General features: G+C 35.2%; 1 protein-coding gene across 1 annotated transcript; it reads left to right on the plus strand.

Moving 5' to 3' along the window:
- The first annotated feature begins 3795 nt into the window (after nucleotides 1–3795).
- On the plus strand, nucleotides 3796–59990 carry mus201 (rad2 superfamily protein mus201). The gene is made up of 12 exons (XM_081769043.1): nucleotides 3796–3926; nucleotides 11817–11921; nucleotides 13008–13183; nucleotides 15801–16009; nucleotides 20796–21003; nucleotides 24327–24540; nucleotides 30586–32282; nucleotides 37855–37953; nucleotides 43247–43460; nucleotides 46922–47170; nucleotides 49687–49874; nucleotides 58686–59990. The coding sequence occupies exons 2-12, from the start codon at nucleotides 11834–11836 to the stop codon at nucleotides 59208–59210; spliced, it is 3867 nt and encodes a 1288-aa protein (XP_081625169.1). The 5' UTR covers nucleotides 3796–3926; nucleotides 11817–11833; the 3' UTR covers nucleotides 59211–59990.
- Nucleotides 59991–72089: the final 12099 nt, after the last annotated feature.

Genomic DNA, 72089 nt, shown 5'->3' on the forward strand with positions numbered 1-72089 from the left:
TACAAACTGGTGTTTTTCATAGTAATACACATTTAGTGGTCGTTATACTACCAACAACAACAACAATGATTAGAGCCTGGGTTTTATTACTGGCAAACTCCTTTCCATCACAAGAAAGTGGGAGGCTCCTCTCAATTCAACAAGAAAACATTATTGCTTAAATTCTCGCCTCCGTCTTCATAGCGGTCAGCAATATAAACAACAGCAGCGCCTCAACCAATTCTGTTATTATAGAAAAGAAAGCTCTATCGATCCCCTGACCTCTCAGTGTTCTTTAACGCCTGTTTACCATCCAGTGCTCAGCACACTCATTCAATGTTCATTACAGTACTCCCGTTACTAGCTAACAAAATCCACCTCGTTCTTTATCATCTTTTATAATATTACTTACAAGTAAACCTTACGTTTGGGTGAATCGAGTTGCTGACTGAGACACATATGAAAAAGTAGTACTAAATGTGGTCAGTATTTCAGTGAAGTTTTAGGTGCGAAGCTCCAGGGGTTTAGGAGATACAGCTACCAGAACATCACATAGAAGTACAGGATAGTCTTCATACAGTTGGAGGTAAAAGCTCTGTAAGACCTCTTGTAACGACAAAAGATGAATAACAAATATATGGGTACATATTAGGACTAGGGGGAAGTCATATAGTAAGGGTATACCTGACGGCGGCCATCTTGAAATCCGCCATTTTGAATTAAGGTTAAGTTTTTAAAATAGGAATAGGGTCATGTGATACATGATTTAAGGCGCAAATTTAATCAGAAGAACAATGGTGACGTTAATTTTGATTTACGCGCAATTGGTAAAAAGTTACAGGGAAATTAAATATTGTTGCATCATATGTATTAGTCCTTTACCCCACCTTGTAAATTTTGTGTTAATGATAATAATTAAATAAAAAGCAGATGGATAAATATTAGGTCTATGGTAAGAGTTGCCTTGATGGCGGCCATGTTCAAATCCGCCATTTTGAATCAGACAAAAGTTTTAAACAAAACGCATAACAGTGACACCTTATTAATAGCAAATTTTACCATAATTCCAACGGTATAACCATTTTTGCTTTATCATTAACCAGCACAAAATTAAATGGATCGCTCCTTACGACTACTGCTTTGACGGAATTGTTAACGACAAATGTGTCAAGTGTAACTCGATTGCCTTTGTCAGGTGTGCTCACTGTGAGCAGAGCATTTGTGCAAGTCATGCACTCTTTTCTGAACTACATATTGATTGTACTAATTGAGAACTTTTCTGGAAGAAAGACCCAAGTTCAATTATGACTCAATTCCACTTTGGTCATTTTTTCTTAAATTAGCAACTTGTTTATGCGATAACAAGTGCTGGTTAATGATAAAGCAAAAATGATTATACCGTTGGATTTATGGTAAAAATTGCTATTAATAAGGTGTCACTGTTATGCGTTTTGTTTAAAACTTTTGTCTGATTCAAAATGTCGGATTTGAACAGGGCCGCCATCAAGGCAACTCTTACCATAGACCTAATATTTATCCATCTGCTTTTTATTTAATTATTATCATTAACACAAAATTTACAAGGTGGGGTAAAGGACTAATACATATGCTGCAACAATATTTAATTTCCCTGTAACTTTTTACCAATTGCGCGTAAATCAAAATTAACGTCACCATTGTTCTTCTGATTAAATTTGCGCCTTAAATCATGTATCACATGACCCTATTCCTATTTTAAAAACTTAACCTTAATTCAAAATGGCGGATTTCAAGATGGCCGCCGTCAGGTATACCCTTACTATATGACTTCCCCCTAGTCCTAATATGTACCCATATATTTATTATTCATCTTTTGTCGTTATTAGAGGTCTTACAGAGCGTTTACCTCCAACTGTATGAAGACTATTCTGTACTTCTATGTGATGTTCTGGTAGCTGTATCTCCTAAACCACTGGAGCTTCGCACCTAAAACTTCACTGAAATACTGGCTACATTTAGTACTACTGTTTCATATGTGTCTCAGTCAGCAACTCGATTCACCCAAACGTAAGGTTTACTTGTTAGTAAACAACTACGATTTAAACAGGGTCTGATATTAAGTAATGGGATTAAATCCTAAAAACAAACTTTATTACAGATATCGCTACAAACCGTTAGTAGTCTTCAAAGTAGTCTCTTTGAGCGTCAACACATTTCTGCAGGCGAGTTTTCCACGCTTTGTACACTTCCTGAAAGTCTGCAACTGGAACAACCTTCAGAGCACGCGTCCAAGCCGCTTTGACAGCATCCAGAGTTCCGTGGTGGTGTTCTTTGAGTTTTCTTTTTCACTTTGGGACAGAGTCTCAGGGGCAAGGTCGGGGCTGTAGGGAGGCTGAGGAATCGTTGTGGTGCCAGTTTTCGTCACGTACTCTGTAATCACGAAACAGGTGGGACATGGCGCATTGTCATGATGGATTTTCAAATCGGCGGCAATTCCTGGTCGCACTCGGTTCACCCGTCTCTTCAATTTTTTTAACACTTTCAAGTAGAATTCGCCATTGACTGTCCTTCAGGCACGAACTCCGAGTGGATCACACCTTTCTTGTCGAAAAACACATATGGACTTGGATATGCGAGATTTTTCTTTTCTTTTCTTTTTCTTTCTTTCTTTTCTCTTTTTCTTTTCCCCTTTTTTCTGTCGAGGTGACTGCGAAGTGTGCGATTTGGTGCTCTGACGTTTTGGAGATCCGCAGCCGGTGCTCGAAGATCCAGCTTTCATCTCCGGTAATTACATTGTCCAAAAAGTCAGGGTCTTTCTTTAATGTGTTCGCAAGGATCTTTCGAAACGGCCTCACGGTTTTGTATTTGCTTGCTTGTTAAAACTTTCGGGACGAGCTTGGCGCAAATCTTCCTCATCCCAAGATCCTCGGTGATGATTTTGTGAACAACCATATTATCGATCCCTAGCATATCCACGATAAAACGAACACTTAAATGCCGGTCTAAGTTCAGCAAATCTCGCACACGTTGTTTGTTGTCTCCGTTTCTTGAGGTTGACGGGCGACCTGAGTTGAGTTCTCTCGGTCTTTACTGAACATTCTGTGCTATCTACAGGGTCGTGCTGTAGAAAATCAGCGCCCGGGGTGAGAGTATACGACGGCGCCGCCATAAATATATTCCAAGCAATTTTTCCTATCTTTTTTCGTTTTTCTCCCGAATTTTTCGCCCCTTACTTCGGCGCCCGGGGCCGTCGCCCCGCTCGGCCCCACACGGCAAGGCCCGGCTATCTAGAAACTTTCACTTCTGATAAACTTACACTGCCGTACTTTTGCCGAATCATTAGCGTTGGTGTGCCTAATTTTCCAAGGCGAACACAAAATTTGATTGCATAACGCTGTTCAATGCATCGCTGAATTTTGCTCTTGTACACACTTCTTTGCAGATGTTCGCGCCGCAAGTGATTATGGCCCACCGGAAGCCAGCATGCAACTGGTGGTCGGACCGCTTTCAAGGTCAAACCCTCCACTAGCGTCTCCAACCGGTCCCAGCGCGCTCTGTCGTATAGTCGCTGCAGGACAAAAACATTCTCATTACTTAAAATACAGGACTGCAATGTCATCTCTTTATTGATAACAGAATGTGATATATAGTGCCTCCGTCATAGCTAGTGTTCTACCTGGAGTGATTGGGTCTATTGTGCGTCTTACTTCGTTCAAGGTTCCGTTCTGAAGATGCCTCTTATTTTTTAATTTTCTCCCCTTTTTTACTAGTTGGGTTGCTCATTGGATATCTGTCTGGAGCATGAAAGAAGAGAGGTAAGTAGAAGAAGAAGAAGAAAAAGAAGAAAACACGAATAAATTATCTTTGGTGACGGTGAGGGAGCATTGCTATAAATTTCAACATACCTAGAAATTTTGCTTCTGCACAGGTGAAGAATACCAGAACATACAGAATGAACATTTTATAAGGTAAAATTTATGAAATGATAATAATTATTTATAAATCAAGTTTATAGATACGACCAGAAATAATTTTTAAAAATTTAACCTCTTTACTAATCATGTGTCCGTAAAATAATTGCGTTGGAAGATATGACAAAACTGCTACTTGATTCAGATGTAGTTATCGAGGAGCCAACAAGAGAAGGCCCCTGACAGTTCGCAGCTTCGTTGGGACTGCTCACGTGTCAAGCTTTTTCAGTGCATCTGTAATGGTCATTTTTTTGATGATGTAAAACACAATGACCATGGTTGGTAACACGGGGTATGTTTAGTACAAGGGGTCCAGCGGCACGTAAAAAACACAAAATTTACAGGAGAAATGAGTAATGCAAGTACTTAGACGTAACATAACGTAATCATATGTAACCTAACCTAATATAAACTAACGTAAGCTAACCTGAACTAACCTAAACTAACGTAATATTAGTAGAAATAAGCGAAATTCTATCATTTTTTGGAAAATTATGCGGGACTCCCATACTAATATAACATAAACTAAATAACCTAACGTAACCTAAACTAGCCTAACCTAACTTAAACTAACCAACCCTACCCTAAACTAACCGAATGTGAACAGAAATTACCAAAATTGTAACATTTTTTAGAGAAAAGAGCTGGACCCCTTCTGCTAAACATAGGCCAGTACACTAGGACCAAAGTAAGTGCTGTATTTTCCCTCCGCATGTGGAAAGAAAACTTCAGGGACCGTGCACTATATTAGGGGAAGGGGAAAAGTACCCTCATGTCTATTCTGGTTCAGGGTAGGGCATTAGTGCTGTATCGCAGGACCAATTTAAAAAAAAAAACGCCAAAATACACGGCATTCGGTTATATTTGGTTAGATTACGTTAGGTAAATAAAAACGTGTACCGTAAAAAACACCAACCTGTGCTGGATGCCCACTGGAAAGCACGATTCCTATTTAACCGAGTCAGAAATACATTGCCGTTGAGTTGGAAGTCACTTACCTTTAAAACCGAGACTTGTAAAGTTTTGCAATTTCAAACAGAAAATCGTGTACAACAGTTTCTTAACTGTTGCTCGTTACTTTTGAATAGTTCTATTTAACTTACATATCATATGTCTTAACTTTTACTATTCCCCTTACCTGACTTTCACTAATTCTTCCTCATAAACTTAAATAAATTCTCCAACGGACCTGGTAAATTTTCTAAAATTGGTCAAATAGCGAGAAATGTTGCAGCGATAGGCGAACAATTCCCTTCTTTTTCCTCTTTTCTTTTTAGAGCACGTGCAGTTATATTTCAGACGCCAGCTTTAGTTAACGGCACAATAGAAACGCTCAAATAATAAAAAAGAATCCGGAATTTATGGATTGTGATGCATGCGTGTGGTATCATTCGAAAAGCCATTCCATTCAAAGGATAATGATGCACGTGCCGTAAACCAAAGTTAATTGGAGAGTGCGAGTAGGAACGTCCTAACTAGTATGCTAATAAAAAATCTGGAATATTTAAATATATATTCCAGAATGTTGCAATATATTTTGATTTTGTTGTTGTTGTTGTTGTTCGTACATATTAACATTACATCAATGAAACGTGGTACCTGGGGCTTCGTTGTGGGCGCCCAAATTAGAAATATCTTTTCCCGTAAATTTTCCGAGTTAATTCGTATTTTCCGAATTTTGCATCCGTGAGGCACTTGTGTGGTGTCGTTCGAAAGCCTGATTCATTTTCAAAACATAGGTGCATACAGGAGGTTCCCAAGTTGTATTAATATTATTACTATTAATAATACTTTATTATTTTTTTTTCATGTATCTTTCGTGGAGATATTTGCACCGACGGATTCATGGACAAGGAGTACGATGAACAAAACTGTCTCCCTCCTTCTATGTTTATATAGAAGAAAACCGAATAAACAGTTTCACACCGTCTTTTATATATTACAGTACCTTTACCAAATGACATGCCTAATATATCAAGAGTGAAGCAAGTGCAAAATTAAACCTATTTTAGTTCACATTGAATTTCAATAATTTTAAAATTTTCTGATTTTCCATCGATAGTTTGTAGAACAAAATTTGCTCATGGTTTTTCTTCTAGTAGAAAATGTATTGTACTCATTTTTTTGTAGCAATTTTATGTGTAGTATCTGTATTCTTACGTGGCACTTTTTTTTTTTTTTTTTAAAGTTTAAAAGTACAGTAGAAATAAGAACTTCTTTAAATTGTAGTTTGTATACAACACTAGTAATAAGTAGAGGTCTGCGCGGATACAAAATATCGCATCCGCAGCACCTCTATCCGCACCTGCACCCGCATCCGCAACATCTCTATCCGCACCCGCATCCGCAGATAATGAGGTAGCAAATATATACAACTTACATATTCTATAATACACGTAGTTTTCTGAATCAAACGAAACAATATATTATATCAGTTTTCTCGTGATCAAATACCAACTACGATAAATAAAATGCAATATACACCGTGCAGATACAAATTAGAAATTAATGAATGATTTATTTACTTACCCAAGATCTTTAAACAGATATCGGACCAAAAAGTATGCCACGTATGTAATATCCCCTCAATCGACTAATTTTAGAGCACGTCACTAAGGTTTTAAACTTCATCATTACTCATTAAAAAAGGGGCATTTGTTCTAAACACAACGGCGAAATAGAAATAATCGTTATTAAGAAATAAATATTAATCACAGGACCGCAAACACATCCACATATCCCGAACTGACACTAGCACCAGTAATTGCACTAAATTTAAAAAATAAGTGACGAAACTAACAACGCAATACAATGCATGCTTTCACGACCAAGCTCCTTCGTGGCTAAGCGGTTATCGTACGTGCCTTTGGTGTAGGAGACCCGGGTTCAATTCCTGGCGGGAGCTTATGTGGTTCGGATTCCACGTTAATCAGTAGGTCCACGTCTCAGATAAGCCTCGCTGCTGAACAGGACGTTAAACTCAAAATCAATTCAAGCTTTCACGACCACGCTTTTACTGAAACTAGAAGTGAAAATAACTTCGAATACAAATAGGACCGTTAATTTCGGGAAGAGGCAATAAAGGAAGTTTAGAATTTACTGCTTTTCTTTACCGCCCCCTATTCATTGTTGAACACATTTAGGGTAGGAGAAACAACGCATTGGTTGTTCTTTCTTTCTTTACCAGAGGCCCAGAACGTACATACATATACACATAAGAAGAAAAAGAGAGAGAGAAACAATTGCTGTTATAAAACTCCAGTCCCTCGAAATGTTCATTGGGGTCCGTGGCACTTCTCCGAAGAGAGAAATCTGTGGGGTCGCAAATGTGCATTCAGTATCTGCTGTACTTCAAAGGAAACAGTGAAGAAAATTTTTTCTTTATTTTTTTAAGAGAGAGGGAGAGAGAAAGATGAGCATATGATGTGATTTCTTTACTATTTCGGTGACCTACGCGCTTCTCCAGTTTGTCACAAAAGGCAAAGATAATTCTGCTGACTAGTTTTCAGTTTATGGAAGGGGATGCGGTGTTTTAAATTAGGGTATTGGTTCCTGACCTCTCAGGCTAAAATAACTTTATTTGAAGCCATTTCTTCCTCTTGAAGGCGAATGGTCTGAAAATTTTCAGCTTTATCAGAGGTGCTTTGGCGGCAATTATTTTTCTTTTTTACAGCAAATAGCAATACTTGAGGAGTAGCGATGGGGCTTGTCGTTTCTTTCTGTTTAGGTCAGAGATGGCATTCACCTACAAAACGGCTGCTAAAAATATTGAAAACAGCAATAAAAGAACAACTTTCTCGTGTCATTTTTTGTCCTTTTGCTGTCATTGAGTCACAAGCTTCAAACACACTTGTATTTTGTTTTTAGTATTTTTCAACTGGTTTTAAAACTTTTAATTCAAAACGAACGTTTCTAGTGCTCTTTCTACCATTATCAGAAAATTCACAGCATTTTTTTTAGATAGAAAAAAATGTAGGAAACATTATCCGCAACTTTATCCGCTATCCGCACAGAAAAGATATATATATCCGCAAATACCCATTTTGATGCGGGTATCCGCAGATATCCGCATCCGCGCAGACCTCTAGTAATAAGGATCCTTCTATATCGTTAATTTCTGTTGTATTTGTTATAATAAATTATATACAGTAAGACATCGATAATCCGGACGTGGTCCCTAGAAGCTTTTTGCATTTTATCTTAGCGATAGCAATAAACAAACAATAGGGTTGTCCGTTTGCGTTGTGTGAAGTTGGTGTTTTTACAAAAGCTAATTCATGTGTAATTGTTTGTCATATATATATTTTTATTTTCCTTAGGCCTATGTAAGTTAAGTTTTAAGTGTGAGTTACAAGAATAGTGTAATTTAGTGTACGAGTAGGTTCTTCAGAAACATTAAACGTAATTAGCCTTACGTGCGGTATTGTCATTACTGTAAGTACTGTATAACCACTGTATCGATTAAAGAGCATACCGTACAGTATATTTAAGCCGAAATGGCATTTTCTTGGTTATTTTCGAAAATCCGAACAATTTAAAAATCCGAACTACCTGTGGTCCCAATTAGTTCGGATTTTCGACTTCCTACTGTATATTACATGATACAAGTTATTACTTTCAGTATTTTTTCAATATGTGTCCCGGAAGACGAATTTAACTTACGATCTAGTACTATCCCTAAATCCTTTCTCCGGTGACGCCGGTACAGCAAGATTTATTTAATTTTCCTTTAATATGTACTGAAATGTTTTCACATTTTAAAAATGCCAAGGTTTACAGTGAGTTTACAAACGAAGCCTATGCCGTACAGTTTGAATCCATCAAAGTAGTGTGAAATATTAACATTTCTGCACATGTTTTCTGACTTCATGTCAACTGACGTCCATGAAACAGCAGGTGGTACAGCAGTACCATTATACCCCGTTCTTGGAGCCAACCAGTGGATACTTGCATCCTGAGCCCCTCTCTGGCGCCCAAATTAGTGGTCAAAAAATCATTTTCTTGAAAATTGTTGCGGAAATCCGAATTTTGCATGTAGGGGCTATGATTATGGTATTATTAAACAGTCGAATTCATTCTGAAGAAGGTAATGTATGAACTATGAATCCAAAAATAATTATGCCTATTAATTATCGGTTACATTTCTGCACTGTAGAAAAAAAAATTAAACTGAGTTTTTTCTTATTAATTATGCTTGTATTCTTAACGAGAAATAACACTTGTGAAGTAGTAATGAAACGCTGTTCTGAGTTTCCATCGTTCTGCATATGCTTTTCTTTCCTTTATCTATGTTCAAACTCAAGGATGAAAACTTGACATATTTTTTATACCTAAACAAACAACCGTAAAGCTTACTAGAACCTTTAGTTGAGACAAGCAATTATTTGATTTTCCGAAACAGTCGTGATGGGTAGATGATATAGTCTAATGATGAAAGCAGGAGGAAACGAGAGAACTCTGGCACTCGATACTAATCATATTATTCTGATCAAAGAGATCACTACTTTCCAATTGCAGAAGTTGAAACATTACTAGTTTGTGATGGTTATTGGTCTGTTAATACATCAATTTCATAGTTCTTAATAACTGAGCACATAATTTTGTTAAAGGGGAAAATCAATATTTCTTCTGTAGTAATTAGTATAAATAATGGAGAATATGTAAGTTGTTTTTCTTTTAGGGTGAATTTTTTTTCTGCTGAACAAATGACTTCAGTGAAGAAAGCTTTCATCTGGCTAAGCCTGGAAACAATTTGTAGGAAAGGAATCTTTAAAAATTGTTTCTGTGTTCTTCTTACTTTTCAAACTTTGATAAAAACCATTTAGGTATACATCTCCTCTCATTTCAAGATAATAGACACTCAATTAGGTTCTAACTGCGTCACACCAAAGTTAATCGTATTAATCTAATAAGCAGAAAACTATCATTCGGTAACTTGTTCGCGTCTTAGTTACATATTGCTGTGTACCAAAAATTACGGTACTGATAATAGTTCGTAGCTAAAAACTGTCTCAAAATTTCCACAAATGATTCGTAGAACTAAATACTTTCGTAAAATGTTGCAGATTTGATTTTTACACAACTTGTATATATAATGAAGTTAAAAAAAAAAAAAAAAAAAAAAATGCGTGGGTCTAGTTCTTTTCCTTGTATATTTCACTCATCATTCTTGCTGTAGGCATCGTCAGTGAACTAAAATTCTGGGGGTCCGGCAGCTTAAGTTTCTACTCCTCTTGCGTGCTAATTCGTTAACATTTCTTATGCAGGTAAGTACAATTTTTTTTTTTATGTTGGACCTAAACTTGTGTAGAATACGAGGGAGGACCCGAAAGAAACCGGTTTGAAAGCGCGCGGCCGTTCCCAGGCGTAGTAGAGATTTTCCCACTAGGTGGGTGGGTCTAATAGAAACTTTACCAAATCAGTTCTCCAAGCTGCATCTGCGTAGAAGGTTAACGTTTGATTGTAGTGTTGTTATTGTGAACTGTTCTCGTTTGCCGCCTGCGAAATCGTTGTGGTAGATTCAAAGAAACAAACATTGTGTATTTGAAATTTTGTTTCCTGCTTAATAAATCGATAACGGAAGCTTATCAAATGCTCTGACAGGGTTTCAGAAAGGATGTTTTGAACCACACGTTTTGTAGTGGTTTGGACGCATTACACGTGGTGAGATGAGTCATATGAGTTAAGATGTGCTCATTCTGGGTGCACTTCGCCGCTCTTCGTCATCTCGAAACGACGAAAACATTGAAAAATCCACCAGAATATCAACGAAAATCGTTATCTCGTGATCGACGAAATTTCAGAACAGACAGGAGTAAGTTGGATCTCGTGCTAGCGAATTTAACTGAGGACTTGTAAATGAAACGTGTTGGCGCTAAGTTCGTTTCTCCCCTGCTCATACAGGATCAGAAAAACATTTGTCTGAATTTGAGAGCCAGGATTTAAAAAATCAGATTGAAAATGACCCAAGGTTTTTGACCAAGGTCATTCATCACAGATAATGAGAGTTGGTGTTACGAATATTACCCCAGAACCAAGAAAGGGTTTAGCCAGTGGAAGATCCCCGACCAAAAAAAGCAAGATAAGTGAGGTTGAATGTAAAGACGAAGATCACTTTTTTTTTTTTTTTAATGTTCTTGGAATTGTGCACCGAGAATTTGTCCCGAGAGATGTCAAACTATTAACCGACACTTGTGCTTGAAAGTTTAAGATGTTTGCGGGACGGTGTGCTTAGGAAACGCCCGGAACCCTGGTGATCAAATGACTGGTTCCTTCACCACGACAACGCTTCTGCACACACGACCGTGTCTGTGTACCACTATTTGAGTTCTCAGGGGTGGGCTCTCGCTCCCCGCCCTCCATATTCGCCAGATATAGTCCACGCGACTTCTTTGTGTTCTAAGAATGAAACATCTAAAAGAGAAGCGTTATATATTTTATGTATATCCGTTGTAATCTAAACCGCTTGAGGAACAATCTCTTCAATAAAATCAAAGGTTATTCGTACTTTTCCTCACCTAAGTCGTAAAATTACTGACAGTTGTCAACAAAAAATAGACTTTTATTTATTTATTTATTTATTGAGCGATCTATAAAAATGGAGGAGCAAAAGTGACTATCTCTGAGTTTATTAATATTTATTGATCTTACATAAGAAATATTATTTCTTTTGTTCGATGACCGTACACCTTGTGTTGTTCTAGATTTTTAGTTCATTGTCTACAAAATAACTGTCGAAATACTGAAAGAGATATAAGTCATAACAGATCAGTTTAGAATTTGACTGGGGAGGGGAGAGGGGGGTCTTATACAATCTCCATCACTTGTTTGACTTTGTTAATTTAAAACCGTTGTAACGATTAACGTGTGTTGTTCCATTCGTTTCAGGTAGAAACTAATTCACCATGGGAGTTCATGGTCTGTGGAATTTACTGGATCCTGCTGGAAAACCGGTATCTCTTGAATCTCTACAGAACAAAGTTTTAGCAGTTGGTATCCTTTCCTTTGTGTTAATATACACTGTTATCAGTAAATTTACAGATGGCTTTCAACGACTTTATGCTGTTTTTAAACATAGCATGATGTTAAAATCTTTAAGGTATTTTGTAGTTCTTCTGTTTATTTATCTGTAAGGAATAAATGAATTTCCCGCATCCATTAATAACTATGGCTTGGTTGTTTGATATATGTTGTACTGTTTATTATTTATTTTTTTCGTGTTTTATGTATGTTCAAAAATGATGTTAAATAATAAAATAAAAGAAAGAAAGAAACTTCTGAAAGGGTATGGAAAATCAATTATGTACCGTGCCACAAATCAGGCCTCGCTTCACTTGCTGAGAAAGGAAGGAGAGGCAAAGGAGAGAAGAAGAAAATAATGTAGATAGTAAAGATATGCAAAGAGAGCAGTTAGGATAGATGAGCCTGCCAGTAAGACAGAAAGTACAAAAGCAGGGGAGAGTAGAGGACTTTCGAAAGAAATGAAAAAGCTTTCCGTGATTATGCTTTTGATCAATAGTTAATATTTTAGGTACCAGTAACTACCTGGCAGGATTTTTTTTTCCAACCCCAAAAGCATGTAGCATTCTCATGATGTCACGTAACTTGCGCAAGATTAATCATTTCATCCATAAGTAAATTGAATAGTATAAATGCTTTCGTGCGTGTACGCTGTTTTAGATTGCCACGAGATGTCTCTTTTTACATAGTTTTGTGGGGTGCAACGGAAAGACATGTCAGTTCGTGAGCTTTTGATAAGAAGTACCGATATCAGCCATTACATTCACCATGTCAGAATGATTCTTCTCCAGTGATGGGTCTTTCATCTGGAAGTATTCTATCAACACTCACATGTAGGTTTTCTCTATTTTTATTAGGATTTAACTTTCTTTCTGAAAATAAATAAATAAATAAAATAAAACAGAAGTAGCACTATCAGTGATAGCGGTTTGACATTGTGCCAAAGTACGGCACTACGACGGACACTACGTCAGGGACAACGATTGCTGAAAAATTCTCGTGCATTTCTGGTAATATTTTTTGATGTTGCAGAACCATCTTCCTTAACACTTATTTCAGATGTGTCAATTTGGTTGAATCAGGCAGTAAAAGGATTTCGGGATGCCCATGGAAATCCTTTGCCAAATGCTCACTTGTTGGGTCTGTTCCATCGTGTTTGTAAGTTATTATTTTATGGAATAAGACCAGTATTTGTCTTCGATGGAGGAGTTCCGTATTTGAAGAAGCAGACATTGGTAAGTATTAAATTTTGGGAGTACATCTGTTTTGTAATGTAAATTTAATAGTTTGGAACCTTTACAAAGTTACATGATAAAAGAGTACATGTATAAGTTCTTATTCCAGGCATAAGCATAAAGAAATGAAATTCCAGCACTTTCAAAGGATAATTTCTGTAATGTATACCTTGCTTCGTTGAATACTGCTATTAAAAGGAGATAAGGTGGTCCTTAATACAACCTCAGATAGGCTACTTTTGGTACTGATTTTTCTTCAACGTGCAGAGTGCCTGCGGTGTACGTTGATATTTTCTTTTAACTTTTGTAAACTACGCCGTACGTTTTTAAGTTTCAATGTGCGTGAGTATGTTTTCTCTGTAATCTGATCGTTTGTCGTTCCCATCATGCATAATGTTGGACTTGGTTAGATTTATCCATAAATGTCGTTAGTGCTATTTTAGAAGTAAATGTTCATTTGTTTCACGTTTTTGTAGTGGTTAAAACGGGATTTTGCCAGTGTGAGCTGTTGATGAGGTGGAAATATTATGTGAAATTGATATAAAAGTTGGTTCGGAGTTTGGTGGTAGGGATTATGCCAATGAATTTTATTGATCAAACAATGAAATCGATAACATAATTCGATCTCTTGAAGAAAGTATACAGAATTTATTCGATTATGAGCCCACACTGGTTGTAAGGCATCTACGCGGAAATCAAAAACAAACAAAAACAAAATGAAGCGTACAAAATATAAAAAATAAATTTTCTATTATTTAATTACCATCAGATGATTTCAGTTTCATCGTCTCTTCGTACAGATCTCCGTCTTTTGTACTGTCGATCACATTCGATATTGGATATGTTTTAAACATACGATCCACTATTTCCCTTGGGTTTCTACAACTCCACTACAATTAGAAGAAACTTTACTGACTTGGCAACATCGAATCTGTTCGATGGCCAAAACTTTCTTGTGGCGGGTTCTGGCAATATTTCTGGCGGGTTCTGGCATATTCATTTCAGTGAAAGATATTAGAAGAAAGCGTTATCTATGTGATAATTTTGATTCTAGTGACCCTCAGCTTCCGAACTTATTGCAAATATGATTGTAAAAATAACTTTACAAAGGTAGCATGTACTTTCCCGTATATGTCCACAAAATATAATATTGTGTACATTTAATTTTGAAGATAGTATTGTTTGGAAACGCCGAACTCTTACGTAATTGAATATTGAGTTACAAAATACAATACCATTAAAAATCCAAAAGAAATACACGGGCAGAGAAAGTGAAGACAAAATTCCTAAAACATGTAACAAAATGTTAAATTCTACACTACTATTAGCGTTTAACGTTAAAAAATAATGTTACATCAAATGTTAAATTCCGCAATACTAGTAGCGTTTAACGGTAAAAAATAATGTAACATAAAAAGTTAAATTCTGCAGTACTAGTAGCATTTAACAGTAAAAAAATAATGTAACATAAAAAGTTAAATTCTGCAGTACTAGTAGCATTTAACAGTAAAAAATATAATGTAACATAAAAAGTTAAATTCTGCAGTACTAGTAGCATTTAACAGTAAAAAAATAATATAACATAAAAAGTTGAATTCTGCAGTACTAGTAGCATTTAACAGTAAAAAAATAATGTAACATAAAAAGTTAAATTCCGCAGTACTAGTAGCATTTAACAGTAAAAAAAATGTAACATAAAAAGTTAAATTCCGCAGTAGTAGTAGCATTTAACGATAAAAAAAATAATGTAACATAAAAAGTTAAATTCTGCAGTACTAGTAGCATTTAACAGTAAAAAATATAATGTAACATAAAAAGTTAAATTCTGCAGTACTAGTAGCATTTAACAGTAAAAAAATAATATAACATAAAAAGTTAAATTCTGCAGTACTAGTAGCATTTAACAGTAAAAAAATAATGTAACATAAAAAGTTAAATTCCGCAGTACTAGTAGCATTTAACAGTAAAAAAAATGTAACATAAAAAGTTAAATTCCGCAGTAGTAGTAGCATTTAACGATAAAAAAAATAATGTAACATAAAAAGTTAAATTCTGCAGTACTAGTAGCATTTAACAGTAAAAAAATAATTGACTTATACCAATGGATAGATCTCATTGAGCAAAGCAAAATGATATGGGCTGAGTATAAATTCTCATTCGTAGTTTTCAAGAAACTTTTTTTGTAAATCTAAAAATCTAAACCGCGCCACTTCTTACATAAAACTGGTACTAAAGTATTCATCAAGCTTTTCATAAAGACACTAGCAAGATGACAGTACACACTATGGTTAATGAGATATATCCCAAAATTATGACTTAAGTCTAAAATTAATTATTATCCAACTATAATATTGTTCAAAGATTAGTTTAGATCACATCAAGCTGAACAAAATGACATGCTCTGAGGATGAATCATGATTTGTAGTTTTCTAGAAAATCGATTTTTTTTTTTTGCGCTAAAAGTATGTCGTAATAATATTTGAGTTTTCAGTTTGCTGTCTGTTATTTATTTAATTATTTATTTATTTATTCATTTATTTATGAACTGTGTATATGAAAAATACACGATTAAATATCACATTATGTCTACTGATGTTTGCTCCCATTTTTTTTACAGCTCGCTCGTCGTCAACAGAAATCCAAGGCAGCTCGTAAAGCAGATAAGATTAAAGAACAACTTCTTACAAATCTGCTTCGGCATAGTGCAGTTAAGAAAGCTATTGGAGGTAAAGTTCCACCAGAAGTTTTGAAACGTATTACAACTTCTAATACAAAAAATGAAGATGATATGTATCAATTACCAGCATTAAAACCTTCTAGTACCAGGTTTGTAATGAATATTGTGATACATATTTTTACTTACGACCAACCTTTTCGTGAAAAGAAATAATTCTTTTATTTCATGTTGTAACAGTTAGGTTTCATTAATATCCTTTCTCTTCATAGGTAATCAAAGCTCAGATCCCAAATATAGTCGATTTCGAGCATAGCTATTCAAGATAGTTATCAAAATAAAGGATACACCCATGTATTGCAAGACCTATTCTTTGTGAGTTAGTAATACTGAAGTGCTATTATCTTGTTTTAGTGTTGTATTTTGAGTGATAGTGAGTAGTTCACGAAGCATTATAGTATGGGTTAATGTGTATAATCGATCAGATGTTCTTGGTGCAATATGGGAGATGCTGTTTAATTTTCCAGGATATCAAACTCCGTGTAACCTCTTAGCTTAACCCTTTTAGGATTTCCACTTTTTGAGGTAAAGTTTAGGCTTTCACTCAAACAGTTACTGTTTCCTTATTACTTATCGTAGGATCATGGTTCATACCTCGTTTTATTTTCTTTCTTTCAACAGGATAGACATACTTTCCAACGGTACCACTCGCTTATCCGTATTATACGCCAGAAACAGGAAAATCGGGGAAAAAACTGGAAATTTTTGAAAAACAATTTTCGAAATTTTGTGTCCCTCTAGCTCGGGCCTGGGTTCACGTAGGGATTTTTTTTTTTTAAAGTACGTTGTTAGTACATAATACATGTGCAAAATTTCAATCTTGTATCTTGAAAACTAAGGTCGGGAGAAATTTTTGAAAGTCTGAAGACACCCTTTCCAACGGTACTACTCACATGTCCATATCATACACCTGAACCGAAAAATTCGGGGAAAAACCGGATTTAAAAAAAAAAAATTCTCGCCAAAATACTTTGCCCCTCTGACCCGTGCGTGGGTTCACGTAGGGATCTGATTCTTTTCTTTTTTTTTAAAAAAAAAATAGCTTGTTATGCAAAATTTCAATCTTGTATCTTGAAAACAAAAAGCGGAAAGAAATTGTTGAAAGTCTGAATTTAGGACCTATATATATATATATATTTTAAAAATTTACTGCGTCATCATTATTTGGCCTAGAGTCATGATTCAAACGTCATTCTCTTCAGTATAACGACCCCTTTCCAATGGTACCACTCACATATCCGTATCATACATCTGAACGGAAAATCGGGAAAAACCGGAAATTTTTCTAAAAAAAAAAAAAAAAAAATCATCCACTCGGAACACTTGCGCCCCTCGGGCCCGGCCCAGTTTCATGTAGGGATCTCAAAAAAATTGAGAAATACTCAAAGGTACACACAATCCTTATGCAAAGTTTTAATCTGATATCTTGAAAACTAAAGGCGTGAAATTTTTTTGAAATTTGCCTTTAGAAAGAAAATAAAAGTGACGCTCCTACTTGGCGCCGCCAAGTTGACCATCCGGATAATAATAATAATAATAATAATAATAATAATAATAATAATAATAATAATAATAATAAAACCTGTTATAGAACCTAAATAAACGGTCAGAGACGATCCTACGCCATGGTATAAAAATGTACCATAAGTCCTAAAAGGGTTAAACAAGTGTATCCTAAATTACCCGTGTATTAGGTGAAAAATTTGTTTTGACACCTACCAATGGAAGTTCAATGTTAAATGTAATTTATGTGATCCATAAAATAATTAATTTAAACTTGCCCATACGGATTATCCCTTCTTTTATTGAAAAAGGAAGTAGAGGAAAATTACTGTTTTTATTATCGAAAAGGAAAGTAGAGGAAAGGCCATGCTGGTATTTCATACAATAAAGCGTTTCTTGCTTTCGCTCTGCTACTGTACGTATATACATTCAATACTTGCCCGGTCAAACCGTAACGGAAGCTAAGTAAGGCATAGCAATTTATGTTTTGACACGAATATATTGCATACAAGCTATATTCTCCAATAAATAATGGTAGACAGATTTTCTCTTACGCGTCAATAACGTCGTACTTCTTTATTCTTGCCTATATTAATTGCACAAGCGGATTGCATTTCTATGTCAACAACTCTGCACTTTCAAAACAAATGCGTACGCAGTTACTATAAACTAATCATATCTGTTTATTGACGCCTTAAGTGTAGAGTTTCCAGAGAGAAATCGTTTTGGAAATTATGAAGTTTTTTTCCTTCTTTTTCTCGTTGAATTTGATTAAAAATGTATTTGAAAATAGAAATAGAAATAGAAAAAAATAAATGAAATAAGTGTATTGTTCGTTTTTTTATAATAGAAAAAAATATATTGCTCGTCTTTTTGTTCTACTGATTGCATACGCTTCGGAATGGTAAGCTGCGTATGGAACCCAGTTTCGGCTTAACGTTAAAATACGTAAACAGAGACGGTACTCAGTCGTCTCCACATCAACCATACATTTTCACTTTTGAAAACTGTATTCTACTTCGTGGATCAGATGGCGTATACTGCAACTGACACTTGCTCTGCGTGGACCAACTCAGTGATTTCTTATAAATAAAGATATATTAACGTCTGCATTCTATATATTTGAGTAATGTGGCAACAGCTGATCTTTCCGAAGCTCGAATTTTACAACAGATGAATTGCATTTGATTTTAGTTTGGCAAAATCTGATTCCCATCTCAGGTGCACGTGTGTATACAGGGCGTTTAAGATAAAATGTCCAAACCTTTTAAATATGAAACGGTTGGGGATAAAATGATGAATCAATAGGCGATATATGGAAAAGACCATAGATCGTATCAAATGGAATATTCTGCTTGACCCATGACCACTTTATCACAGAACCCTCGAGGGGTCATCCGAAAATTTTAAAGAGCATGGTATGTAATTTTTTACATCGTTGAAAAGATTAAAAAAAAAAAACTTTTGTAGAAAGTTTTTCGTCTGGGTCACCGTTTACGAAAAGCTGTTATTCAGTTGCAAGTTCTGGTCATTCATGTAAAACGTCTAATGCTAATAAATCACTAGCAGCGGCTAGAGATAAAAGCATGAAACAAAAAGTGAAATTGGAAAATGTCAGAAAGCGTATCGATTAGAAAGCTGTGCTTGACTCTCAGGGCCACGTATCATGGTGCATCGGGGAGACATCTGAAAATTGTGAATTGTAAATATGTAGTTTTAAATACATCATTAAAGAGCTAATGGATAAACACACAAATTTTGTAAAAAAAAAAGTTTTTTGTGTAAGGCACTGTTTAGGAAATGTCCACAATTTAACTGTTAGTTTTATCTGACTATGCAAAAATTTACAATGAAATAGACACCAATTCGTAAACGGCGCCCCAGCGAAAAAATTTTTCATACAAAAGTTTGTTTTTCCATTATTTTTTCAATCATTAACATATTTGGGTGGCCCCGTAGGTATTCTATTCTGTGCGTTCGATGGCATTTTCCTATCTCATATCTCTAACCGTTTCTGATTTAAAAAGCACTGGACGTCTTATCTGACAGTGTAATAAGTTGCTGTTAAATGGTGGCCATTTCTTAAATAGTGCCTCTCCTGAAAAACTATTTCCTACAAAAGTTGTTCGTTTTTCTGTGATTTTTGTAATAATGTATACAGTTAATAAACAGTTACACTTTATTCGAAGCGTCCTATGACATTTTCCAATATCATTTTGTGTTACATTCTTTTATTTCCAACTGTTTGTGATTTAAAACCACCAGGCACTTTGTCTGAAACACCAGATTCGTTTCCTGAGTTTCGTAACGAAATATTGCATATTCTACAAATTCACCCAAAATAATATGTATGGAGTAACGTGGTTTCTTGTCACCACATCATGGTGCGTTGCAGATCGAGAAGGGCTTTAGATATAGGTTAGCTGCGAATGTATTAAATAAGCAATCGTGGACAGACTACAAAGGGTGGTCCTCCAGCTTGGAGGTTGGCGTGAGGCTAACTACCTCATCCTGTAATAAAAAAAAAAAAAAAAAAAAAAAAAAAGCACTTGTTGAGAAACATTCACAAAAGCCTCGGACCAGGACTGATAACTTGGAACGACCTCAGCAAAGAAAAACGGACATGGGATTTGGAATATGCAATAAAAGAAGTGTTTATAGGGCAGGCACTAAAATCAGTAACGAGTGAGTTAGTGAAATATGAAATGGACCTAGTAGGAGTTCAGGAAGTTAGATGGAAAGTAAAGGGAGAAGTAAAGTCCGGAAATTTTACGTTCATTTACGGGGAAGGAAATAAAACTCACCAACTAGGAACAGGATTTTTCGTACATAAACGAATATCTTTAGCAATTAAACTGGTTGAATTTGTTACTGATACTTTCTTTTATTACTCTTAAGGGTCGGTGGTGTGATATTATTGTTCTAAGTGTACTACATATCCTAACAGAAGATAAGGATGACGATATAAAAGACAGTGTTTACGAAGAAATGAAACGGGTATTTCACCAACTCCCGCGATACCATATGAAAATTCCACTAGGGAATTTCAGCGCCAAGGGAGGACGAGAGGGTATTTTCAAACTGATTATAGGGAATTAATTTGTTACACTTAACCCTAGATTTAATTTTTCACGCCTGACTTCCGGATACCCTGTACCATAAAGAGACGAATGGAAAAAAAAAAAAAAAATGTTAAGATCGTAACTGTATATTCAGTTGGTAAAGCATGAAGCCATTTTTCACCACAGTCTCTGATATACAAAAAATGAATCTTACGCTTTTCTTTCTTTCTTTTTCTTTTGTGAAAAAATGAATTAATATTTCGTGCTATTTTCTTAGAATTGCCTAACCAAATTACTTTGAAATTGATTTCAGACAAGATGAGTCAGAAGAAGAAGTATCAGGGGCAGAATCAGATACTGATATCCTGGCACATGGAAAATGGTTGACAGATCTTCATTCCGTAGATGTAACCAGCGAGGAATTTAAAGCATTACCAGCAAGTGTGAGGCATGATATACTGACCGATTTAAAAGAAACGAGGAAGCAAAGTTCATGGGGTCGCATGTATGAAATGCCTCAGGTGAGTGGTGATTATGGTGTAGCTAGAATCATTTAATCATTTGCATGTATACAATTCGGGCAACAGAAAATAGCAGATTGCTTAGAGTTTATGTTTTTTGTGGAAAGCATATGCTACCACTATATGCTCTTTTGTAGGTCACATTTTCCGACGTTAAGGAGAGGCATTAATATTATTGACTGCAGCATTTTCTATCTTATCATGATATTAAGAGGCACGTAATTTCAGTCAACAATTGTTGTGGAAATTTATACGTTTTGCTTTTTGAATATAATAATCGTTTCGATTCGTGTCCGTTTAATTAGTTTAATATAAGAAGATGTAACATGATTTAATGTAATTACATTGAAAGGATCAACTGTGTAATAATATTGGGTCGAAGTTTTGAATAAAATGTAATGATGTTTATTTCATTTACTTTCATTGAATATGAGTTTAATATATATATATATATATATAATGCACTTGCTCCTTCTGCTAGATTAGATTAGACTAGCCACTGTACGATTTTTTTCACATTAAAAGTATAAATAAAATAAAAATGATACTCTTTTAACTCAGAGAATATAGCCATGCGAATAGTGTTTAGAGGTGTATTTAAGGTGTCAAATTCATGTTTTGTATTTAAATTAAATTTCACTAAATTATTTCCTCTTAATTCTTTATTAAGTATTGAGATAATCTAAAATTGAAATCCGTAAGACCTGAATAAGATTTCGTCATCCGCTAACCTATAATTCTGTAGCAACTATAGAATTAATGCTTTTGAATAAGTCATTAATTGTTTCAGTCCTTTACAAGAACTATAATTCTTTACATTATTATTCTTGCGGGCAGTACCGTCTTTGCGTTCATCTACAAGCTATTAAGCCTAATCCTGGATATTTATAAAGCCCCTTCTCAATTACATATTAAGTGGTTGCTCGTAATCTCGCCCCGCATGGACAAGACCATTTGAAAAAAGTGTTTCTAGCTAATACAAAACTACAGAATAGGTAAGCTGATGATAGGATAATTTCCTCTTACATGAGGCATTGTTATCCACTTAAGAACAGGTATTATATTAGGTAAATAACTATTAGTTTTTAAGCCCTTAAACTCTTTATATCTTAAAAGTAAGACTTAAACACATTAACAGTCAGCCCTATCTTGTAAACTGACGTTCAGGGGACTCAAAACCTTTGAGTTCTAAGGACAAAAACATTTTTATGACTGGTTTCCACAAGAAGATACACTGAACTTAAACGGAGTTTTGTATAATTCCTTCTTCAGGAGTATTGATATCCAATGTTCAGTCGTGGAGTAGGATATAACTTCCCTCTAAATAAAACCCTGTTCTTATAATTCTCTGTTAAGAAACCTGCTTGATTGAGGATAAGTATATCTACTATTCCTGTCTTAAGTAAATACACAGCCGTCTGTTTGAGAGCTGGACATTCAACTTTAGAAATATTCATCTGACTATACATATTTAACTAACTAAAGATCCTAACGTATAATGTAATGTATTGTCTTCTTCACAGGCATCCTTACGGTCTGCCAGCAAAGCGCTGTTCCTCATAAATTTCCACTTTTGACTCAAGCGATTCAACGTGGGTTTCCACTTTTGACTCAAGCAATTCAACGTGGGCGTCAAGGTACTCCCTAACAAGACGAGAGACTCTCTAATATTGAGCTACGAGTATTAAAACCTGCTGCTTATATACTGTCTCTCTCTGAAGTGACACTAAAAGAAACTTCAACAAAGAACTTTACGAAATCCTGTAAAGAAAAGAAAAGAAAAAATAAAGTTTTCCGGGGCAGCAAACAAGAATTAAACCCATCTCTCCTTGGTCGGAGATTCAGCAATTTCCGTTCCCTTGAATCAGTTTTGCAAATTAAAGAGAAGCTAAAAGGAAATTATATATGTGAAGTATTAGTAAATTCTCTAAATCTGACATACATGAGAGTAAATTCATAATATATACAAATAATAATAAACATAATTAGAGCTGGTATAGCTGATATAAATAATATTCAAAGTTAAGTGTAGTAAATCAGTGATATCCATTTGTTATATTGATTTTATTTTTCTCTTTGATACCCATGATGCTCTATAAGTTCCCGTTACACCTTCGGTAGAGATAAATTGATTTATTTTTGTAATAGATACAAATACTCAAGATCCGAGAATACTGGGTTATTTAGATGTTGCAGCGATGTAATAAATTCCGGAAGTATATGTTGAACTTAAACCTATCATGTGATTCAACATTTAAATCCTATTGTTGACAGCCAGTCTGAGGTAGTAAAATTTTTCTTTTTCTTTTAAGTCTAGATTCAACGGTACCTTGATGATTTAAATGTTGATATCAAACAGATACGTATTTTACAGATTAAATCTGACTCATTCCAGTAGAATTTTGTGGAATTCGGTATTAATTTAATCGAGTCTGTACGATTGTCCCAATCAAATGTAAAGAACTGTTTATAATCCAAGTTTGATTGTAATAAGCAGTTATGAATTTATTTTCTCTACTTAATTCTCATGTACGAAAATGAGAAGTGAAGTAGTTTCAGCGATGTGTATACGGTTTTGTTCTTTTTCTATATGTTATCTGCTTTCGTTGCTGCTTTAGTATATAGTGGAACACAGAAAAGTTCCCACATTTGCTGTTGGAAATAGAGTCACTTTCGTTTTATTTGAATCCAACCAGTTAGCACCATCATCTTCTTTTATAATATGTTAATGTATGCATTGAATGCTTAATTCAATAATAAAAATTATAACTTCTTACCTTAGTATTAATTTCTCGGACGATAATTTGAGCTTTGACAGCATTCAGCAAATTTGTTTGGAGATGCCGGGTAATACAAAATTTCTTTGACGTCCTTGAATCCTTAAAACACTTCTTTATTTAAAAAGAATAATCTCAATAAGAACACTTAATTGAAAAGGTGTAATAGCGTTTTCAGGTCAGCCATGCTAAGTGAGATTTCCTCTGGGTTTTCCTCATTCACACTAGGTAAATGCCAGGATGGTACCTAACATACAGGTCTCCCGCCTGCATCTTTCCTTTCCTCTTCTTCGGATAGTGTGCTCACCAAAACGTCGTCATCCTTCATACGTGACGGACTTGAGGGCCATAGATTCCGGTAATGTCCAGAAGTATGTATAAATAAATAAAAAAAAAGAGTAGTATGGTCTATATTTTTGTTTAATTGAAGATAAATTGGATCACTTGGATTAAACTTGTACAAACGCTTCAATGTTTAATTTGCATGCCAAATTAGCTTCTCTCTGAATATTAGAAACAGCATTTTTTTCTTTCTTTTTCCTGTAGGAATCCAATGATTTTTCAAGTTTCCAAATGAAGCGATTACTGAAGCGTCGTGCGGTGCAAGTCTGCCTAGAAGAAGTCGAGCAGGAACTTGGAGACAGAACATTGAAACTGAGTGATATTGAAAAGATGTTAAGTGAATCTGGAGTGCTTGAAAATTCTAATGTTGGTAGACGTATTGCTTCTGATGAAAGGACTCGTTACTTACTCGTCAAAGGTAATATCTTCAGTTAATTATAAAATAAAGTAATGAAAGTTGTATTTCCCTTGATCGTTTTTTTTAATACTTATTTAATTTTGTTGTGAGCAGCTGTTTCATTTGTTCACTACATTTCATGGTTAATACACCTTGTAGGTATATTAACACATTCGAGTCGAAGCCCATTCGTGCGATGTTTCTCCCTCAAGTCGGCAGGTTTTGCGATACTTTTCGATTTTTATAAAAAAAATAGTGTAAAAACGATAGAGCAATGAAATATTTATTTTCTCGAAATATGTACTTAGTACTACAGAATACAATATTATCAACGTGTTTTATCATTTTTATTTACCTTTTTATATTGTTTTATAAAAGTACTTTTCTCAGTTATGAAAAAATTCCGACATGCAATATGATTGATTATATGTATGCACATATGAAGGGTAAGGGGAAAAAACAAGGAATGTCCATGTGTGTGCTTTATCGGGTACTTTGTCCTATCTGTTGGTGACTCTTGGTAGTATTTGACTGTATATGTAAGCATCCGTAGACGTAAAATTATCCATGTATAAAGGGGCAAAAGTTTTGACTTAATCCTATTCTATTTTACGCGGCTTTCAATAATAAAACGCCGTTTTCTCGAAAATACAGTTTTGTGACATTTCTTCTTTTTTTCCCTTACCCTTCATATGAGCTTTTTTGGCGCATTAGAGCACTTTAAATGTTACAAACCATCAATACAAACATTATATACTTTGAAATAGCAGAAAGGTGTAAGTAGAAAGTAAAAGTATAGTGCAAGACCGATTATTTCTATTTTTCGTCTGGAGTCGCTCTTTTGTCGTTCGCCCTTTTTGCATTTGCTCTTCTGTTGTGCTACCATTGCCAGAGAATCTACAAGAACATAAATAAATAAATAAATACGATTGTTGTACCTAAGAAAATATTACAAAGAGAAATTTCCCACCCACTCACATAAATGCTTACAGTACAGCCATTAAAAAAAAAAAAAAAAAAAAAAAAAAAAAAAAAAAAAAAAAAAAAAAAAACCTGCAAATGTTATATAAATGCCGCCAACATAATCTGGGTCAGTAATTGAATTATCACTTTCTGATCCAGAATCAACAGCAAACTCATTAAGCATATTCCATATTTCTTTTTTGGATAAATCTCCTATATTGAGTCAAAAATGCATATAATGGCGCGGGAAACGTATTTCAATTATTATCGCTCTAATTCGGTCTGCACCGGATGCACTGACACCTAGATTTCTTTAAAAGTACTAGAAAGATCACAAAGTATGTATGAGAAGTCGAAAGTCGTCTACGGAGAGCCATCCAATGTTCAAGTTAACGGAAATTTCATCACGTCGGGTAGATGTGATCCGTCCACTGAGAAAAAAAAAAAAAAAAAAATCACGGCTATATGACGTGCTGAGACTCGAATGTGTTAAAAAGAAAGTAACTCGGCGGTAACATTTCGTAATAATTTAATACTTATCAGTATTATTTTTTAGAAGTTCCTACTTTCGTGGTTATTATTATTATTATTATTATTATTATTATTAATCCACGATCATCACTTATAGGCTGAAGGAGACGATGAGCTGTGAATTATGATGGTAAATGATGAGAAGAAATTTTGTCGTAGGTGAAATTTAAATTAATCTTTCCAGATGGAAGATGTTAAAGTACATTCGCCAGTAAAAGTGGATATTTAACCTATATATATATATGTTCGTGTGAAGTAACTGTGTTTGTGGGAAGTTGTAATATGAACACTGTTTTTGGCAGCATATAGAGGATTTCATTCTTTGTACGTCAGAAAATAAGATGTTCAATTTTTTCCGTACATTCCGAAATTGTGGGCAAAAGAAACGTAAATGATGAGTACGTACTTTTGCTGGCACTGTATGTGTAGTGAACACAGATACAATTTCCAGATATATTTATGAAAATTATGGAACCCTCTTATTAGCCTTACTTGCTACAACTATACCGATCAATGCTTTTTTGATTTAGAAGGATCATGTTATTTAGATCTTGTAAGATTCATGTATAGTTTTAGGTAAGATCGTCCAAGGTTTTTGCTGCAATATTAGGGCAAAGATTGCAACTTGATTTCAGCCCATGGTAGCTTAAATTGTATCTGAGTTTTCTCGCTTTCATTTCGTTTCCTTGAATTTTTAAAGCTACTTGAGTCCTATTCCAGATAATAAGGATGAGGTTGTTTGTACGTGCAGGTCACACATTCCCGCGACTGGAATTCATTTGACAATTAATTTTGTGCTGTAATAAATCGTACGGTGTCTATTGTATCTAAAGACAGTTCCATACTGGTTAGATTAACATATTATCATTACTTACTTTTTAAACGCGTCAGCCAGATTTGCGTTCCATAATGAAACCCATTTAACGAAGAGAAGTAACTACATGCATACAAAACAGCTGTATTTCAGTAATGGTTTCATTATTGTTCATATTTTGATAGTATTCATGCTCTTTCAGCTTGTACATTGCTCTGAAAAATACTGCATAAACGTATACCGCGGATTCTGTCCTGGTTCTAGATTAATTAAGACATCAAAATCTTAATAAAGCAGAGGATCTTATATTAATAACCTTATGTTTAAGTTCCGGCAATGTATCAACATAAAGGCATCAACGATTTCAAGGAAGGCTTCAACCTCGCGCTTATATGTTTTAACGGAACAATTCTCTCGGACACGGATAGTATTTAGAATAGGTAGAAAGATTTCTTTGACAATTCGGTAATCACACAGCCTGTTATAAAGAAATTAATGAAATACAGATCTTCGAATAGAGGAAATTTCCGCAGAGTTAATTTTAGCTGGAGGAGAAAATTGTGGGAAAAGATACACAAACTCATTCTTCCTCATCTGGAACAAGAAGAAATTACCACAGTGGAAGGAAAGAATAAATGATGTTTCAGTTCGCAAGAAAGGTAATAAAACTGATTGTAATAATTATTGAGGAATCTCTTTTTTTTTATCAACATTCTGAAAAATTTTGAAATCCGCTAACATTTTGTTAATAAGACTGACCTCATACAGTAATGAAATTGTTGGGTCTTATGATTGCGGATTTAGGGGACCAAATATTCGCCATTCACCAAATATTCGAGAAGAAATGGGAATATAGTACTCCGGTTCATCAATTATTTATTAATTTCAGAAAGGCTTACGACATGGTTAGAAGAAAACGTTGTACAACATTCTTATTGAATTTGGTATACTGTACCAAAAAGCTAAATAAAATACTTGTCCACGAGCTGTAACGTCGAGAATCAAGGAGACGCGTTGTGGTCATTATTATTTTTGTTCTGAAATACTCTTTAAGGACTAGTAAATTTCCCGTAACAAGTTTGTTAAATTCAATCCGATAGTTTATTTCCCATAACAGGTTTGTTAAGTTCAGTACGAAATTTGATGATCCAATAATCGGAAACTAAACATCTCCACTTCAGCAAATTTGAAATATTGGTAGACCGTAACAAGTTTAATATGCGTGTGAAATACCTTGATGTGTGGGTATTTGTTCTAGAGTTACTGGCTACCAAACTTGGGGTTTAGACTCAAGTAAGTCCAAACCTGAAGATCGATGGAAAATAACTCGAGGGCTGGATCTACATAACATAATATTTCATATGCATAGTCAATTCATGAAGGTCGACCAACATGTCAATTTTGGTCAAGATCAAATTAGTTCCATCAATCGCTTTCAGTGAAAAATCTTGATTTCTCGAAGTTCAAACCCAACTTCGATGGCCAATAGCTTGGAAACTAAAAATCTGTACACCTCAATGTTTCATAATATGCTCAAATGTGTACATAGCTTGTCAACCTCTTTTTTACCACCGTACCAAATTTGACCACGAGTGGATGGGTTTTATCGATCGTGATTTAGTGAAATTTTTTTCAGTTTTGGACTAATTTTGTACAAAATGAAAGAAAAAGTGTGTGTCTTAACAAAGCTTGTGTGTGTGCCTGGTTCTATTATTATACTATTTATAATACTATTATACTATTAGGTAGTGTAAAATGTATTGATCCTTTGGTAGTATCCCAAATCTCAGAGTATATGAGACGCAACGAGTCAGGCCCAACGTCATTTAACTGACAGTTGAAGCTATTAGATGTGCAAAAAGTATTGGAATTTTTATAATCAGACGCAAGGTATTGAGCCGTGAAGATAAGAGAACTCTGTGCAAAATTCCACGTCAATTTACAATTATATTTCGATAAAGGCGCAAACACGGCATAGACCCATGAAAAAAAAAAAAAAAAAAAAAAAAGTGGCTGTTCATGGACGAGATTACATTATTAAAAGCAACAACCAAAAGATGGTTCAGTCGGTTTCGTTCTGGAAATTTGGATGTCTAAGATGTTCCTTGCATAGGCCGGCCAATCATAGAAAAAATTGATAATATTCTGGCAAAAGTCGAGCAAAACTATCATGTAAGCCATTGCGACATCGCCAATAACCTAAACATCCTTCACCAGTGTTAAACCATATATAGGAAGCTGACTAGAAAAAAAGAGAAGATCGACGTTTTGGTGCCACATGATCTGACTCAAGAATATTTACTCGCTCGAATTTCTTTCTATGACTATCTACTGCAACGTAACGAACTCGAACCATTTCTGAAGCGGTTGATCGCGAGTGATGATAAATGGATAACTTATGATAACAATGTGCGAAAGAGAGTGTGGTTGAAGCGAGGAGAAATTTCACAGTCTGTGGCGAAGCCCGTACTGACGTCCAGGAAGGTTATGCTGTGCGTTTGGTGGGATTGACACAGACTCGAACTAAGTACTGTAGACAATTAGCGCTAGTGCACCTAACAATTCAAGAAAAACAGCGGAACTAAAGTGCTTTCAAAACTAGAAACAAATTAACAGCTCAAAAACACGTGCAGATTTGTTTTGAAGAGGGGACTGTACGTCACATAGTTATTGCGGTCACTCGGCGAGGGTCGAATCATAAATGTAATTTTAGCAACAGTGAGTGGAGGGTTTCCTTGGCAACAGACCTTAACATTCCAATCTTGCCGCTAGTAAACATGTGTTTTCAGAAGGAAAGAATCTATTATAGTCTTTCGTTTCTTTATGCGTGGAAGTGATTTCACAACTCCCCCTCCGTCCAACATGCACGAACTGGGACGACAAACATATCGTTTCATCCATCCAAACAAACCAATATTTAGAGATTTTCCTTTTCGTTAAGACTCACAGGACAGTTCCAGCTGATGGCTTACCTGGATGCGCACGAAGTGGCAACAGCGTACCACGTGCTTCTCTAAATGTCAATTTGTTTCTAGTTTTGAAAGCACTTTAGTCATCAGAAAGGTTGTTGTGTACTACGCTGCCAACGCCAGACCGCATATATTTTTAACGACCTGTCAGAAATTACGAGATTGTGGCTGAAATGTTTTAATGCATCCACATTTGTTTGATCTTTGCAAAACTCTCGGAATAGTGTTGATTTAGTTTCAAAGAAACCTATGAAAACTACGTGTGACAATCTTTTTGACCAGAAATTGCAGAAGCTCTACAGCGATGGGATGATGGTGTCGCAGGAAAACTGGCATAACGACACCAAATAAAATGGCCTATATGGTTTCGTAATGCTATTTTCAAATCACAATAAATGTGTTCTCGGTTTCGACTTCCAAAGGCTCAATACTTTTTAGACAACGTGATAGTGTGTATTATTTATATAAAATATTGTGTTTCAGTGTCATTTTCCTCATTTGTTTAGTTGCGCTTTTTTACCTATTGTAAAATCTTATCTTCTTTTATTTGAATATATGCCTGAAAGCTACGTAATGCATTTGATATTGAGTGACAAATTGTCAGGTCCTTAGTTATACTTCTGTTTTGTGTAGACACATAATTTCACTCCATTTTTCTACATTCCTTTGGATATACATTGGTAGATTCCAAATATATATATATATATATTTTAAGGAATTAAATAATATATGTACTTTTACTAATTCTTAATAAGCAAGAAATGGATTGTAACAATTGTTTTATTTCAGGTGATTCCGAGAGTAGCAATACGTCAAATAAGCAATCAAAATTAAATAGAACAGAATCAACAGTTAAAATTAGTACTTCACAAACGTCTGATGATGATAACTTAGTCTTAGATGAGGCATTAACTGAGACGTCAGAAAAGAAAGAGAACACTGATGATAACAATTCAGGGTCGGAAGAAGAGAGTCTGATGGACTTTGTTCGGAGGTATAAGGACCATGCATCTACTAAAAGTGGTCTTATGTTGGCGAAAAAGTGTGCCCAAGTTGAAGGTGGTGGATTGACCCAAGAAGAAATTCTTGCCACCATACGACAAAGTCAACAAACAAGTAACTCTTCCAGTAATATGGAAGATGAATTAGAGAGGCCTGGATGCTCAAAATATTTGGCAGAAAGTGATTCATTTCAAAATACTGATAGTGAATGCACTGAACAAAACGTTGGGAAAATGGAGGAAAAAGGTAGTGAGATTTCTGTTACAAATAACTGTGAAACATCTACAGGAACAAAAAGGAAACTACCTAGTGACGAACAAGGAGTATCAGAGTATTTTAGTAAGAGATCCAAGAAAATGAGTAATCACGGAGAGACAATACTAGATGTAAAAGAAAGGAAGAAAATAAACTCTTCAGAATCTTCTAGTGCTCTCGGCGATCGGGGTCTTATACATGCAGTAGATTGCAGTAACTCAAAAACAGAAAATTTTACATCGGAATACGATGATAAACAAATGGATACAGACATCATAGTGCGTAGAAGGGAACATAATGTTTTAGACTCAGAGAGTACACAAGCAAAAGTGAATGTCATGAAAGAAAAGAATTATACGGAAGATCAAAATAACGGTGAATTAAGTGTAGTTTCTTCTATCTCGAAACAGTTAATCAATAATAGAGATAGTGATTCGGAGAGTGATTTAGTTGAAATTGGCATCGATGAGGAAGATAAAAAGAGTTTGAAATCACAATTGCCGATAGAAACTGTAAATAATACTATAGCGTCCAACAGTAAATTAAAGGAAGCTTCGAATGACAATAAAAGTATTGGATATCAGAAAAAGTTAGGCTTAGAAATTGTAATTGATCCTTCTAAAATTTGCGAAGATAAAGATGATATTTTTGCTGACGTGTTCAGCAAAGAAAGTGTAAACAAGACAGTGAGTGATAAAATAGACAAAGGTTATGAAGAAAAAACAGGAATCAAAATAAGAACAAATCCCGTCATTACTTGTGACGATAAGGGCGATAATTTTACTGATTTGTGTAATAGAGAAAGTGAGAACAAATTCAAGAAAAATGTTAGTCAAAACCATGTGAATAGTGACAAGAAAACTCCAGGTTTAGAAATAGTGATAGACCCTAGTAAAATTGTTTGCGAAAAAGACGATATTTTCGCTGATGTGTTTTCAGATATTACAAATGCCAGCAATAACAGAACTAAAGAGGATACAATTGTTACAAATACTAGTGAAAAGACAGAAATCCCAGAAGTTAGTAAGAATAGTGCAAATGATGATAGTGTAAGTGAAAGTGAACTTCCACAAGTGTCATTAAATATAAATAAAAACAAATCAAAGGAGGTATCTGACATCAAAGTAGTTCAGGAACATGAGGGCTCTACGGATGAGAGAGGAAGCAGCGATGATGATGATGATGAAGATTCAAGGACCAAGCGTGCTCAAGAACTTTTGTCAATACAGGTACCTTTTTAAAGTTAACTTCGTACATATTAAAATATCCTGTACTGCGTTTTTCGTATTCGCATAGGTTAGTTCGAAAAGTATACCAGATTTCGAATTAATGACTTCTATTGGTCAAACCAGTTGGGTATTTATGTTATTGAATAGTAGAGTGTTATAAGATGCAGATTTACAAGGTTTACGACTGTTTTCAAGATTTTATATCTACATACTTCATATTATTGTTATTATTATTTTCATATTTATTTGTCATACAGTTTCATCAGTCAAACCAAAATCATAGAATTAGTTTCTTCAATTATTCTTCACACGCTAAGCATTTCCTTCCAAAATGCTCTGAAGTTTCGAGGGAAGATAAAAATAGCTTGGATCTAGATCCGGTTGTATGCTGAATAAGTCCATGACATCGTTGAAAAAATAACGTAACTCGTTCGAGGTTTCTGTAGAATAGTCAGAGACTATCCATTTCATAGTCAGACTTTTCTCACAACCGATGCACAACTGAAGAAATTAATTAAGTTTCTGAACTAGATTGACGGCTGAGATATATATTTAACTATAGAATACTAAATTAGTCACATGGTATTGCTAGTAGCCACTTCTTTAAAAAATAGATTAAAGTAGATATTACCTACAGTTTTGTTCCGATACCTTGCATCTCGCGTTTATTTCTAAAACAGATACTATTTTCCAAGCGAAAATTGTATCTATACATTTCAATTTAGAAAGTCTAATACAACATAAAATTACAGAGGAATTATATATTGTGAAATTCAGTTCTTTTATACATCTTTTAAAATTTAACCATTAAATTAAAATTTTTTGCTTTAAACTTATTTACCTTCTTTACGCACTGTAATGGAGAAGTGACGATAATAATAGAATCGTTCCTCGAGGAAAGAGAGTAAACAATTCTATAAACTTCAGGAACTCCGTCTCAGCTATATGGTTAACGTGAGTGTCGTAGAGGTTCGATTCCCGGACATGTGGTTAGAATTCATGTTAAGCGGTAGGTCCAGGTCTTATATAGCATCGCTGATGAAATGGACGATGAATTTTAGCCAACCAACCAACTTAAGAAAGCAACTAAGAGTTTTCCTTCTAAGATGAAGTTCCCTATTTATGCTTTTCTTCTTTTCTCCTCTATTCAGTCTTCTACTTTTTGTTTTATTAGTATTTAGTGTAAATACATAGTGAGAACAGTTCATCTTGCTATTCACTTTCGATTCACCTTGCACAGTTGCTCAGTAATCCATGCACATGTAAGAATATGGTATAACACGTAGTCAGGGGCCGTGCCTCGCTACTATCTTCGCAATTTCGCTAAATTCAAACGTGTTTGATTTTTTTTTACCAGTCACTTTGGCACTGCGAAGCTCTGACTAGTCCATCTTCTGCTATAACTTTGGTATCAGTTTATAATATTTTTCCATTCCGCTACTAATAGGTATAAATAAAGAAAATGAACAAAGAATTGATAATAAATTCTATATTTAGCAAACCTTTCTGGGAAATAAGGATCATGACAGTCGATATGTACAGTCAGCAGCAAAAAACCTGCAACATGAGAATGTCAGTTTATTGTGAAACGACGAAGTCTTTTCCTCCAAAATAAGTGTGCAGGGGAGGACGCCGAGGTTTCTCTAAAGTGATTCCTGCCACTTAGATATTATGTTGATTCCCTGCGCAGTTAGGCGTAGTTTCACAATAAACTTACATGCTCATGTTGCAGGTTTTTTGCTGCGGACTGTACCTACTGGATAAATGCTGGAATAAAGTAGCAGAAAAATTTATTTTGTTTCAGTTCCCGATTCCCAGCCATATTCTTTACAGACCCTTTTCTCAAAATTTCTGAATAAACGATAAAAGGCGATTTGATATAAAAGTTCAAAATATGTTTTGTTTTGTTGAGAAATTAATAGATAAATATAGAAATATAGGTATTTAGCATATAATTAAAATTCGTATGTTAATATATATCGTTTATATTGTTCGAAGCTTGTGTCACTCAATTTTGGTTGGTTGATTTGGAGTTAAGCGTCCTGGTCAATATCGAGGATATATGAAAGTGTACCTATAGCTTAGTGTGGGATCCGAACCACATACACTTACCAACTTACCGATATTTTACCGGGAGGGTTAAAAATAATGTTATTCTGAATAAGGCTAATGACCCGTCCATATATATGGGGGATCAAAAAGTAATGCCTACTGTGTCACAAAAAATGTATTAATGAACATAGAACAAGATAAGCTATTGCAGAGCATAGCTTGAACTGTCCTCTACAGAATCCTACCCTTCAACATAGTCTCCATGAATTTGAACACATGTTTGAACCCAGGCGTCAAAACCTTTTTGGAAAAATTCAGGAGGTTACTTTTTGACCCATAATCTTCTGGGTTGATCTGGAAGACTTGAATTTCTTGGGACGGGGAGAATCATTGTGGCACCATTCCTTGGATTGCACTTTGCTCTCAGGGTCATACGGTATGCCCACGTCTCATCTCCAGTGACCAGATTTTTTAAGAAGTCTTGATTTTCAACTGCAAATGCGTCCAGGAGCTCTTGATAAATGTCCACTCGCCTACAGCAATTGCTTAGGTACCCACTTAGCACACATTTTGTGATATCCCAAGTCAGCAATTATTCCTTGGGCAGAGCCATACGAGATGTTCAAATCATTAGCAACACTCTGAACTGTAATGCGCCTGTCTCCTCGAATCAATTCCTCGGCACGTTCTCGATTTGCATCTGTGGTCGATGTTGTCGGTCGGCTACTTCTTGGTTTATCAGCGATTTCTGTTTCTCCGTTGCTAAACTTCTTCACCCAACGCCGTACATTGCTAATGTCCATTACCGCATCTCCATAAACATTCTTGAAGCGCATATGGATTTCCTTAGGTGGACAACCTTCTTTCGCCAAAAATTCGATGACGACTCTTTCTTTTAGCTTCAGATTCATGGTTCTAATAACTCAATGTGAAAAAGAAAAGACTACGTTAGTGGATGAAGGCTACCTCTATAACGTCATGCATAGATAAGTCAGTAGCTTAATAGAAAAAAAAAATATATGAGGAGGGAGGCATTACTTTTTGATCCTTCCTCGTATACTATTAAATTAAAATAAGACATCCAAGGGAAATTTACTACAGCTTAACTAGAAAATTTTTATGTTTAAAGGCATTATTGGATTCTGTATTCACCCTAACCGGTCACGTCACTGCTTGTGAATGTATCACCATTTTAAGGGAACCATGTGACCATGTGTATCGTGTGATCCAGATTTTTTTTCGAGCAATGACGCCATATTCCGGGATGATAATGCACCTATTTACATAGCTGGAGTTGTTGCGGATGGTTTGAGAAACACCGAGATGAACATGGCTCCTCCAATTCCCGACATTTTGGTCCAAACATAGATGCAGATTTCCATCCTCTGTCACGTAACTAAGGGATGTACTACACACACAATCACATAACATGCCATTTGTTATTATTCATGACCTCTATGAATCAATTCCACATCGTATTAGTTCTGTTTTCAGATCAAAAGGTAGTCCAACATGATATTAATGTGTTAAATTACACTTTTTGCAGGTGTTATTTTGCAGGTATTATTTTGATAACCACCTGTATGTTGCGTATTTTTGTGAATGGAGGTTGCAGCAAGCAGAGAAATGAGACAGTTGAACCGTTATCATTTTCTCTCGTTTTTGTTTTGTGACATGGTAATATGATTGTTCGTCAGATGGTCTCCAAAATGAAATTGCTTCAAATAGGAAATTGCTGTATTGAGAGAGCAAAGGGGTATCCATAGCTCAATAAATCCATCTAGTCTGAACTACCAAATATCTTGAAATCGTAGAATCTGAATGATGCCAACCTGTCCATACACTCAAGATTTATAGAAAGCGATAAACAGTACCAACGCGTCTTATTTTGGGAAAGTCTCTCTCTCAATGGAAAAGTTGCCCTCTGTGTTCAATAATTTCACGAGACGGGGAAGATCACTGTACTGTTGAATGTACAGCTTAATATGTTTTAGGTATTAGTACACAGAGATGAATCTGATAGTAATAGCATTGATTAATTGATTGATATTTACGTCCTTCGGCAGAAGTAAGACTACATAGGACGAAATGTGCTGTATATAGCGGAGTCTGAATCATTGCATTACGTTCGAAGTTCTCCCGTCGAGAATAGAACCCAAGATCGTGTATAAAAATGTACGCGCACTAGCTGCTACACTAGTGAGAAGGGCTAGTAGCATCGAAATAGAGCTGCTTCAATGCAGCGAATAACTACTAATATTAGATTCACCTCTGTGTACTGAACATCTAAAAGTTACTAAGCCATTTGATAGATAAGTGGCCAACTCTTATGGAGTAAAACGTAATGCATATCTTATGGAAAAGTACAAGTTCCATAAAAGGATGGCCAAATCACCAGGTTTACTATATTTATTTATTTTTGTTATTAATGTAGTGATCTTTGATTTAATTGTGCGTAAATGTATGTATAAATTCTATTTCAAGCTATCTGCATAAATAACTAACATTATAGCATATGGAACCCGGAGGTACAATTGCCACATTCACGAAATCTCTCCTTGATTTCTGTTCTTAGATCCAGTTTCTACTTTGTATTTCTGGCCCTCTCATCTTTGCTTGGCTTTTTCTGTGTGGATTATTTCTGTCTAGCCCAGCTCGCGCCAAATGAGCTTTGAGGTGGACAAACACTGTGTGCATGAGTTTTCTCGGGTTTTTTCCATTTCTTCCCACTTTCTTCATTCCACCATTTCATTAATTTCTCATCATCACCGTCTTTAGCCTAGCCGGCATAATCGTAGGACGTAAAACTGAAAAGTTTTCATTTCTGTCTAGATTATATTTCGACTTTTCTGTTTAATTTCAAACTCAGTCCTGATTACTTATTGGTATTTACTTCTGTGTTTGTTCTACATATTCCGAAGTTTAAATAATTGTTTTAGACAGGATATTATAAAACTGTTTACTTTTCAGTAGTACAGTTTCTCACTAAGTTACAAGATGTAGTAGTTCAAAACAGAGACTTATTTTTACTTAAATTATTCTCATACCAATGTTATATTGCACAGTATTCAATCTTAATACAGCTTTGATCTGCCATAGCTATGCATTACAAGAATTTAAAGCTAAACAACTATGTGATCTGATCATCGTAGTTTGATAGTGGTAGCATCCCCACTAGGTAAGACTAAATTTTAATTATAGAAACTGCGTATGTTGCAGAGTATGGTTGCGGAAAGCATTAACTCAATGGTAAGCTCTTCATCGATACCTAAGGTGAGAGGTAATACCATTTTGGTGAAATATTTTCTTCAGAAGTCCTTTTGTTTTCATTGTTATTTCTTTCATGTTCTCCATTAGCCAGGAAACTAATAGCATAATAACATAATAACATGCTAATACGTTCATTTTATCATTAAGTTTTTTTCTTTTCTTTTCTTTTCTTTCTTTCTTTTTTTTTTTTTTTGCTTTAAAAAAAACTAACATATATACATCCTTTAAAACTTTTTTCTTTCTTTTTAAGACGTTACTTGAGAAGGAAGCAGACAGTTTAGTAACCGAGAAGGGAAAACAGGAGAGGCTAGCAGCAACGATTACAGATCAGATGTATTTGGAGGCACAGGTAATTGAACATTAATTGTTTTTTCTGAGTAACAGAATGAGCATAACCGTTTATTTCTTACATTCCCCTTTTCTGTGTATAGTGGTAGGTAAATGTAGCATATATCAATTCCCCCTGAAGTTTCCGGTTGCAATAAATAAATAAATAAATAACAAATGCATGCTGAGTTGTAGAATATTACATTGATCGATATACCCTCTTTGCAGATGCGACGTACTTAAATTGTGTAACGTAGTTCGTCCCGTATGTTTGTAACAAACCAATTACCGGTTTGTTTACATTGGATCCGTATTGTTATGTGTACCTGTTGAAGTCGAAGTTGGTTCCCGCATAATATTACTGTGCCCAGTTTTGTTACGTGTAAGTCTACACTAATTTAATGTTAATTTGTTTTCAGTTTCGTTACGTGTAAGTTTACACTAATTTAATGTTAATTTGTTTTGTATTGTTAGTACAAGGAATGGCACCAAAAGAATACACGCACTCAATTTTTGATATGATACACGTATATAAACACATTCGGAAATCTTCTAAATCTAACTTTTACCGGTGACTGCTTCTTTACAGTTTATACAGTATGTTAGAACAATTAGTATAAGTAAGACTAGATACAACTAAAGCTTACCGAATATTTTGATATAGTTTTATTATTAGATTTCATTCGTTTGTGAATTAGCTCGACAGTCACTTGTTACACTATATTACTGCTAACATGGCGATTTCTTTGGTTATTGCCGCAAGAGGGCGTTCGAATCGCTATACGTGGAAATAACAGTGTAAAAGATGGCGGCTCGGCGGTGAAAGGAAGTTCTCCGTTACTATGGCAATTTCTAAATAATTGCCGGGAAAGAATAATCTTTTAATTATTTATTTATTGAATAGAGTTTTCGGTAAGTTAGATATTAAAATAGATATAGAAATTCATGATTTTTACAGTTAGATTCTTGTATTGATATGTATTTATGGTAAAATTATGCGAATTATAATCAAAGATATAATAGTAGAAACCGCGTTTATAGAGGCCTGGCTACGAGTGTAAGATGACGCAGTGGATTAGTAGATTTCAGTGTGGAAAAACGATGGCTTGTTAGCTCCTCCAAAAATTTTAGAAATTCTGTAACTAAAAGTGTAACTCGGCGTGTAACCTAGTCAAAATCATGGTTTAGACTAACCTAAGACGTTATTTGGAAGAAATAGATACGGAGGAGTCTAACAAAAGTCAAAATTTAGTGAAAACCTTTTTCGGCCACAAGCCATCGAATGTCATCTCCGCCATTACTAGACATATGCAGTAATGGAATTGGGAGATGTAATTCATCGAAGCTGATTGCTGCGGCGGACCGGAAAGATATTCTACGTTCGTGGAGTGTGTAGCCGGTGTACCGAAGGAGTCATCTCTCGATTTTAAATAAGCAAGTAGATGAAACCTACTTTGCGAGAGGACTATTATTCTGTGAAACCTGCGGATAATCGGGTAACATCTTTTCTTATTTTTCTTATAAACAGTATAGCAGTTCAGCAAATGGCATCTTTAAGAATCAGGATGTGTAACTAAGTTAAAGGGCGTTACGCGTCTCTGAGCTTGTCAATCGTCATTATCCACTTATGCTACAAGCATGTATAATTGAATTATTAAATCTTATGTGTGCCTCTACGTAAATTTGAAAAAATATGTATGTTGATATTAGGGTAATATTTTACTTTGTACGTACCTTTCGATGGCAATGTACCTTGAAAATTTTGAATATTTAGATTAGATCGGTTATGTTAAATACATTACTGAATTATGTCTCAAATTATGTCCTGTGATGATACCTTATTTTGTGAAATATTTGCTGTAGGTTAGGTTAGGTCTAATTTTGCAAATGTGTGATCCATAATATCTATGTAGGTTAGGTTAGATTCGCTTTTACCCGTGTTTCCAAATTTAATATGTGTCTTTTATATATTGCAATGTGATATATGCTATTTTGTTGGGAAATCTTTATCATGAACGCACATACGAATATTCCGTGTCTGAGAAATTTAAGTATTTCTTAATTCATTTCATTCGCTTCAATATTGCTTCATGATGTATGTCAGTCGTAAACATTAAGATGAAATTTCTTTGAGAGTGCTCTGATATATATATTAACGTGTCTTTTAATCGTATTTGTAATACATGCATGTAGATTAGATAAAATTTCCATTTCTTACGTGTAGAACCGGTAACAATTGTGATGTGAGCGTACTTTCCTATATTTTGTCGTGTGTCCCTTTGATATTAATCTGTAATGTATTTTTGTATCCGTGTTTGCCATATTTTGTCATGTGCATATTCAAGACGTGTAATGTTGATAAAATTGCATTTCAAACGTGTCTATTATTATTATTTTGTCGTGTGCTCTTTTATAGTATCTCGTAATACATTAGTGGTTTAAAATCTTATTTCGTATGTATGATCTCATTTCGTTGCACAGGAAAATTTGAATATAACATATCCTCCGATGTTAATATCGTATCTTGATGAGTGCGAGTAATAGATCTGTGCCGATGTGGGAGAACTTTACTCTGGACATACCTCCGGAGTTCATTACTATTTACAAAATACTATTTCGTGCTATGTTTGTTTATTTTCAGTTAGGTAGATATTTACTTTGAACGTGCCATAATTACAGTGCGGAATTAAATGTTCGTGCCTACATTGATATTTGCCTCGTTGGAAACCAATAACGTTGGAATGTTTTTCAACTTGCTATTCTCCAGTAGAGCGTATCCATCCCTCTATAAGTTTAATTAGTTGTAAACAGAGATAATAAGTTAAAAATAATAATAATTCTTTAAAGAGGCGTTTCAGTAATTGGACCCCGTCGAGCATATGTAGATTTTTTTTTTCTTTTCTTTCGTTCTCGCTAGACATTTGTATATATATATCATTTTCATTGATAGTAGTGCTTTCATAGTAGATGTATTATGCGAATGATGCATAGGCTAACGTAAAGTAATACATGATGCTACTCGTACTTTTTTTTTATTGAATTGAAAAATGGAATTGTAGTAGCGATGATACTGCCTATGTCTGCATAACTTGCATATTGTTTGATGAATGACAGGGACATTATAAGCAATGAACGCCCAAGTAAAAGAATCTTCTGTAACTACATAAGTAGAGTGGATGGATCGCCAATTCTTTGATTGATAATGAGTTTTATATGTATTAATGAGATATGTTCGAGAATCATGTTGGAGACGAGATATGTTAAAACAATATAACAATATCATTTTATAAAATGTTGATAAAGTATCTTAGAGATACCACAATGGAGGCAAATGTTTTTAATTTTTTTTTTTCTCTTTCAATCTGTTATGATGTAAATTGTTAATAAATTGGCACGAATAAATAGTCATAAAAAATTTAGCTCTATAATTTCAAATATAATCTATACAATTAGAATTTATGAAGTTTTTTTTTTTTCTTCTTAAAAGTACTAATTAAGCTGAACAATGTTGACTCTTATTCTTGGTTGGCCACAAAACAAGAATCTGGAAACTTCTGATGATAAATAATAGCTTTATCGTTGTGTTTTCCTTTTCTTTTGCTAAAGCTAATGCAACCTGAACATTAAATCTAATATAACCTTGATTTTTTTTTTTTCAATACCGTAAAAACGTATTGTTATATGTTTTATAACACCTATTGTCAGTTATAGTAAGCGACTGTAGCCACGAGTCGCATAACATGGGGTGTTTTATATCTAACATTTTTGTAATTCAGGAGATTAGATCAGGTTATGGTAATGGCCAGGGAATAGAAAATGGAATCAATTTAATAAGTGCGCCAAATCCATTGACCTGGAAAATGAGTTTGATGTGCTCATTGTCTGTTCATTGTATTTCACATTAAGATCACATTGCTCGTCGTTATGCATTGACTTTGGCAAGTTTAAGCACGCGAAATGCTTTCTGTTAACCTGTACACGCGATAATAGCAAATCCAGGTGAAGGGAAGATATGATACGCCCTTTGTTTTTCAAGAATTTAAGTTTCTACATCTAATAACATGCTTTTCTGATGTATTTGTATTGGTAATTTTTATTTATTTTTATTATTAAGTTCGAGACCCTAGAGGAATCAGTATGTTTTTTGTTCAACAGCTTGATATAACAAACACGCTTTGCTGCGAATATTTGAATGCTGAATGTCCGTATGGTCTACAAATATTGTTACCAATATCAACAATTATCTATTCATCAACTTTTGAAGCGTGTCTGAAAAAAACACATACAAAAGAGAACAACAGCTGAAAATGTTTGTTGTGTATTACAATCAGTTAAGTTTGAGATGAGCGCCACTAGTGATCTGAATCACGTTGTATCGGTATTCAATCTCCCGCCACGCTCTGTGCAGCGTATCACGATTAACTTTTGCATATGCTTCTGATCCATGTCTTCAGTTTTTCTACTGATTATGGTAAAAGGAAGTGATGTCTGCGGTGAACAGATAGAAATATCCTAGCTACAAAACAAGTGAATTCTGTTTCAAATTACGAAAGTACGGTAAATTTATTCAAATCTAATATTGAAGCTACTTCCGGTTTCAATAGATGGACAGAGTGGTAGGTAGAATCTCTCACTGAGACCTTAAAGCCATACCAAAATAATTCAGGTCGGTGTCTATTACAATTTTTGTTCTATTGGCATCAATAATAAACTTGAAAATGGTTGTAGGTTTGTTGTAGGTTTCTGTAGAGATTCCTTCTTGGGAACATCTATTGAAAGAAGTGGTGGACTTCTTGTTTCAACAGATTTTTAACGATAAAAATAAACTCTGTTTTGGGGACCCTGAATCAATTTGTCCAGATCTGCTGATGGAGGGTGTTATAGAACAACAAGTATCAACGCATCGAATATTAGACGCGGTATATAAGGAAGTTAGTTTACAAATTATTATAAGCACGCATCAATTCATATTCTTAAATAATTATATACTTTTTCGTTATTTAAGACTGAATATTTAAATCTACACTTTTAAAGAAAGCTTGTTTTACTTACAATTTCTTTATACATGCGTGTTGCATTTTCCTACCAACAGTATGTCAAAAATTAATTACTTTATTGCATTATGTGTGATCTTACTTGAACAGAATTTAGAAAATTTTTATTCACAACTATTCGGAGCTTCCGTACTTGCCCTGTATCTCGCAAGTATTGCGTAACAAATATTTACAAATAAATCACACTCATCTATTACTTTTACCTAGTGTGATCATGATTTTGTTCTCGCTTTCATAACGACTTTACCATGACTTTTTCAGGAACTGCTTCAGTTGTTTGGAATTCCCTATATAGTAGCCCCGATGGAAGCAGAAGCGCAGTGTGCATTTCTAGACGTTTTCTCCTTAACTCATGGAACAATTACAGATGACAGTGACATCTGGCTATTTGGAGGGCAAAGAGTGTACAAAAATTTCTTCAATCAAAGCAAGTTTGTGAAGTTTTTCCAGGCATCTGATATTCAGCGTTACTTCAGTAAGATGTGTCATATTCTTCTGTAATAATAAGTACAGAAGAAATTTTAGATTAAAGGTGAATGGCATGTAGTAAAACTGGGATTATCTTAAAAAAAATAATAAAGAATGGATACTTTTTAGATTTGTCATCTTCATGTAAGCTTCTATTCTGGAGTACAAGGACTGTTCAATTAATTTACCTTTGGCGTGGGAGACCCGGGTTAGTTTCCCGGCGGGAGCTCATATGGTTCGGATTCCACGTTAATCAGTAGGTCCCTTCTCATATAGCCTCGCTGCTGAAGGGGACGTTAAACCCAAAATCAACTCAACTCAATTAATTTCTGGAATAAAAAATAGTAGGGACGACTTACCACGTGTTCGTACTTGTCCATTCAAACTACTTTCCTGCTGCATTTACTCACGAGTGCAACATTGTAATTATTGGAAGCAGCCTTGGAACACTTGTTGAATGCGCCGGAGCTCCCTTGTGTTATCCCGGATAGTGTCAGATCGTTTACCTTTCAAATGGATTCAGAGTAGGGAACAGTAAAATGTCATGCGGAGTAGAGAAGATTGTGTACGATAGGGATATTTTTGGCCGAGAAGTCATGGCTAAGTGCGTAGACCTTATTGACAGTTAGGCCATGTGAATCAAATTCGTGTTGCGTAATTCCGATCATGTCATAAACAAGATAATCAGTATCATTTTCACCCAGAATTTGACTTTTTTTGGCCGTTTGGGGTTTCGTGGATTCAGGTGGCTTCCGTTAGGGCGAGATTACTTGGTTTCGGACGTGTACCTGCAAATCCATAATTTATCCTCTGTGATGATATGGGCCAGGAATCGTTGGCGACTGCTTCTTTCAGTTCCCTACTGATAGTGACATAGTGTCCTCGGCATGAATGTCACCCTTACACACCGCATCCCTAGGTCTTGTAAAACATAGTCATATGAGCTGATGGAAATGTTTAATTCTTCTCAATTTCATGGACAGTCAATCAACGGCCGGGTCTCAGAAGTGCATTTTGTCTTCATTCCGACTCATGGACATGGATCATTCTCTACATATATTCTTCCAGCTTAGAAACAGTCCAAACCATAGAAAGCTGGTTGCTCGACTCATTGATTCATTACGAAATGCTATGTGCAGCATTTCGTGTCTTTGTAGCCATTTTTCCAAGTTTAAAACAGCATTCAACACAGATTTTCTTTGGAACCCTATTTCACAATTCGACCGGATCATATAGTACGCCACAAGCAATCTTGTATCACTCACTGCTTGGGGTCAGGTGAGCGATAACTCTGTGATATAGTCATGAGATGTTACCATATCTACCTCAAGTGAGGATTCCAAGCATCAATTAATAATATTTGAGGAAAAAAACAAAACAAAACAAAACAAAACAGAGAATTAAATGAACATCCTTGTATTTACAAGATAACTTGAAAGTTCTCTACTTGTATCTGTAGATACATAATATATAGCATGTTGTAATATATAGGCTTGCCAGAAATACCTTGAACAACGGAACATACGACTTTGCTGCAAGGACTAGGAATAACAATTTGTTATGTATATGATTAAACTACAGTGTGTCCGTAAAGTTGCGCAACCCAAAGTTTGATTTCGTATATCTTTTGAACTAAGAATGATAAAGACCTGAGACTTGAAACAAATGTAAGCATATTCTATGTAGATATTTTCGAGATCATGACCAATAATGCAGTTTGTAACGTTTTTGTGTAGTAACGAAAGATATCGCAAATTTTTGAATAGAAATTCATTTTATCAATTATGTGCAAATTCTCATTGCTTACTATTAATTAATCTAAAACACGACTGGCAGTAATTTTACGACAACAGTGTTGCCAGGGGCCGCGTTTTTGTCAAAAAACACCCATTTTACGGACTTGCATTTAATAGCCTTTTTATATAGCAACACTGCATCAACCTTGTCACATTTTCGCACCAATGGATAAATGTTGATGCATACTGTACATATACACAGAAATTCACCCGCAGGAAATCAGTTTTTTGCAAATGAGTATTGAGTTTCTTTATTTTGTACATTTTTTTATTTTACACTTACGGTAATTTCTTTCGTTACTACACAAAAACGTTACAAGTTCTAGCATTAGTCATGATCTCGAAAATATCTACATAGAACATGCTTACATTTGTTTTAAGTCTCAGGTCTTTATCATTCTTAGATCAAAAGATATATGCAATCAAACTTTGGGTTGCGCAACTTTACAGACACACTTTTGAAGTCCAGTACTATTCAAAATTACACTGTTGAATATGATTGTCAATAGGTATTTAAGTTGATCATATTTTTAAGTTTCTATGATTTACATAACTAAGTGTGGACATTTATAGCTAAACTTGATGCTCAGCTAATTATTAGTTTCATTCTATATAAATTGTAATATTGTTGGAACGTAATGCGTATAGTAACAGTGATCAGTATGAACTCTCTGTACGTGACTAGTTCATGTCGAATGAATTAAATAGATGAATTTAGTCGTGTTCAATAAAATCTGGTCATTGTTTTAGAAAACATTTTATCATGGCTCGTAGGTGAACTATGGCATTTATGTAATGTAGATATCAGACATCAGAAAAATACCTTTTGTATGATTCAACTACACCTATGGCTAAGGGTGCAGTTCTCCATAAAGAGAGGTGGGTGGACAGGTATTTGCACGCACTGAGCATTGATTTTCTATATTGACGTTACTAATTGGTAGATAAGAGGTAGGAATAACTAAGTGCATAGCGCAAATTTTGAAAAAAAAAAAAAAAAGTCCTGTTAGTTACTAATAAATTGGGATTTAAAAATAATGAGAATTAAGAGAAAGATAATGAGAAAGAAGTTAGTATTACAACGATACATAATTGTCTTGAATGTCGAAGAAGTAGTAGTAAAAGAAATTGTTTTTATGTATAATGCAATGTTAGAAGTAAGAAATTTCTATTGCGTAATCGTGAAAGTTTCATTCTGTACTTTTGCTTGTTTCGTGTGCGAACTTTCTATCAGATATTGATGTGTATAACATATTATGATTTTCAGTTTGTAAGGTAAAATCACTGCTAAATATTGTGCTTTCTTAGGTAGAGGAGTCAATAGAAAGTCCATAGGCAGTTTGCACATTTAGAGAGCGTAGACATCCTTCCATACAGTGGAGCATGATGGCTTCTTTCCCCACCTCGAGTGCTGTTTTATTGCTTGGACCTGTATAAACATAAGAACTATAACTAAGCAATGCAATTGAGCGTTCACATTTAGCTTTTTTTCTGATTCAGTGGAATTTTTCGGTTTCGTTTTCATTTCTTTAAAAAAAAAAAAAAAAAAAAAAAAAAAAAAATCACACAGGGACATTTTTAGTGCCATACTTAGCACCCAGAAGCCAACTAATTAAAGGAAAAATACTACTTTCATCTCTTTTATCCCAACGTATTTTATTTTATTTTTTAGATCTATCAAGACATCACATGATCTTACTGGCGTTGTTGGTTGGTAGTGATTATACAGTAGGTATTCAGGGAGTAGGCCCAGTAACTGCAATGGAAGTCTTGGCGGAGTTCCCACCAAAAATAGGAGACAATGTACCAACTGAACAACTGTTGTCAGGTCTCGTAGCATTTCGCGAGTGGTGGGAAAAGAAGAAGCTTGCTATTAAAACGACGTTGAGAAACAAATTGAAGGAAATTGAACTTCATCCCGGTAAGTTGGAATGAAATAATATAAAGTATGGAATTGTATTGTTAGTAAGATGTTTTAGTATTGCACGATAAGAACATGATCACATGTAAATTCCAGTATGAAAGTGTGATAGTAAAGATTTGATTTACGTTATAACACTAACTTTAAAATCTCAGAAGTTTTTTTGTTTGTTTGTTTGTTTGTTTTAAATGTTATATAATCAAGCTTACAATATTGCTACATTAAGAATATGCTGTTCGTAAATGGTAATAATATTTGAAGTTTTAATTTGTTGTTATTCGTAATATATCTATATAGGATCGCCTTATCTGATAGTGTATACCAAAATTAGTTGAGACTCAATCACAAAGCTAAAAGGTACAATGTTAGATGAGGCGTTTAAGTGAAGGAACTCATACGAGTGTGCTTTTTAAAAATTTATCTTCATGTTTCCACAATTTTCTGGTAAGTAGTTTACAAGTAATGTATAGGTCACTGTTAGGAGTGAGTGTGTGTGTATGTGTCGCTTTAGAAGTTTTTTTTTTCACATACTGTACATGTATGTGTGTGTTTTGTACACATACTGTACATAAATATTAGACATGCTTTTAAACATCATAATAATTCGATTTGCTCGAAAACTGCGCATCAGAATTTACTCTCAAGCATGTCTAATATTTTCCATTGTACAAGCTTTGCTTTAGTAGACTTAAATATAATTTAAACTCACTGAGTAAAACGATACGTTTATTGTAGAAATTAATAACGTGTAACAGTTTCGCCAACTATCCACTTGGCTTCATCAGACACTATCTGTCTAACACTAATTTTTTCAATAAACGTATTGTTTTGCTCAGCGAGTAATTTAAATCGGACTGAAATATGTCATTCTGCTCAATTCAAGGTTATCTATAGATTTATATATATGTCTTAGCTTTGCACAATGTTACAATTAAAATATATATATATATATCATTTTGGACTATCTCTCATTAACTAATGTGAGTGTACTGTCGTCTTGCTAATGTCATAATGTAAAGCTTGACGAGAATATACTTCACGATTAGTTTGATTTTAGTAGGTGGCATGGTTATCGTACAGCATAAATATTTTACAAAAAGATAAAGAAATAAAATCTCGAAAACTATGCATAACGTTTTACATTTACGCAGCTGTCCATTGATTGGTATATGTCTTCTCTTTGGAGTTTATTCCTTCCATTAAATGCTAATAGTGTTGTAGATTTTTTTATTTTCTCCTCAGGACAGGATGAACTATTTATCTTGGCGCATCTTGGTAACTTTTAAACTAATAGATAAAACTTGATGAGATTACGAACCGTGCAGATATCTGCAACGGCACAGTGTTTGACGTACAACACAATACCATCAGATTAATATTGTTGCTATCCTAACATCCTAAACTTCCAAACTTTAGAGGCCTCTATAACAGTGATTAAGCAAGTGAGATGAACGTGTCAATCAATGCACATCGGAAGTACCTTAGTATCGAATACTATGACCATAATATGACTATTTCTGACAAGTAGGGACACAATTACAAGGCATTGAAAGTTAGACTTGGTAAAGTTCGCAACACTGCTTAAAATTATGTAATTGCGAAGATTTGTTTTAGTTATAACTACCAAAAGATATTGTTGTAATGTTATGAAAGCAGATGAAACCAACATTTTGAAAAAAAAAAAAAAAAAAAAAAAAAAAATTACAACTACGTCATTTTAAGGAGTATAGAAATCTGTACCCATGTTTTTTAATATATTTCCAGAACGAGTTGAGATATCAAATTGCTATAAATGCCATTATGATATTTACGTTCAATGGAAACCATCTATGTGATTGAATGTGATACTTATCTAAGCAATTGGAGCTTTTTCGTGGCTAAGCAGTTAGCGTACGCACCTTGGCGTGGGTGACTCGGATTGGATGATTTCTGGCTGGAGCTCATGTTCAGATCCCGCGTTAAGCTGTAGGTCCACGTTTCATATAGCCTCGCTGCTTAAAGGGACAGTAAAATCAAATCAAATCAAAATTATCTAAGCATCTTTTCGAAGTAATTTTTAAAAAGTAAATTTTTCAGTTTCTTGTAACTTTCTTTCTTCTTCTTCTTAGAAATACATCATATCATGATCATAGTAATCGACACTAATTTCGTGTAACTTGCATATTTACTGATGTGGAGACTTCCAAAAGTGGAATGTTTACAGATGTTTAAAAATGCTCCACCCTATATTATATTATATATATATATATATATATATATATATATATATATATACATACACACCCAAGGTACCGTGTACGTAACTAATCCAGATTCTCCACACTGCTTAAGAGTTCAATGCTATAAAGGACAGAATAATAGCGAGAGTGTCACATGTTAAATTCTTTGCTAAAACCAGAAGAACTTGGATTACATGTTGTTCTCGATGATTATACTTTATTTATGCTGCCCATTGTAGACGAATAAAGATAAGGATTTAGTGTATCAATAAAATTTCAATCAAAATGCATTTTCAGGTTTTCCGAGTCCAACAGTTGTTGATGCCTATCTTCATCCTGTAGTAGATGAAAATAAGGAAAGTTTTTCATGGGCTCTACCTGATCTTGATGCCTTGCGTCAATTCGCTCGTAAAAAATTTGGATGGCTTCAGCCAAAATGTGATGAAATTCTCCTTCCTGTTATGAAGAAAGTAAATTCAAGAACAGTAAGTTTGGTTTATTCTTTGTTACAGTAAACCTAAATAAGAAGTGCAATGCAATATTTGTGTGTAGTGATTTTATTTTACTGTCCAAAATATACAAATACATGATGTATCATGTATGAGGTATGTTCAAAAAGTATCGAACCTTATTTTTTTTTCCGCGTAAAGGAATGAAGCGCGGGATATTTGTTCATTGTAGATGTAGAGAGGACACTCCTGTGCAGTCGTGGATTTTATCCCGCCCGCAGAAAGTGTCAGTCTTTGGCAGTCGACCAACGGGTGAAGACGTGTAGTGAGTGGTCGTCGAATTTCAGTTGTTGTAAAATGACAGGAAAACTTGAGCAGCGATATTGCATTAAATTTTGCCAAAGGCTTGACGATACCCAAGCGGAAACCATTCAATCGGGTCGGCACATTTAATTTTGAACGAAAACTTCGACATGAGGATAGTGTCCACGAAATTTGATTCAGGCTTTCATTGCCAAACACAACACTGCTGTGTGTCATCACGCTTCTACTCACCTGGCATGGCTCCATGTGACTTTGGTTATTTCGCAAGCTGAAAATGCTACTAAAAGGGCCCCGATTTGAGTCAAGAGAAGACATCGTGCGGAATGCGACAGCACGGTTGCTCACCATTCCAAAAACTGCCTTCGAGAAGTGTTTCCAACAATGGTGGGAGTGCTGGGAGAAGTGTTGCATTACTAAAGAGACGACTTTAAAGAGGATTAGTGTTTCGGATTTTCAAATCACTAAATGTATTTTTGCCAACCGAAGGTTCGATACTTTTTGAACACACCTTGTATTGAACACCCTTGTAACTTTGAAATTAATAAATATCACATACAAGATGCAAATATCACATCACCAGGGAGAAATGTGGCATATTCTGCAATACGATCAGATTAACTATGTTGCCAACCCAATGTATAGTTCACTACCTTAGATTATTACATATTTCAAATTTACATACTGAACGAGAACTTAAAATACCATATTTATTATTTAGTGTTATAAACTAAAGACGCTACAGTATTACCAACATCTAAATTTTGGAAGCTTCTACTACAGTAATAACGTTAAGTGAAATGAAGGAGCAATAAATTTCCTAAACATTTTGAAATATCATCTTTCTGTGAACGACATTATGATCTTTACGTGTATTAAAAACAATCTAAGTCATTGGATGTGATGCGTACACTATTGCTCAAAAGATTTTGGTATATAGATATTCCGTAGTATAAGCAAAAATATGGAAGGCGAGGCAGGTTTTGTTTGAAAGATGTAGACATAAGGGTCAATGCAGTGACAGAAATTTGAAAGAAAAAACATTTTCCAAAATCGTCAGTTCTTTATGATTGATATATAATTTAACGTTTAAAAAGCCAAAAATACTATACTTTGAAAAGTGTTGACGATGGCTTTATGCCGTATTATTGCTCACTGAAATAACAGCGATAATCACCACATACTATATGCTTCCACTGAGCGACAGTTGAGCACAGAAGGACGTATAATGACCATCGTAAACACTTTTCAAAGTGTAGTATTTTTGGCTTCTTAACTTTAGCATGTCAGCAGGATATAAAGAACGGCAAAATTTGAAAAACTGCCTTTTTCCAATTTCTTCCACTGCACTGACCCTCTGTTTCTGCATCTTTCAAACAAAACTATGTTGCCTCATCTTCCAGACATTTGTTCATACTATTCAATAACTGTATCAAGTTTTATTTTGTGTTTTCAATTTTAAGAAATATAATTAGACAATCATCTGCAGTACCTCTCAGATCTTGATTCAGCTGTCGTCAGATTTTATCCTTTAGATAGGAGCACTTCTGATACATGGCGGCAAAATTCTCGTTTCAAAATAATAGATCCACAATAGATGCTCATTAAAATCCGAGGTGTTCGAAAACTTTCGAGCGGTAGTGTATCCAAAGGTTTTTTTTTTTTTTTTTTTTTTTACATTAAAAAAAATTTAAGCCGTTTGAAAAAGTGAAATTTTCGATCTCTCGTAATTTTGTTCCTATGTATTCAAAATACATCATATCATGGACATAGTATTCGACAATAAGATACTTTGGATACGCATTGCCTCATTTATCTTAAATACGGTATTACTGTTGTAGAGGCCTTCGAAATTTGGATGTTTGAGATATTATAATGTCCTTAGTTTGTAACACTGAATAACAAATGTACTATTGCTAGTTTTTGTTTAATATGTAGATTTGAAATACGTATATGATAAGCTGACATAGTGCCATTTAAAAAATACAGCTTTATGCTGTGTTAACACTACTGTTAATGTGGTAGTATTGTGGACTATGTCAAACAATGTACCCTTGTTGATATTTGCAACGTACAAAATTTCAGCGTTTTGTTAGCTATTCGTTTAAAAGTTGCAAGGGCGCTAAATAGTTACCCGTGTATATGCATTCACTATCTTTCTAATAAGGAGTTCGTTTATATCTTATCTCTCAGTATATCTGACAGCTACAATAGAAAATGAATTACGTATCAGGAAAATAGTGTAAACAAGATTACAATCTTAAATACAAAATAGTGTATTGTAAGCTCTTCACTTAACAGATTGAACGTCCCGTGTATCATATATAGCTTACACTGAATTAAGCTATAAGTTCACGTGAATTTATGTGGTTCACACTAATTTGGCCTATGGGACCCTGACGCAGCGTTCTTTTCTTTAAGGCAACTTGTGTCTTCATGAATTCATACAATTAAGTTTTAGTTTCGTTTATATTGTATTGCATGTTACTTAGCTTTCCGGATGGCTATGGTAGTTTTATCATTTGTTCTCTTCTATGCAAGGATAGCTATTAGCGGATGTAAAGCGTTGCTCAGCAAAGGAATTTGTAAACTATATATATATATATATATATATAAAGGCTGTCTAGTGTTGAAACTGTGCATCAGACTGTTTGCTTCATATTCTTGCTGTATGTGAGAATAATTTTAAAAAGCACGTAATTATTAAGAAATAATGTAATTATTTTATTGTTTTGAATGTGATCCAAATGTGGATCATAGGGTCTATAGGTAAATGCGTAGCTGCAAGCTCCGTGAGACATATATAACACGTTGACCTTTCTGGTACAAGGATGTAAATATAATAATAATAATAATAATAACTTGTATCATTAGCATTGTTTAGGTTTCTAGAAAGCAATTCTAAAATTCGGCACTGACCTCTAAGTGAGCGCATTGGTAACAATTCATGAGTTCGATGTTTCAATTCTGCTACGAATACAAGTACAATCTGTACTGCAACTAAAGGTAATCCAACGACGTATTAGTCAGTGAAGTTGGATTTTGTTGATTTGTACAAAATAATGGGGTACGAATTAACCAAAAAATAATGAAAATGGATTCCAACATAGCGTCCAGCTGGGCAAATCTCGACTTTTTATTTTTTTTTCCTTTCTTCTTTCCCGTTCTATCTAATGAAACGTTCATAGTACACTTTTTTGGTGTTGTAATTATGTTTTCACTCTAAACCGTCTCAAACCATCTTAAATAATTTTTTTTTTTTTTTTTAAAAAAAGGTTTAAAAAGAGCGAATTCGTGTTTAGTCCAAACTCTTTTGTCTTCGCTATTTCTGTCGAAAGATGTGAAGCTTAAAATATATAAAACGATAATTATGTCTGTTGAGCTGTATGGTTGCAAAACATGGTCGTTTCCTTTGAAGGAAGAACGCAGACCGAACGTATTTGTAAATAAAATCCTGAGGCGAATATTCGGACCCAAGATGGACGGAATGGGGAATCGCGGAAACTTCCTAATGAGGAATTTCACAATTTATATCGTTTACCCATCAATGTTAGGATCATTAAGCCGAAGAGGCTCAGGTCAGTAGGTCACGCTGGCAGATTGGAATACAAAATAGATGCTGGATCCAGTTGGATAAGGAGAAAAATTAGGTAAATGTGGCATTGAACCTTCAGATTTGTTAGGTAGTGTGAATACCTGAGCAAAGGTATTACTTTAATTAATTTTCCAAATCTTCTTGTAATTACTAATAAATGTCGATAGCACTTTCTTTTTACTGTCAACCTTTAATTGACTTATATCACTCCCGATGACAGAACTTTCTTTGTCTTTCTGCGATGAGCTCTTGTAAGTCAAAAATTTTCTGCAGGAATTCCAAAATAAAAAAATCAAGATGATCAGTTCCAGCAGAAGAAACACTTGTGAATGTTAAAAATACGCTTTACGCGACGTGTAAAACAGTTGAAAATATATTTATGCGAATCGTCCGTGCATTTAAGACATCTACACATAGCAGGCATGTTTCTGTACTTTTCTGTTGGCTATTTTATTTTCCTCTGGCACTTTTTTCTGCACAGGCACGGCAAATTTTCTGCGATCGCATCGCAGATCGCGGCATGTTCTGCTATGGGGATATCATTATATCAATTTACTTGTCTACCACTCTAGACATCCATTTAAATAGGAACCTTCATGTATCCCAAAACTATTTCAATAAGGTAAGCCCCCTTATCATTACCACAAACCTCACCGGCCTGCGAAATAAAAACTTTTTTCTCCGGTAAAAGCTTGAAGAGGTGATTTAACCTAATTTAGGTGTGCTGATTTCAAATATCTAAACCGTTTTTGTCCATCGCGTACAGTTTATTTTTGCTATTTGCAATCGAGATTCTTTATGTTGTAATTTCGATAGAGAACACCATAATAGAGAATATGTGTAATTTGAATGGAACATGATCAAATTGTAACGAATATACAAAAAAGCACTACTTAATGTGACATGTTCATTGCTAGAATGTATTAATCTCACTACAAGAACACTATTTTTTGCTGCGCTTTGATGTTAATGAACTGTGTTCTTGAGTAGGGTTATCTCGCACTAGACACCAACAGTAATCTGACATCATGGAGACGTCCCATCGCCCCAGATATCTTCGTTCAATTTCTTTCATGTCTTGATGGAACCACTCGCCATATTCCTCGCTGAATGCTCCTAAATTTGCAGAAAAATGGTCCAGATGACTATGCAGGAAATGTAATTTTAAGTTCTGGGGCAACCTAATTTCTGGAAGTTGTACAGCACGGTTTCGATAATCTGTTGGTAGTTGTCATCTTTAAACATTATCCAGTAATTTGCTGGAAACATCCTTGAATGATTCCCATGCCTGAAGTTGTGTTTTGTTCATCATCGTAGTGAATGTAGGATCCTTCATAAGCTTCCGAATTTGGGGTCCATCAAAAACTCCTTCCTTAATTTTGGCAGCTGACAGTCCTGGAAATTTCTGACAGAGGTACCGAAAGCAGGGAATACTTCTATCCAAACCCATAACGTACTGCTTCATAATTCCCAATTTTATATGTAAAGGGGGCAATAACACATTTGGAGGATTAATTTATGGATGATTTACAATGTTTTTTGTTCCTGGCACGAACTGTTTCCTCTTGGGCCACTCAGAAACTAATTAGTGTCTCTCCTTGTCCCGAGAGTCCCACTCACATAGAAAACACGGAAACTTTGTATAACCTGCTTACTGTCCCAATATAATACCATACACTTTTAAATCACAGCACAGTAACCATCTGTGTTCATTGTATATCAGTTTCTGCATAGTTTTCACGAAGAAATGTTGAATGGGCGACTGGCACTGAAGCAAGTTTATTCCCATTGTGCAGAACACCTTTGAGACTTCTTTTACTCGAATCAATCAATAAATCAGTCCTTTGCTTGGTAAACTATTCCAAGATGCGAATCAAGCCAAGGATATCACAGCAAAACACAAGTTCTTTTTCTTGAACAAAACTGCCTGAATTCTTCCTACCGATTCCTGTAACAATATGAATTTGTCCCAGGAAGTAAAAGATTTCTGTCTTTTAATGTTGATCCTAAAAGTTCACTCTTTTCTTTAGTGAGGCCTAGGTCACGCATCAAATCATTTAAGTCACACTGATTATAAAGACGGAGTTTTATCTTCAACATCCGGTATAAAGGTATCATCATTATCATTCTCCGCACTTGAAGATGACGAAGACACCTTTTCTGGTAACAGTATTGTTGGTTTTGGGACAGGAATATCGGGTCCGTGTGGTACGGGGGGTTATGGCTGATGGAAGGCTCGGATACACAATGTGCTTTTTGTTTTTCATAATGAAACTGGACACTTTACATACTCAAAAATAAGTCATCAACATGATTTCTTTGTTCCCGCCAAACCATTGGGATTCCGAATAGCACTGATGGCAACAACCCTTTGTACCATAGCCGCAGGTTTTCTACACACGTTTTAAACAGAATATGAGGTGCGAAATTCTTGTCCTGATCACCTAACTTCATGTGAAAATATGCCAAGTACAAGATTTTATAAATGGCGTAATATTTCGCATCTGGCCTTTAATTGTATTATGGCAACATATATAACAGAAAGAGTTTGGATTGTTCACACATTTTCGCCTCCGAACATCACTGCCACTTGCCCTTTTTTTAAAAAAACACGGATCGACTTCAAGTGCACGTTGTAACTTGTAGACAAAGGCGTGATACACGTTCTCAGAATTCCCTCTCAGACAAAAAAACTTGGCGTATTGACCTTGTTTGGCACTGCGCATGCGCGAACTACAACTGTTAAATTCATTGTTCAGGTGTTACTTAATAATTACCTAATCCCCTCCAAAACAGAGAAAACACAATATTTTATCTCAGACATGTCCGTACCTGCATTCAAAACACCCAATACAAATCTTATTTACAAAAACGAAGCTCCATTAGCATAAACATGAGAAGGACTTGTGACAAATCTGTACGCGATACGAAACAACTGGTATTATTTTTTATATAAGGACACTAAATCTAACGTATAACACATAAAATTACTTTTGCCAGAAAATCTTCGCAGGCCGGTGAACTGCCACTCTTGGCTCATCAACCTAAATAACAATATCTTCAGTCACTTATGGCTCCAATCCAGCATATAAAATTCAGTCATTTCTGGCATCAACACAAATACACACTATTTATATTAGATGGTGAGGCCCATCATTTATTCATACAATCTCTCAACACCTTGTCTAATTATTCCTGCGAAACATCCTAGCAGATTCTTTTAAAAAATGCCCAAGCTTAACTCACAAAATCCTAACAGGGTTTCATAGGCCACAGAATTGGTTAGTTAATTATGGTTTCACTATTTTTTGATGAGCAGTTCATTTTACTATTCCTGCTTTGGATTTTTTTTTTTTTATATATTTTTGCTTGTTTTTTCCAACTCTCTTTCTTTCTTTCTCTCGCAACATACTGTATCTGCTGCTATAAGCAGAAGACTTTTAAAGGAAAAATAAGTACCCAACGGAAAGTAAGTGCCTGTTGAAAATTGCTTATCATTTTTAACATTAGTAATAATTACGGAGAAACAATTGTGATATTGTTGAGGACCTCAGGTTAGTACACTTTATATAAAAAATTAAAATTCCATAAAATTGGTGCGGTAAATTCCTTACCACAACCCCACTGAAAGAAGTACAGTAAACGGTGCAAAAATACGAGACCATGAACTGTATTCCAATTGGATACCGGCCATACTTCATTTAACATCTTTGTAAGATCCACAAAATTAGTGCAGTCAGTTCCTTAACACAGCTCCAGTCCCCACAGAAAATTAAAAGAAGCAAAAATATGAGACCATGAACGGTGTTCCAATTGGATACAATAGGCTATACTTCCTTTATCAGCATTGTAAGGTACTGTCATATTCCCGTACTCCATTTGATGGCGACAATCTTCCGCCAATAATGCTTGACAGTAATGTCGCTTCCGCAGAATTCAAGCCAATGCAGTTTGAAAAGATTGGGTCGCTCGGCGAGTTAGTCTTTTATCTAATAATCTAACGGGTTACTCACTTTATTTAGTAGTCTACACAAATTACTATTTTGCAATCAAAGCTCACTAATGTCAATGAGAATTATGCCAGAATAAACTCGCATTTATTCCAGCTTGGGATCACTATCTTGAATGAGGCTCGCGCTACCTCTCATGTTTCACCCATTAACTTTATTGGGCCCGGTCTCCGTATCCGCTTATAAGCTAGTATCCACAGACTCGCTCGAGGCCGATTAAGGACGAGAGCCGAGCTTAAGATTTTGGACATTTCTGATGGTTTGGTGAGTTAGCCTGGTATTTTGACAGTACTGATCTGATGCTATTTTTTGACCTGGGTGTGGAATGACGAAGTATTTGCTAAATATCCCCTGAATGCCTTGTAGCGCAAGATGCAAGCTTCACTTTCATCTGTATGCCTGTAGCATTGAACTCCACATTTTGTATCGTGCGGTCACTCACGCAGTGTTAAATGACACGTTATTTTCAGTTATCTTCTGCCATTGGAAAGATAAACTTGACAGAATGGTTAGATTTTTACCAGTTTGAGAATGAAAATGTATTTTGTTCAATTAAAATGTATAGATATTTACAAAATTTCTAAACAATTTTCAACAGACATTTACTTTATTTACATCCTGTATATAAATATGACTATGCGTATCAAAATTGCATCCTAGTTTTTGTCCTTCCGTAGTTGTCTCTTACTTCCTTTATTTATTTCAATAGTTACGTGACAATTAGAAAATAAGTACAGTTGTTAGTGTGTTAACATAGAAGTGGATTACTTGAAAGTCGAACTTGGATCTTCGCGTTTCCCTTACATCGTTTCCGACCGATAGTATATCCGACACAAAAGTAGCTTTCTGAGATGCCAGTTTTGCACCCAGTTAATCTCGTAATAATTCTCTCTAATCCTTTATATTATTATTATTTTACAGAGTCAAATGACGTTAGATGCGTATTACCACGTGAAACTACCCCAATCTGGCCCACCACAAGATATATTAAGCAGACGAGTTCAGCGTGCAGTGCAACGAGTGGGAAACCCAAATGCATCAGAAGAGGAACAGGAAATGGAACCAGTAGTGACACCGTCTCAGAGAAGTACGCGTGGCAGAGGAGTTACTCGCGGAAGAGGACGTGCAAGTGGATCTACTCAGAACGTGGTAGCTGAAGTTAGGAGACCGAGATTAGTGGGAAGCCCGGGAGAAGGGCGGACGTCGTTACCGAGGGCTGAAAGAACAAGAGGGGGGAAAATCGTGACGTTAAAGGAAAAACAAGTAGGTGAGTTTATCCCTCAGCGGGAGAGGGACAAAGTTAATAGTTTAAAGAGAAAAATCAAAGCTATTGAAGTGTTTCAAAAATCAAGTAGAGGTAAAGGAAGGGGAAAGCAAAGAAGAGTTGTAAGAAAGGAAATGAAAGAAGCAAAACTTTCAGAAAGCAGTAGTAGTGATAGTGATTAAACTGCGTTAAATAATGTTTCTGTGACCAAATTGTTCTTACATGATATTCTACACGTACAAGAGGTAGCTAATGCTTTGTATTGTTACCGTATCCTATCTTCTTTTGTAGGATATCAACTTTCACACACTTTCGCGTATAAAATTTTGTGTTAAATTAGGGGAAAATTGTTCAAACAAACGGTTGTGAATGTTTCGTTTTAGTATTATTAAGGTGTAGAAACAGAAATTCAAATCGCGCTTAATTCCAAGTTAGGGGTATAAATAATATACCAATGAACGTTTGTCCACTTAAATGTAATATTGGGTGAACTAAGGAGTAAAATATTCAGGTTAAATTATATGGAAGGAGTGTGTGTTAATTTCGAATTATATTGTAGAAATACGTCTTACAAAGAAATCAATTTGCAAAAATGAGATAAACTTCAAGATCAAAGATTAAAATATAACTTTTCGTAAACGTGAAAAACAAATTAATATATTTTAAAATCCTTTACATACAATGATCATATGCTGAAAATAAAATATGTAAACGTCGGTTTGGAGCTTTTTGAAAAGTTATATTTGATCTATCTCACATTAGCAATTAATTACCTTGTCAGAGTTAACTTCCATCATATACATATTCTGTATTTAAATTATTTTTACATCCACTCTTACAGAACATGCAAGTTATGGGAGAAATTAAGAAAACTTAAAATTTGTAAATATTTTTGAATTCTCTCTTGTAAATGATTTATTTAATTAAAACTTGTGTGTTAAATTTAAAACTGTTTTATTTATTGATTGTTTTCAAGATATTACTATTATTGTTATTTAAGAGAACGTGAGGAAAATTTTCATTCACCTCCATGTTTCCTGAAGACAACCATACTATAGCGCGTAAACATCTGCAATATGACAAAAACTACGTATTAGGCTTTTTCTTCTGGCAGTAAAGAACGCTATTTTTTCACATTTTCTGCCGAAAACACGTTAGAGTTTAAATAAATTGAATACCTTCGTACTTAATAAAATTAAAGAAAGCCAATTAACAACGATACAACGAAATGGTTTAATTGAAGGGTTTTGTGAATAACAGTGTGTTTTTTAAGTGTAAAGAACCTGTGTGTTTGTTTAGGTGCAACTAAGGGGGAAAATATGAAGTCAAGATTATTGAAAAGTATCTTTATAGACTCAGTTACGTCAATTATCTTTCAAGTTATACATTTCTGAACACGCTTGATAGAAAGTACACACATCTAAGGAAACTCAATAAAAATTTCTAAGAAACAGGAACATACGAAAAGTCACATTCTTTACAGAAAAAAAAAAAAACAGTTGTTTATGCACCATGTCTTTAAAGGACATAGAGGTGAATGTGAAAAATTTTATTGTAGCTATTCACTGGCCTGGTAAATTTAATAGAGGACTATGGCTTGTAAATAGTAGACTAAACTGAACTTCATGTGAATTCAAGTAGTAGAAATTCTTAATTTTTAGATTAACTACAACATTGAGCCTCATTATAGCCTCATCAGCAGATAAGTGAGTTGTTCTTTTACCAAATATGTGCTTGACGTTATCTGTATTACATTATTATAGTTGATTTGTTTACGATAGGAAAATATCACAACAGTTCAATTCACATTGTAATGGAAAATTCCACTGAAATACAGATTTAACATTTAAATTCAAAAATAAATGTAAAACATTGATATAAAATGACACTAAAATATTTCTTCAAACCGAATTCAAGAAAACGCAACTTTATTGGGCTACGTCATACGTGACCTTGCAGTCGACGTTTGCCTTTGCTGAGCATAGATAGTGTGCGAAACTGCATAACTATATCTTTATACGATACTGCAGATAATGGATATCTATATAGTTAGGGAAGAATGATTTCTGAAAACTGATCCATCGCAATATAGATTACTGCGGAGCGTAACTAAAAGGAGGAAATACAAAGAGTACAAAAGCCAGTGTATAGGGTTCCTTACCCACACCAAGAACTTTTCATAATTACAGGGAATGAATTGAACTGAAAGACGTAGAGGTTAGCTCGTGGCATACGATGTTAGTGTATGTGGTCCCAGGTTCGATTCACGATGGGAGAGGACAAAATTTAGTTTCATCATTATTCAGTTTCAGTAATCATCCATAAAACTTAAAAGGCATACGTGTGGGACGTTGCACAATTTTGTTATTATTATTACTATTATTTTACGAAGAGGCAAGTGAATACAGGGTTGGCAAACACCAGGTTTTTTTCGAATTTTTTTTTTTTGGTTTAAATAATTTGCTCTATGTATTTATATTACATGTAGACAGAAATATTTGGTCTAGGAATTAATTCGTGCGGGTGGATAAGAGATGGCGCAACGAACGGAGCGTCCCACAATTCCGTGTATCCACACATGTGTTGCAAACCCCTGTCATCGCGTATCGTTCGTAGTATAGGGCAGTGGATTAAAGCGTCAACAACACCAGTTTGTAGTTAAGTGAACATGGCGCAATTTGTGCCTGATAAAGTGTTTTTGCGGGGTGTCCTGCTGCATTACTTTAACATGCAGAAAAATGCGACTGAAAGTCATCGTATTTTGGTGGAAGTGTATGGTGACCATGCTCTAGCTGAGCGAACGTGTCAGAAGTGGTTTGCACGGTTTAGAAGTGGTGATTTCGGCTTGGCAGACCAAGAGCGAGCTGGACAGCCAAAAAAATTTCAAGACGAAGAATTGACAGCATTGCTCGAGCAGGATTCGTGTCAAACGCAGGAACAACTTGCAGCAGCATTAGGCGTTGATCAAACAACAGTCTCCAAACGCTTGAAAGCCATGGGAATGATTCAAAAGATGTCACATTGGGTTCCACATGAATTGAAAGACAGAGACGTTGAAAGACGAAAAACCATTTGCGAATTGCTGCTTCAACGACAGAGCAGAAAGGGGTTTCTGCATCGAATTATTACGGGTGATGAGAAGTGGATCCATTACGAGAACCCTAAACGAAAAAAGGCCTGGGTGAAACCAGGTGAACCAGGTCCATCACAACCAAAACGAGATATTCACTGTGCAAAGGTTATGCTGTGCATATGGTGGGATATGAAAGGTGTGGTGTACTATGAGCTGCTGCAACCGGGTGAAACTATGAATGGAGAACGTTATCGACGACAATTAATGCGTTTGAAGCAAGCTCTGGCCAGAACACGACCAGAATGGGAGAACAGACATGATAAACTTATTGTTCAACATGATAACGCTCGCCCACATGTCGCAAAACCGGTCAAAACCTATTTAGAAAATGTCGGATGGGAAGTTTTACCCCACCTGCCGTATTCACCAGACGTTGCTCCTTCGGAATACTACTTGTTCGATTGCATGAACAACGATTTGATTGGACAGCGGTTTAGTTCTTCAGAAGATATCGAAACATGGGTCTCTGACTGGATCGCTTCCAAGGATGAGGACTTCTTTCGCCACGGAATCCGTACATTGCCTGACAGATGGGCGAAAGTGGTGGCTAGCGATGGACAATATTTTTCTTAAGGTATTTATGTATTTTGTGTTTGTACTACAGCTTCAATGTGTGCGTACCAACCGCACGAATTAATTCCTAGACCAAATAGAAATAAGTTTGTTTCGCTTTGTGTTATATTATGCAAGAACGGGGTTATGCTGGAAGAAGTCTCATAAGCTTAAAGCGGAATCCAAAGCGCGTCTCGGCTTACATCCGAGAGAAATTGTCCTCCATTTTGGACTCGACACCGGAACTAATCGGCCACAAATACGATAAATCTATCAACTCACTCAAGGAGCACTCTTGATAAAAATACGTTGTACTGATCTTTACATACTTGTAATGTAATCGTCAAGAGTCACTTCACTAGGACAAAAAGATGAATAGTTGCACAAGTGAAACCATTATATATAAATCGGGAAGTTCCCGCCTTAGCCATTGGGAAAATCCCGTTATTGCTTGGTATGTAAAATTTTAAAGTCAGCGTATCATAATCAGTACGTTAAAAATGAGGGATTAAATTACAAATTTAGTATACAGGTATCATTCAATAAAATTAAAACTGAAAGTCCAATCCAAGCTAATATTGGAAGCTACATAGGCAATCGATAAATTTTGCCAATTTATATCAATATATTTAAGCAACCTTGACTTCTTTATAAAACAACAGGCATTCAAGCAAGCAGAAATAACAATTTGGTTTCGTTTCGTATGTTTAGGCTTAACATCCTTATGTAATAGCGAGGTTATCAAGACTTTCGCTTAAAGTGACATCCAAATGATTAAAAGGTGAAAAGGAAATAAAAGCTAATGCGAATGGTTTGGTATGTGGAAACGTCACCATAAAGTTCACACTATTTAAAGCATTTTCGTTTTTTTCTTTGTTTGTTTGTTTAAACCAGTTGGTTTTTCTGAAAAAACCGGCTGGTTTAACCAGCCAACCCTGAGTGAATATGTATAAAATTTGTTCAAAGACTATTCGAATATGTGTAAACAGCTGCGGTGGCTCAGTGGTAAACCATTCACCTCTGGTGCGTGAGGTCCCTAGTTCAATCCCAGCTCGCGCCAAATGAGATTTGTGGTGGACAAACACCGTATGCATTTTTTTGTTTTGTCGTTTCTTTTCACTTTCTTTATACCACCATTACTGTCTCAGCTCGCACGGCACAATCATGGGACGTAAAACTGAAAGATTTCATTTCATTTCATTATCTTAAATGTAGTAATAGGTATTTAAAGATAAATCTAACTTCGTTTAATTCGTGAATTCGATTGATTTCATGAGACAATATAAAATTTACATATATATTTCAAATTTAAACCATTGTGAATGTGAAATAGCGTATTTGTCCTGTACACGTTATACATAGTGTAAACTGATATATACAGTGGTATTTTTGATTTAAATTATATTTCATGAAATAAAGCTTAAACTAGAAACCAGTATACATCAGCTGTGGTAGTGGAAAGTTAATTTGTTAACAAATCGTTCGTAATAAAATTGATTCGGCATCTCTGCAGTTTGTATCTGGAATAATTAAATATTACATACAGCGAGGAGATTCAAGTATAATAACATAATTTAAGCCTGTCTCTGTGGGTGTAAAATTAGGAAAATGTAGTGTACTCTATTAAACTCATCCAATTCAGTCATCGATTCTATATTTTTTACGGTAAGAGCGGCTTTGCTTTGAAATAGGTGATAGAAAGCAAGTGCGAGGTTGCAGGTCCGCAAAAACATGGCGCGGGGTCCTTTCAGTGGGCAGAGCTTAAAGGACCTTGCACTTCGTTAATATTGCATATATAAAATAAATAAAAATAGTGGAAATCCCATTCTCCGAGTGATTTGTTTTGCAAAGTTCGGTTGACCAAACATCTGGATTTCTCGAGAGCAAAACAAATTGTCTAAATATTTTGTAGTATGTGGCTGATTTCAAAGATGATGTAGGAGTCCATGACTAATGCTATGAAAAGCTGTTTACTAATACTAATAAATAGGAATTAAGATCTATTCCAGGCAACCTGATAGGAAACTCCCCTTCCTCCCACCACTCTCCAGTACGGAGGGGAAATTAAGCCGTTGACCTTCACAGGGAGGGAAGCTTTTCTAATAAACAAAATCGTGTACACACTAAATTCGTACGTCAATTCGCTCGCACCTGATGGTGAGAAAGCGCTGACTGCTGTTTTTACCTGTCAACCCCGAAAAACAAACAATTACTGTTTTTAATTGTTGTCTTTAAGAAAAGTATTTTTTACTATTTATGTATTAAAGTTTTGGCTTTAGTCCTATTTATTAAATTGCATTTCTAGAAATAAGAACTAATTCGTTATAAAGTTAATTTCCATCATTGTTTCACTTAAGAATCGGGAGAGAAAGCAAACCAATCCTGTCGACATTCTGTCTTTATTTACAATTTCAAGGAAGGTAATCTTCTGGCTGTCTGAGTATCGAGTGCGCAGACTATCGACCTGTGCAAATATTGTATGAATTTAGCGTGTGTGGTAACTATATTATATATAGTGTCGTGTGAAATTAGTGCATATTAAATTGTATTCTGTATCCATTATGTTTTCTATAGTTCATATTATCTGAAACAAATTTTAGTGCATATTAAATTGTAAATAATTGCGTATTTAGTGCTTTGTGAAGCGACAATTCATGATGCTTGCAGTAGTTCTGCGATAAAACATGAGCCCGGGACAGCGTTACGAAGTGGTGAAAAGCGTTGCATTTTGAATATCTTCCATGCTTTAAGAGAACAACACCCTAATTTAACTGTTGAAGAATTCGCCGACATGACTGGGAAACAGACAAGTTTAGGAAAGGCAACTGTTTATAGAAGTAGGCGGGAGGCTAAATTTAATGAAAATAAATTAAGAAGTCCCGAAAATACGCGTACAAGTATTTCCCCTCTCCGAAAACTATGACGACTTCACGAAATCGGCAATTCGATCAAAGGTTCATCAGGTCTTTTCCCCGTAATGAATTGCCAACGTTAAATAAAATTCTGATAGCTATAAATACCGATGATGAACTGCCCTGCTTTTCTCACTCAACTCTCCATAGACTGTTGAAAATAATGAAATTCAAGTATGTATAGCACCCATTAATTGCACTGACCTCCAGACAAGAGTTCTGTGAGAACTAAAAAGTTTTGTTGGGGCCGTGGTGGCTCCGTGGTAGAGCGTTCACCTCTGGGGCATAAGGCCCTGGTTCGATCCCAGCTCGTGCTTAGTGGGCTTTGTGGTGGACAAGCACTGTTTTTGCAGATTTTCTCGGAGTTCTCCTGTTTCCTCATACTTTTTTCTTTGGACTGTTTCATTCATTCTCATCACAGTCTCCTTTAGCCTACCCGGCATAACTGCGATACGTAAAACTCAAAGATTTAATTTCATTTCCAAACATCTGTTACTCTCCCTCCCCCTCAACGGTCGTCAGGACTGTTGACAACTCTGTTTTTATTAAAATAGTCAAGTAACAATTCAAAAGTCAGTTTCCTCTATTATCAATTGGCTAAACGCAAGGCCAACGAAAGGGCCGGGTGAAGATTGCAACCACACAAGGTGCCAAATTTTAGGGGATTTTAGGGGCGTCAAATTCACTATGATGGTTAAGCTCCAATATTATAATTTTGCTTGAAACGACAGACTCAGACATGGTCCTGTTCAAATTACGTAGCATCTGTAGTTACTATTTCGTGTCAGGCTTCAATCAATCTGGGATTGTTTTTCTAAGTCCACCATAACAAATTTTCCCCCTTAATAAACTCAGAAGACTTCAATGTTGATGAATCTTGTATGTATGATGCTTTACCGTAAATTTATCGCCGCGTATTAATAAACAACAAACAAAAAAAGATACTTTGCCACCATCACATCAGGTGTACGTACGAAGAGAAAAACGTAGGAAAATGATTTCATTGAAAAATAATCAATAGAAACCAGGGCATTTGCCTGAGTTGAGGCGCCCGGGGCGAGACGCATTTATTCACTATTATCAATGTGTATACATATGGTTATTTTTCTTCTGGTTCTTTTTAATGTAAGAACACATGTATATAAGAGAGGAAACAAGAAGTGTATTATTATTATTATTATTATTATAATTATTATTTCAGGTTCTATTGTTATTATCTTAACGCACTGATAATTTACCCATACATACGTATTGTACTTGGTTTCCGATTTTATATTATGAAATTCATGTATCAAAGCAGTAAATACCAATTCAATTACCAACCCTGACATCCTTTGCCATTCCAACATTATGTCATAACCCCGACTGCCAAAAAAGAAGGAAAATAAATAATACAACTGTTCAATAAAATTTCCATTAAAATGACACATGTGCTACTTACTCACTAATGCAGGTAAATGTCATTAAGTGTTTTAAAATACTCAATGTTATTATGAAAGTTGTAATTTATTATTTAGGCCTAGACATATTTAAATACACTCTATACCTTCGTGTGCGGGGGCTGATGGTGGAAGACGGAACACCAACATTCACCTGTACTTGAGCGTGATGGGGGAAAAAACTTCTTCTTTTTCCTATCCTTTTATGTGAAACAGAGAATAATAATAACAAATAGTAAACGCAAATTCAACGTTCACCCAATTATTTCAGGTAAAATTTCTATCATTACATTTTTCGAAACAAATCAAGCGGTGGCTCTGTGGTAGAGCGCTCACCTCAGGTGTGTAGAGTTCTTGGCTCGATCTCGGCTTGCGCCAAGTGCACTTTGTGGAGGACAAACACCGTGTGTATGTTTTCTCGAGGTTCTTCCATTTTCTCCTACTTTATTCCATCAAGTATCATCACCGTCTTTCTTAACCTCTGTGCATTTACGTGAGACGTTAACCCTACAGTGCATGATTTTTTGTATTTAAGTGAAATAATATACAGGCATATGATAAGACACTTCTAATTAATATCTAAATAGAAAAATGTCCTAAAGTAATTTTTCGTGCTAAAATATAAAAATACTTTGTATCACTCATGATACATTATGCATCAACAGTTCATGTTCCTCTCTCGTACAAAATCAAATTATAGCATACGTAAAAACAATTACGAAACTTACTTCATGAACTTGGAATTTTTGCAACTTCGAAACTATTTTTGTCCTTCAGAGTAGACGACCCATAAGCTCTTCTATTCTCACCTTAGCTAAGCATGCGCACGACTTCTTTCTTTCTGTACTGAAGCAACATTTTCCTGACATCTACCGGATATATGGTGAACTATGTGTTCAGGAGAAATATCAGATATGATACAATACGTATTTGTGATACAGCTCACGACCTGAACACTACTACTAGCCATAATTTATTTTGTATCAAATACGATACAATATGCACTGTAGGGTTAAATTTAAAGTAAATAAGTACAGGAAAAATTACTAAAAATCCAAAAATGTCTATTCGTATTGAATACTACCATGAGATATAGCATTAACGGGGACATAATCATGAAAACTGTCCATTTAATTCCATCATACTCAAGTCTGTCACTGCTTAGTCAGAATTAACGAAAAAATGAAAACGAAAAAATATGCTACATAAAAGATGCAGATATGGAGAAACAAGTTGTTGCACTAAATTTAAATATGATTAAATGTGATACAAAAATCAGAATACTGATTCAATACAATAATACCAAAATTTTGAAGTAAATTACAATTCATCTTGTACAGAAGGTGCAGTATTTTCATCCTTACAATAGTGAATTGCAGTCGCCTTCAGAGGCACTACGTTTGCCCCAGTATATCGTACACATCGTATGTGAACCAGAAGTTATCTACAATCTAGAAGAAAGTAAAGATCCATGCGATCATTATGCTTCCAAAAATGTATCCATAGTAGCGCTTTCCGACATAAGTTATAGCCAAATTAGAAAATAAATAACACAGTGTAAGTACAAAAGTTTCACAGTATTCGATAAGAGGATACACGTAGCAAACCATTGTGATGTGCACTCATCCTCAAAGGGCGCAACACCCGGTCAAAAGCTGCAAAGTAACTAACTACTCCGCAACGCACTCAAGACGTCACTGCTCAAGTACGACAATATATAACCAAAGAGAATCTAACAGCACAATAAGAAATAGTATCGCCTCTCCGATGATCACCAGTAGGGTTGCCAGGGTTTAAGTTTCTCCGGTAAGATTTACGTTTTACTTTAAGTATTTTTCTCGAAAAATGATTTTTCCGTTTTCTTTAATAATAATAAAATCATGTGTGTGTGTGTGTTTTATCAGTTCATCTGGAGGTATCAAATTTTGTATACAGATGTATCTTCACCAGATCTAAGCGCGTACGAAGCCATTTTCTCAATTTTTGGCTCGGGATAAGGTGGAAGTATGCATGTTTCTCGTAGTTTGTGAGAATGCCTTGCCTGTATGCAACCCGTATTACATCGTAGTTGTACGGACTTACATCACATTATAGGATAAATATTTGGACAATTATATAGTTGTGGAGAGATTTTTTTTAGACATTTTCTTCCTATTTTTATATAGGTTCTGAACTAAAACCGGAAACGATGGGTTCTTACACCTAGTTTAAAATAATTAACAGAAAGATCTAGTGGCTAATGTGTGTGCCTTAGGTGCACGTGGCTCCGGATTTGATTTCTGGTGGAAGAGTCTAAAAAAAGAAAATTACTCTCATTCACTTTAATTAATCATCCATCTCCTCTAATCGAAAGAGCAGCATAACTGTGGGACCTTATTTATATATATATTAGGGTGGTCCAGCATAGAATGGTAAAGAAGAAAATATCTCTGATCTAAACGCATAGTTGCCAATTTTGATCCATGTGGTCTAAATATACTGGAATGAAAAATTTCATCGCAGTAAAAAGATATTTAGAGGTCGCTCAAAGCCTTCAATTATGCTCCATACCTGTTATTTGAAATATTGAACGTATTCGCATTTAAGTGGTGATGGACCTTTTCGTTGTTTTGTGCAATGCTTGTGAATTTCATGCAAAAAACTTTTAAAGTGGCCAGGATTTCGTAATAGAGGGTGAAGGGGTCCGTGACATGAAATAACAATGTTAGAACATTATCCATTTTTAACTTACACTCTCCGTTTCCTCCACATAAAGCTGCTCATAAGAAAGAGTAGCCAAACGCTTGCTATTGCTTTTTATTTTTAACGCTGATTTTTCGTTTTCTCCATCCTTAATTTTCCATTTTTTGTTTTCGAAGGATGGTCCATACCCCCCCTTCCCCCTTGGCTACGTGCCTGAAATGGCATTTCTAGTGTAGGCATAAATATAAGACACGTAAGTCCACGACTGGAAGAGAAATGGAGTTATATTTATGATTAGTATCGTCTAAAATACGGATAAATTTCACCTAATTAATTATGCACCTCCCACAATTTTGGAGAATATACTAGAGGTCCAAATATTCCACTGTTTCAACGTTTCCCAGAGTTTTGGCCAAACCTTATCCATTATTTTACTAATCATCGGCTGCGATAGCTTCTCTGCATGTTCGTCGCAGTGTTAGGTTGCCTAGATCCGTTATTTCCTTGATTCCGCGCATGGTATCCCTAGTTGCAAAGCCTATGTCCACATCTTTAGCAGGAAGAAGATTGTTTGGATCTGATATATCTATTTTTTGAACAGATGCACCTGCTTTATTAAGAACATCGCCCTTCACTATTTTTTTCATTAATCTTTGTACAAGAGAAGTGAGCTCTTCATGCAAAAAGGGTCCCATGGGTTGGTCTGTTTGAAATTCGGTCAGAAATGGTTCCATTATTGAAGCAATAGTTGAGAAAAATGCTAATTTTGGTGCTAACATTTTGTTGTGAAATTTTTTCTCTACAATTGAGAACGTTATCGAGTTAGTGTTTTCTTGTTCTTTTTGACACACACAATATATACATATATTTTAAATGAGGCAACATTAATATGGCTCGAGATGCAACGTCACTGTTTTCTACCCATCTAACAGCACAAACCTTCTTTGGGAAAATATCAAATTCAGTGTAATAAGTGTAGTCCGACCTTCGTGCTGGCGAGTCTTTGAATAAGTAATACAAAGCACGTAAAAATCCCACTAAGTCCCAATCTGTCTTCTGCATGCCGGTTTTGAACGCCCCATTAACTACATGAAGACCGCAACTACCAATGCTTAAAAACACTGGACTTTCCGGCGTATGTTGCAGTTCAAGTTACAAATCTGACAATAGATTTATTTGGATCCCAAAATCGTACATGTAAATCCATTTGTTGAGAAACTTGATTCAATGATTCGTCGAAACAGATCACAACGTAGGTGCAGTCTTTTAATAACTTCTGAAGCTCTCGCTCGAAATAGGGTGCTAACCCAAACACTACTGTGTACCCCACTTTAGTTCGATGTAGTTTCATTTTTTCTGCACACTCACTGTCAGAAAACATCAATTTAAATGTTGATGCACAGCGCTCAGCTTCTCAGAGAGAAATATGGTTCATCACAATTTGTAAACACCGAAGCACCTCAGCTTTAGTAACTGAATCTGCTAATAAGTAACATTTAATAGTCGGTTTAGAAGTAGAATGAATACTGCCTGGCTGACAAGAAAAAGATGTGTCATTCTCAGTCGAAGATGCAGAAGTTGACGCTTGACAATGATCGCTGGATGAACTTTGTTAACTATTAGTTTTGGACAACTTCTTAAAATACAATCCGATTTCCACGCACTTTTCTGATCTTTTAGCATTAGTAGTGTGTGTCATTGATTTTGCATGACTTTTAAGGGCAGTTTTTCCCATACTAGCAATGTTTATGGAAGTCTTACACAACACACAAAACGTAGACGTTTTCCGATATTGGATCTTCCTAAACCCACGGAAATTCTAAAGCATAGGAGTGGTGATAGGTAGTGGTGCTGGGCTTAGAATACGACATACTTCCGCCTAAAAGTAAACGATGAGGAACATAATTAGAATGATTACCTAGTAAAATATTCAAAAATCAGAGGGGCGTAAGATTAACAGGATAGGCGACATCGCACTTTCTGTAGACATATGAAATGAAAACATAGGGGCGTATGTTTGACTGCTCTAATGATTACAAAAACTATTCCACCACCATTTTTTGCGCGCTCACATCTGCGGAATAAAGGTCTGTTCGGTCAATATGAGTGGCAGATGCCGATATATATATAATTTAGGTTTGGCAAGATTTTACTTTGTATCGAACAGTGACTTGGACTACATAAACAAGAAAATGAACAAAATATGCTACAAGTTCAAAAGCGACCACTTAACACTCCAAAGCAAATTAAAAAGACCTACTAAACGAACTAAACCTAACCTAACCAACTCACTAAAAAAAAAAAAATAAATAAATAAATAAATAAATAAAAATAAAAAAAATA

The sequence above is a fragment of the Thermobia domestica genome, chromosome 8 (genome assembly GCF_964235325.1).
Source record: "Thermobia domestica chromosome 8, izTheDome1.hap1.1, whole genome shotgun sequence".
NCBI classification, from domain to species: domain Eukaryota; kingdom Metazoa; phylum Arthropoda; class Insecta; order Zygentoma; family Lepismatidae; genus Thermobia; species Thermobia domestica.

What these genes read in the sequence shown, in the direction of transcription:
- mus201 (XM_081769043.1), top strand. Translation starts at nt 11,834, where the DNA reads ATGGGAGTTCATGGTCTGTGGAATTTACTGGATCCTGCTGGAAAACCG. An exon ending in GAACAAAGTTTTAGCAGTTG is followed by an intron (nt 11,922 to 13,007) that starts GTATCCTTTCCT and finishes CACTTATTTCAG; the next exon opens with ATGTGTCAATTTGGTTGAAT. An exon ending in ATTTGAAGAAGCAGACATTG is followed by an intron (nt 13,184 to 15,800) that starts GTAAGTATTAAA and finishes TTTTTTTTACAG; the next exon opens with CTCGCTCGTCGTCAACAGAA.